The 72089-nt window shown below is 46.6% G+C and overlaps 2 protein-coding genes across 3 annotated transcripts; both read right to left on the bottom strand.

Moving 5' to 3' along the window:
• Positions 1–25395: 25395 nt before the first annotated feature.
• aldoaa (aldolase a, fructose-bisphosphate, a) lies at positions 25396–38242 on the bottom strand. The gene is made up of 8 exons (XM_056287340.1): positions 38120–38242; positions 37072–37198; positions 35583–35849; positions 35051–35211; positions 34700–34783; positions 34227–34401; positions 33812–34011; positions 25396–25955 (listed from the first exon to the last, which is right to left on the bottom strand). Exons 2-8 carry the CDS (start codon positions 37181–37183, stop codon positions 25860–25862), a joined length of 1095 nt encoding a protein of 364 aa, XP_056143315.1. The 5' UTR covers positions 37184–37198; positions 38120–38242; the 3' UTR covers positions 25396–25859.
• Positions 38243–52746: 14504 nt separating this feature from the next.
• On the bottom strand, positions 52747–57661 carry si:ch211-198p11.6 (uncharacterized). 2 transcript variants are annotated; one of them, XM_056288740.1, is made up of 5 exons: positions 57525–57661; positions 57039–57184; positions 56766–56876; positions 54651–54788; positions 52747–53059 (listed from the first exon to the last, which is right to left on the bottom strand). In XM_056288740.1, exons 2-5 carry the CDS (start codon positions 57063–57065, stop codon positions 52973–52975), a joined length of 363 nt encoding a protein of 120 aa, XP_056144715.1. In that variant the 5' UTR covers positions 57066–57184; positions 57525–57661; the 3' UTR covers positions 52747–52972. The 2 variants fall into 2 exon arrangements, with proteins under 2 accessions (XP_056144715.1, XP_056144714.1); XM_056288739.1 differs by lacking the exon at positions 57525–57661 and having other exon boundaries at positions 57039–57441.
• Positions 57662–72089: the final 14428 nt, after the last annotated feature.

Here is a 72089-nt window from a genome sequence, read left to right as displayed (position 1 = left end):
GCTGTGACATTCGGATGGTAGGGTCAGAATTTGGCGTCAACAACATGAAAGCATGGATCCATCCTGCCTTGTATCAACGGTTCAGGCTGGTGGTGGTGGTGTAATGATGTGGGGGATATTTTCTTGGCACACTTTGGGCCCCTTAGTATCAATTGAGCATCGTGTCAACGCCACAGCCTACCTGAGTATTGTTGCTGACCATGTCCATCCCTTTATGACCACAGTGTTCCCATCTTCTGATGGCTACTTCCAGCAGGATAACGCACCGTGTCATAAAGCTCGAATCATCTCAGACTGGTTTCTTGAACATGACAATGAGTTCACTGTACTCAAATGGCCTCCACAGTCACCAGATCTCAATCCAATAGAGCACCTTTGGGATGTGGTGGACCGGGAGATTCGCATCATGGATGTGCAGCCGACAAATCTGCAGCAACTGCGTGATGCTATCATGTCAATATGGACCAAAATCTCTGAGGAATGTTTCCAGTACCTTGTTGAATCTATGCCACGAAGGATTAAGGCAGTTCTGAAGGCAAAAGGGGTCCAACCCGGTACTAGCAAGGTGTACCTAATAAAGTGGCCAGTGAGTGTATGTCAGCCATATAGTTTGCCCGCCATTTTGACTTGTATTAGTTTGGGCGCGGTTTCTCAGCTAAAAGTGTCTGAGGCTCAGCAACCATAAGTCCTAGACCAACCAAATTTGGTAGGTGGATTCATACGGCCCCCCACTACTCTGGCACTACAAATCACCTATGTCAGCCAGATGGTGGCGCTATAACAGGGTCATGCTTAAAAGACCATAACTCCCACAGCATAAGTCAGATCAACACAAAACTTAATCGACCCATGCATCTCAATGTGCTCAACAACTTTACTATGGGGACCACCTATGTCAGTCATATAGTTTGCCCGCTATTTTGACTTATTTGGTGTGGAAGCGCTGCAGCTCTACATACCACACGCCAGGACACCTGGGTTTAACGACATACTTTTTCTTTTTACGGCAGTCAGCTAGGACGCAAGAAATCAGACACCGTCTGGTCCAGTTTTGGAAACTCTGGCACATGTTTCTGAAGCAATGGAAGTGTTACGACATTTTAAAAAATTACGGTAATCGTCTAGGATACAGGCGACCCAAGTAATCCGACATTGTCATATCTAGTTGGAAACTCGGGTAGGCTACTGTTTCTGAAGCAACATTCTTCAATCTTTATTACATTACCAACAGCGGTTTAGTTTCATGTTGAAATGGTAGTCTATTACAGGCTAGGTGTATAAAAGGCCCCTACGTATCATAGCGTTAATTATTTACGTTGGCTGAAGGTATATGATCATGATGACAAAACCATTCAAATTGCTCCATAGGGGGCGCAACAGTGCCAATGCTTGGACCCCTCCCAACGCCGCTTGTGGCTTTAATTTTTTTTTGTATTTGCGAACCATCATATGAATATTGGTACATACGGTTATTCCCTATCTACATCTATCTAAAGTATAATTCCATGCAACTACTTACCTTGTGCCTCGTCCAGATTATTCACACACAGTCAACTCATACTTATACCTGACCTTGAGGTAAAATTCTATCCTTATTAAAGAAGGGTTACACCAGCATATATTCATGACCTTTTATTCAAGACATGTGACTAATATAACAATCTCTGTCTAAATAGCCATTTCTATTTGATGCAGTAATTAAAAACACAAGCAAATACAGACATTTCTGGTACAAGGACTTACTCAGACTTATGACAGCTGTGAATTATCTGACAGGGAGCAGGGCAGAGAAACGGGTATGCAGGTTTTCTGGTGATTCTGTGCTGGAAACAGGCATTAAACACATAGATTAGTTCAAGTGAACAAATATCCAAGTTTGACTATTTGAAGCATAATAAAATGAATTTGAAACAATAATACTTACCAATGGGCTTGCTTTCCTGGACTTGAGAGAGCCTGGTTTGACAGAGGAGGGTGGAGCTGACTAGACACGAGAGAGCTGGGCATGACATAGGAGGGCTGTGCTGGCTGGATACGAGATGTGATATGTAGTATGTTATGTTTTTTTGTTTTTTGGTGAAGCACTGCTTCACCTGTTGTCTTATAGAAACGTCCTCTGAGAGAGATACTTATATATATATATATATATATATATATATATATATATATATATATATTTCCCTGGAAGTAGTTTGCCATATTACATTTTAATCTCAACCACAAAATGAATGCAATGAGGGATTTCTCTCCTTCCTCGGCAGGCAAAGACACAAGAGGATAGGTCCGCTACATAAAACTTGTTGATGAATTATCTGCTATATCGGGACCAAATATTTTAGTCTGGACAGTACTGAAGGAGGGAAACCACTTTGAAAATAATTCGGGTAATCACAGATAGTGCTAGTCAATGTAGACTTACTTCTTCATGTATTTATACCGTAATTATCCTGCACTGTATACAGCAGTAGTCATTATAGAAGTCCCCCTTGATGTGTTTAATGGGGTACTGAGTGTATTATAAATTCATTTATTTACGGATTTTATTAAAGTTCGTTTGAAGGCATGTGTAGTTGAACTGAAAAGCGAAAGACTAAAAAGACTGATCCAGATAGCAAAAGTTGTTTATTCAACATTGAATCATGGTCAAAATGGTCGTTTTTGGTTAAGGTTGAGAAATCAATATTGATTCAACATTTAATAACAGGCACAGTTTAAACGTTAAAAAAAGAATGTTGCTTCAACATTGCAATAAGGGTTAGGTTTTCAGGATTGAAATGGCAACATTGAATCAATGTTGTTTCAATGTGCACAATGCCCGCCTGGCTGTGATTGGCTAGACTGTTTTCTCTGTTGGCGCTCAATTGATTTGAATTTTTTTGTCAGTTGATTGACGCAAGTCATGCAGTAGAACGTGAGCTTGCAAGATCATTTTCAGAGGCTGCTCGTCAACATGACCGAAAGTTGTCGGAGCTGAGCTTCAGCAATTTCGTCAAGAAGTGGCTGCGTTATGCACCAGAGAGAGGGGGTGGGGGTGGGGGATAAAGAGGACTGACGGAAGAAAAGGAAGTTAAAGACTCTTTATATTACATGTCATGCTTTGAGACTCTTTATATTACATGTCATGCTTTGATTGTTGTTGTCTCAACATGACGATTCTTGATTGTTCCATTTCAAATTGGCACGGAGATAGCTTATGGATCAATGAGCAAATGTTTTGGAAAGCTCTTGGGCGATAGCTATCTAAAATAGTTAAAATAGACTTTAGATTTTATCATTTAGCATTTTTTCATGTGCTCTTGGCTTGTGGTTGGATAAATTGATGGTCTGGAGGGTTCTGGAGTTTCTGATTAAAATTCACTTTGCACTAATAATTTACGTGTATATTATCTTATAGCCCAAATTAAACCCAGTGGTGTAGTAGTGACTGAAGAAGTGTATTCGATAACAGAAAGTATTTGGAATTTGTTGTTTTGATAGTGTGGAATCGCAAGGTGTTTGCCTCAGGTTCAAAGTGATTTCAACTTAAAATGAAAAAATGATGATTCTTCTGTTTCTTTTAGTATAGCCTAGGCCAGACAAAGAGCATGCTGTAAAGCATATAAATGATTATTATAACATCGTTTCAATGTCAAATAAACTAAATTTAACCTTTTAGATAATAGCTGACTCAATATTGATTCAGTATCAGCTAGTGTTGTAGTACTAAGGGTCTCGTCTCGGAATCGAGGGCATTTTTACTCGGTCTTGTCTCGGTCTCAGACTGGGCGAACTCGGGATTTTTGATCAAGACCGGTCGAGACCGGGCCGGGCAAGCGCTGTGATAACAGAGAAATGAAGAATGCAGCTGCTGCCTTCCCGGTGTCACGCACTCTTTGTGACACCCAGAGTGACACGCCCCCTGTACAGAGTGGATCAAGACGACTGGAGACGCTGCGCCCCCGGGAAACCCGCCATGGAAAATGTCGGCGAACTCAACCATCATTAAGTTTGGTTTCCAAAACCATAAGGACTTTATCTGTAAAAGGACATGCACGCGAAAACACTCTGCAGTGTGCAAATTCTGCGGTGCACAACTCACAGAAACCGCCGGGACAACGTCAAGCTTTTATCGGCACATTGAGAGGAAGCATAAAGACAAGTAAATTAACCGTTAAATTAGCTACACTGGTAAAGTTAAAATCTGAAAATTTCAACACCCCATCCTAAGACATTGAGCCAAAATGAGCTCTTTTCTTCCCACGATCGTTTTTTTTGCTAACTTTCAGAGCACCGAGTGTATATTACAGCCAAGTTAGCTTGCATAGCATTGTCAAAAGCAAGATAACAGAATAACAAACAATGAACCCGCCAGGTATTAGTCGAGCCCCCAGGCGCCAGGTATTATTCGAGCCACCAGGCACCAGGTATTAGTCGAGCCCCAAGGTGCCAGAAATTAGTCGAGCCCCCAGGCGTTACTTGGGAGGTTCTTATGCAATGCAAACGTTTTTCACTACACCAGTAAATGCAGTAAATGGGTTGAACTTTAGATGCGACCATCGGGAGATATTTCTAGTCTACAGCGTCCTCCATGTTGGTGCTTCGGCTGCAGAAATTAGATCGTTTGGCTCAACAATGAGACAGAAAGTTAACGCTGTGCTAGCTAGTTCAAAGTCAATAACACTGAATGAGTACGGTTAATCTAATTTGTTTGATAAAAAATATTGTAAAAAAAAACATTAAAAAGCACATTTTAAGACAATAAAAACTCAGTAAGGGTAATGCTAAAAAATGTAAAAGCTTGTTTAAAAGCAGTAATTTAAAGTGACATTTGATTTCATTCATTTTAAAAAAGTGAACCTATATTGACTATATAGTGATGCATGATGTCTCTCTGGCTTCTATAATTTGTTGCTTGTTTGCACTAAGCACATGCCTGTTAGAGATGTAACGTTTGAATCTTCTGAGAATTCTCTCTTGGTATTGGTGGGACTTAATCATTTTAATTCCTCCTCAATTTCAGGTTCCTGGAGTACAAGGCTGGACAACAGGCAGATGCTACACAGCCAACTATGGCATCCTTTGCCCAGAAAGTGCAGATCTACAGTCTCCATTCCCCAAGGCAGCAAGCCATCAGCGATGCCATTGTCAAAGATTTGATAATTGGGTGTTGCCTGCCACTGTCCCTTGTGGAAAATGAACATTTTAAACACTTTCTTGAGATTGTAGATAACAAGTACACACCAATCTCTAGGAGAACAATTTGTGAGAAACACATACCAGTTTTGGTAAAGAAAGTTAAGGAGACTGTTCTTGAGAAGCTGGAGAAAAGCTCAACAGTGTCCTTAACTACTGATATCTGGTCTGATCGTAGACTGCTTTCCTTCCTCGGAGTAACTGCTCATGTGTGCAACAAGTCAAATGAATCCTATGCCCTTGAATCCTACTTGCTGGACTGTAGACGTTTCACAGGCAAACATAGTGGAGAGCGAATTTCTTCTGCCTTTGAGGAGATCACCGACGAATGTGGTATCCGTCAGAAGATAAGTTATATTGTCACAGACAATGCTGCCAATATGAAGTGTGCTTTTAAAGTTCAGATGCCACAACAGCAGTCAGATGACAGTGAGAGTGAGGAGGAGAATCTAGATGATGAGCACCTGTGGGAGGACATGAATTCTGTGGAGGACACAGAGCTACTCTGGTCATCAGGTGAGCGTCTTTCTTGTTTTGCTCTCTCCCTGCAGTTAGTTGTGAATGACGGCATGAAGGAAGTTAAAGCCATCTCTCGCAGCATTGCCAAAACATCACGCTTCTTAACTCTGTTACACAGCAGCTGACAGTTCAAAGACAAATTTGAGGCTGCATTTGACTCTACGAAGACTATTCCTGCTGCAAACAACACTCGCTGGAACAGCACTTTCAAACAAGTGCAGGCCCTCACAGCTCTGGACCATAAAGCTCTGACTGAAATGTGCAGCAGGGACTATGAAGAAGTGGTATTCAGCACTCGTGAGTGGAACCAGCTTAAAGAGCTGACTTCAGTTCTCGCACAATTCTCAGAGGCAATAGACCTGACAGAAGGAGAGAAATCCGTTACCATTAGCATGGTTGTTCTGACTGTTCTGGACCTGCATACACACCTTGTGAAGATGGGAGAGACACGAGTACAGTGTTGGCCATTAGTAAAGGCCCTCCATCAGTCTCTGATTAAAAGATTCAGTGGAATCTTTGGCAAAACAAATATGACTAAAGACAGTGGGGGACAGGAACCTTCCAGCCATAATGTGTATTTTTTAGCTACAATGCTTGATCCACAGTTTGGATTAAGCTGGGTGGATCTGGATGTTACTAATGGGCTAAATGCAATGCCACTCATGAAGTTTAGAGATGAGCTGAAGAAAACACTGACAGGTATACACACATACATTTTACATCAAGAGAAAAATATTGTGAGAGCAGTTTTATTTGATACCTGCAGACACTGTATATCCTTTAATCTAACCTGTTTTTGTTTTTTTGTTTTTTTCCATTTGCTTGTGTTTTTCAGACACTTTGATCGCTGAGGTTGAAAACTTGATGGACTGTGAAGGTAGAGCAATGGACTACGGAGCCAGAAATGAAGAGTCACCTGGTGATTCACCTCCAGTCAAATGCTCACGCCTTCTTTCTCGTTACAAGGCTCACAAAAAGCGCAGCACAGGCCAAGATACAAGTATCAGGGCACAGATAAGTAAATACTTTGATGCCATACAGAATACTGAAACTGATGATGCACTTGTCTTCTGGGACAAAAACCATGACAGATTCTCACAACTCCACAACTTGGCACTGAAGGTGTTGTCAGTTCCAGCGTCCTCTGCACCAGTTGAGAGGGTATTTAGTAGAGGAGGCATCATCATGAGGCCCCACCGAGCCCGTTTAGGTCACAAAATGCTTCAGGCTCTAATTTTTCTGAAGTGCAACCAAGCTTTTGTTTAACCTCCTCATCCCTAGAGCCATGCAGGATCCTCCCATCTCACCCTAACCCTGGCCCTGAAATGGGACCTTTGAGGTCTTTCACAACCACCCCTTTGTGAGTGTATTCTTAGTGTTGAGCTCAGACTTTTAAGGGTTTTACACATGTTGTTCATGCTTGGCATGCCACAATTTTCAGTTAAATTATTCCTAGTTAATTTATGCTTTAATTTTATGAAGCAAAGTTGTTATGGCTGCCTAGGAGAATTAATACTTATAAAAAGGACATTGTCTGGCCTTCTCTGTTGTTGTGAAAGTTCTTCATAGCCGTGCACCTAAGTTGTTTTTTCTTTTTCTATGTGAGTGTGCTCACTTTTTTGCTTCTTTGGAAATCTACATGTCTTTTATAAGACTCATGCAAAAACTAAAAGAAAGTGTATCTTATTTCAGATGATGTATTTATCTGTTTACACTTAGGCACAATAATTCAACAAATCCAGATTAACATCTTCTTGCAAGATATAAACAAAAAAAGACTTAATTGCTTGAAAATGAGTCAAAATAGCTGGCAAAGCACCAAAAGGCAAAATGTTCAAGAAAATTATTAAAAAATACCTTGCTGAAACGAAATGTTGCTGTTGCATTTATGTAAAAGCAAACTTGATTAAAGAAAAAGATAGTGGTCATTTGTTCTGTTTTGTTGTGATTTTTCTTTGATATATACAGTCTTGGTCTTGTCTCGGTCTCGACCTCCAACTGTCTTGGTCTTGTCTCGGTCTCGATACTCTCTAGTCTCGATAATGTCTTGGTCTCGGTTGGTGCGGTCTTGACTACAACACTAGTATCAGCCATGATTAAAAATTCAACGTTATTTCAACAGTGAACATAACGAGCACTTTCAACATATGATCGATGTTGGAAATCAATGAACATTCGATGCCATTTCAACATTGACCATATCGTCACCTTCTTAAAATAATGGCCTAAGTCATATTTTCAAGTTTTTCCAAAAACAGAATAAACAGAAACAAATATATATGATATTTTTTAATCATTTCACACAAAAAGGTTATGACAATATATGACTATTGACATACAAATAATGCTGTCTGTCAATTGACAGACAGAGGATGATTTTGTGGTCTTCTCACTTCTAGAAAGAAAAAAAAACTATCGGGTCCATTCAATCCTGAGAGGACGTCAAGAGCAGGGAGAGTTTCACCTGCTGATAAAGAAGCTGCAGAATTATCCCGATCGTTTCCAGATGTATTTCAGGATGTCAGTTGTCCAGTTTGATACATATAAAGTAAAAGAACTAAAGGCCAATGAACTCGTTCCCTGTTTATTTTGCATTCATAAATACAAAAGAACCTGCTGCTCAGAAGAGCAGAACCTGAACCAAATGCAGAGAGAAAAAGTGCTATTAAAAAGCAATAATAATAAATTGTTAACTGACAAAATGTATTGAAATTTGGCGACCTAACAGTTAAATGGTTGTGAAAGAAATAATTCAAACATCGTAATGTAAAAAAAACCAAACAAAGATAAATACGGACTCTCATGAAATATGTATTTACAATGTGCACATTTCCCTCTGGGCAAATTTCACGTTCGGGAATCTGTCTTTAAATTTCGCATCTCTATATTCTTTGCTTTCTTTTTCATAAAGTGCTTTGTGCTAGGAGACGAAGTGAATACGTTTCTCAGATGTGAGTTGGATTTTGGCGAGATGGTGGACCGGGCGCAGCGAAAGTTTTGAGCTCCCACTGTTTGTCCCAATTTTATACATACTTAAACACCAACCCTTACGATTTGGACTTTTTGAACTGTTTTAACACCCTCCAGTATTAAAACGACAAAATACTGAAAAAGAACTGCACCATGACGACCATGAGTGCAGTGACTTTCCCTCATCCCTCTTCCAGGAAGATGGCAGTATGAGAACTGGTACCACGGCAAGCCTAATGAAGATCCTGAAAGAGGAGACCAAAGTGACCAGCATCCCTGATCCACCTCAAGGTGACAAAAAGACAACAGTAGTCACTGATGCCATGTGTGCCATACGACACTGGTCTTTTCACAAAGGTGAAAGATTTGGAACCATCGCTGAGCAATACAAGAAACCTGCTGCTGAATGATATGCCTGCTGGCACTGAGACCATACACTTCTGTTGTGACAGGTACAGTGGACCCAGCCTTAAGTCAGCTGAGCAGGAGCAGAGATATGCCCGATCAAAACCAGCCAAAATATATGAAGTCAGTGAGCAGTACACAGCTCCTGATCCAAAGGAGTTTTTTTGCAGTGTCAGCTAACAAAGCAAACCTTCTGAGCTTCCTCTGTGAGAAATGGTGTGAGAATGAGCAACTGGAGCCTGCTCTTGGCCCAACTCATCTCTACCTGGGTGGTGGATTAAAAAAAGAGACGAAGAGTGTGGTGCTCACAGAAGCGTCTGTTATGGATGTTCCTGCTCTGGAATCCACACAGCAGGAGGCTGATACCAGGATAATACTCCACACCCTCTAGTGATCCAGAATGAAGGAGTTGACAGAGTTGTCGTCCATGCCAATGAAACCGACATCATTACCATGTGCTTGCACTATGTGTGGTGCAACGCACCTCAGTGATCTACCAGAGCTGTGGATGAGAACAGCCCAGAATGCATACCAGCCGATACATGACATGGTTGTGGCACTGGGACCTTCACAGTGTTGTGCCATGCCATTCGTCCACAGTCTGAGTGGTAGAGATACCACTAGTTATCCATATTTCACTAGAAAGAAGGTATGATTCAAGAGCAGCATGGGTCTGGACACACCTGCACTTGAAGAGTTTGGTGAGAACCCCGCCGATGCCATTACAAATGACCTCCTCAACCAGGCATGAGACCTTACCATAGCTGTGTACACAACCACAGCTGATCACTTTGAGGATTCTGATCTGGGCAAACTCAGAGCATACAAGTTCCTGAACAACAGATCAATGCTCTTAAAGCTACTATCCCCAACAGAGAATGCATTTCTCCTGCACCTGAAAAGGGTTGCTCTGGCAACCATCATTGACAAGAATGCCCACATCGCCAAGCCAGAAATTCCCTCATGCACAGAATTTGGATGGTCTCTGGATAAAGGAAATGCAGTTCCGGTTCCATCTAAATAGCCAGCCTGGTCTGTGTCGATGAACAAGACCATCTCATGTGGATGTGTCAAAGGCTGCCAGAAGAGCTGTTCCTGTGCAAAGAAGGCAGTTCCATGCTACATAGGGTGCCGTTGCCAGGGACTGGCAACCAAATGCAGCAGGATACACATTGCAACAACTGACAGCAGTGACAACAGCAGTGACTCAGAAAATGACCAGAAAGCAAAAACTTACTCAAAATAGCTGCTATTACTCTACCATGGATAACAAAATTTGTTGTAATATTGGACATTTATATTCAGTGTAGGTTACATGTTTAAAATGGCAATCCCGTTTTCTAGTTCTGGCAAAGTGAAGGATTATTTTGTGTTCAACTTCTGTTAATTCTGTGTCACATCTGCTAATGGGCAATGTCAATCTGTAGTTAATAACCAAGAAGAGAGTATTAAAGTCAAACAAATGTTATGCCGCCAGGAATTTTGTTTCTTTCGTTATCAAAATAGGATTTTTTCCCCCGTAAAAACAGAGAAATTCATTTGCACAAATAATAGCAGGGTATTAATTTGGCAGTAACAGCTTAACACACACACACACACACACACACACACACACACACACACAGATATTCATACCTAGGGACAATTTAGTATGGCCGATTCACCTGACCTACATGTTTTTGGACTGTGGGAGGAAACTGGAGCCCCGGAGTAAACCCACGCAGACATGGGGAGAACATGCAAACTTCATGTCTCAACTTCATGTACTAGCTAGCTAATCTAGCTAGTGAAGTAAGTTTACGGTAAGGTTAAATGCTTTTGCTGACGTAAGCTGGGATAATGTTAGGTTAAGTTTTCTTACGCTACGTTATTTAGTTATATCTGTATTTTTGCTGTAGTTGGTTGTTATTCTACTATAGCAAGCACATAGTTTTTAAGATGCTGTCTCTGCTGCCAACACTGCAAAACTAGCATTTCTCTCAGGCACTTCTGAAGGCACTGTCAGAGGGCCTAGATGAACCAATGAATCAGAGGAGGGCGGGGTTAATTATCATATCTACTATTTTCGGCTGCTCCCGTTAGGGGTCGCCACAGCGGATCATCCGTTTCCATTTCTTCCTGTCTTCTGCATCTTCCTCTGTCACCAGACACCTGCATGTCTTCCCTCACCACATCCATAAACCTCCTCTTTGGCCTTCCTCTTTTCCGCTTCCCTGGCAGCTCCATATTCAGCATCCTTCTGCCAATATTCATAGATACCCTGTAACGTCAGTGTTTTAGCGCCGCCATTTTTGTGTCCGGGTTACAGCTGCACAACCACTACTGCCAGAGTACACTAGTTGTGATTCTAGAGTCTCTAGATACAAAAAAAGTTCATACAATATGCCCGGGATATGTTGTGCTGTTGGCTGTAACAACAGTCGTCAGAGAAACCCCGGACTACAATTTTATTCAATCCCAAAGGAGCTAGATCGGCGGAATAAATGGCTGGCTTCAATCAGAAGGGACCACTAGCAGCCAACTTCTAACTCCAGATTGTGCAGTCAAGACTTTGTCACCGGTAATTTACGTTTGACTTTAACTTAGCTAATTATTATTTATATCTTTTAGCTCCCTTTTAGAACCCTCTTTCACTTGCGCCTTAATAAAAAGGCCTCAACTGCCAGGGTTGCTCTAGTGTTCCTCTCTACCTTGATGCTTGTCCTCACTGAGAAGCACCAGATTGCCCATCAGCAGATGCGCGCTGAGATCACCCTTCTTGTTTAATATACATTACAGTACTTACCTGCAGCTTAAAGGTGAATAAGAGAGAAAAATGTCTGAGAGAAAAAGATGAACGTGTGGTGATACACAATGGAGGATAAATTCACCAGGGGCTGCTGCTCCTTTAATGAAGACGTTCAGCGTTATGACGTTTGCACGGTTTAGAGTTTCCCAGGAGGCGGAGCCATGTTTTCGACAGCCAAGCCGTTAGCTTGTTGCCACGAAAGATTGTGCTGTATCGGTGTTGTTTTGTGTGGCGCGTGAAGGGAATTAACTCGACTCGGTTATTGTATTTTTAAATCACGTCAGGACACAGCGCTGTCGCTCGACACAACCTCTCCGTGGCATTCTTTATTTAGACTGACACAGCATCAAAGGCAGACCCGATCAAACAACCCAGAGCCCGCAGGCATCACCAATCGATCCCAGCACAATAGAACAGCACCAAATCAAATGCAGCACTGTCGATGTGTGCAGACATAACATTCCCCCCCCCCCCCCCGGCAGGATTTCAAACATGAAAGGTTGACACAAAGTCCTCTAGGTGGCCAGGGCGTAAACGTGTGCGAACAGGTCGCGGGGCGGCCTGAGGCTGGGCAGGCCGAGGTGGGAAGGGAGATGGCAGGGGAAGCTGAGGCCCAGAAATGTCTGGGTCCCGTGTAGGAGCTGCATGAAGCCCCGGGGCGTCTCGCCATGCTGAGGGAATGGCTATGGTTGTGTCACCAGCTGTGTGTGGCGGAGCTGACACCTTCCGTAGACGACTGGAGTGCCACCGAGTGCCATCGCTGAGGAGGTAAGTGGCTGGGCCCAGCTGACGGGTGACTTGGAGAGGAGAAGACCAGTATGAAGCCATTTTATTGTCCCTGTGGGGCCTGCGGACCCTGACCCAGTCTGACACATTGATGTCTGGCACCCTGGTTCGTTTTGACTGGTCAAACCGTTGCTTCATCCGCGTCTGCTGACGAGTGACTGAGGCTCTGACCCCAGAGGGAGGTGCCTGAGGTGTGGAGGGGCGGAGCCTGTCAAGGGGCATGCACAGTTCCCGGCCTAGCATGAGAGAGGCTGGGGAGACGCCTGTGGTCGAGTGCTGTGTGGCCCGATAGTGCAGCAGAGTGTGACGGATGGCCTGCATGAAAGAGCACCCTTGGGCCATGTGCGCTCTGAGGCCGTTCTTCAGTGACTGGTGAAAACGTTCAACGCCGCCATTGGCCTGGGGGTGGTAGTACGCAGTGCGTATATGACGGATGCCCTTGCTTTCGAGATAAGCAGTGAACTCAGCAGAGACCAGCTGAGGGCCGTTGTCAGTGGTGATGGCCTTTGGGAGGCCCCAGCGAGAGAAAAGAGAGTCCAGGAAGTCGATGATGATCTGTGAGGTCACAGTGCCGGAAGTGGTGAGTTCAGGCCATTTTGAGTGTAGATCGTAGGTGACCACCATGAAGCGCTGGTGGTGGGGAACTCCATGGATCTCACCACAAATGTCCAACTGCAGGTGTTCCCAGGGCTGAGAGGGCCAGGTGAGAGGTTGCAGGGGTGGGGGAGCCTGGTGGCCAGTCTTGCCACTCACAAGGCAGGCAGAACAGTCCTTCACCAGAGCCTCAATATCTCTGTCTATCCCCGGCCACCACACCAGGTCTCGGCAGCGCTGTTTCAGTTTCACAATGCCCAGGTGGCCTTCATGCGCCGTATTCAAAACACGTGCACGGAGAGCAGCTGGGACCACTGTGCAAAACCCACGTGCCACGCAGGTGTCGTTCCAGCAGGAGAGCTCTTGTCTGACTCGGGCGAACGCAGCCAGCTCCTCTGGGACCTTGTGAGGCCAGCCGTTCTGGATGTAGGTGCGGAGCTGGGAGAGGACAGGGTCCTGTTCGGAGGCTGCCCTCAGCTCCTGCAGAGAGACAGTGGCCTGGAGGGGTGTGTGTAGCATTTGGACAATGTCCTTTTCCACACACTCCGTGTCCGTCTGTGGAGCTGGGGTGGAGACAGAGCGAGAGAGCAAGTCGGCGACAACATTGTCTGTGCATGGGGTGAACTGCAGGCTGAAGTTGTACTGGCGGAGGCGGTCAGACCAGCGGTGCAGCCTCAGGGGTTTGTGGCCTGTCCCAGATGTGGACAGCAGCGCTGTCAGGGCCTGGTGATCTGTCCTGAGGGTGAAGGAGCGGCTATAGAGGTAGAGGTGCCACCTTTCACAAGCCCAGATACAGGCTAACGCCTCACGCTCACCCACGGAGTACCGCCGCTCGGTCAGGTTGAGGGCACCGGAGGCGAAGGCAATTGGCTTCTCCACACCGTTCTGGGTTTGAGACAGCACAGCCCCTATCGCTGTGGCTGATGCGTCACAGGTCACAAAGGTGGAGCTGGAGATGTCGAAGTGAGCCAACACTGGTGGTGAAGTCAGTTGAGTCTTGAGATCACGCACAGCGTCACTGCATGCCTTTGACCACACCCATGGCTTGTCCTTATGCAGCAGCTGGCGCAGGGGGGCTGTGGTCGCAGAGTACTGGGGAAGAAACCTCAGGTAGTAACTTGTCATACCCAGGAAGGAGGCGACCTGGGCGGCCGAGCTGGGCTCAGGGATGGCCTGAATGGCGTCCACGTTGGATTGTAGTGGAGTTACACCGCTCGCTGACAGCCGGAACCCCACGAAGTCGATGGCTGGCACAGAGAGGACACATTTCTCAGCATTGAGAGTTAGCTTGTGCTTGGACAGGGCTGCGAAGACCATGTTGAGGCGCTTGTCGTGGATTTCACTGGTGGGCCCGTGTACCACTATATCGTCCAGATAAATGGCCACGCCCAGTATGCCAGCCAGCACGGAGACCATGATTTTCTGGAAGCAGCTAGGGGCGGAGCTGAGACCGAAAGGCATCCTGGTGTAGCGAAACACTCCTGCATGTGTCACAAAGGCTGTGAGGTTTCGGCTGCTGGGGTGGAGGGGCACCTGTAAGTACCCCTGTCTGAGGTCGAGCTTGGAGAACACCTCAGAGCCATAGAACTGAGCAGTGAGTTCTTCTGAGGTGGGCAGTGGATACTTATCAGGGACCACTGCCTTATTTACTGCACGTAGATCGATGCACACACGCAGGCCCCCCGACTTCTTCTTAGCCACCACGAGGTTTGAGACCCAAGGGGACGCGTCCACCGGTTCAATGATGTCAGCTTCCAGCAGTTGTTGCAGCTCGGCGGAGACCCCATCACGGAGAGCCAACGGGATGCGGCGCAGTGGTTGGATGACAGATTTCACAGCAGGGTTGAGGAGAGGTTGATGGGTGAAGGCGGAGAGGCAGCCCAGCCCCATAAACAGCGATGGCCACTTCTGCTGCCAAGGTGTGGCGACAGTCAGGATTGCTGCCCCCCTTGTGTCTAAGAGGGAGAACCCCAGAGCGGAGAACAGGTCCAGGCCCATCAGGTTGGCCCCACGGCGTGCCACATGAAAAACTGCATTGGGCACCAGCTTGGTTCCATAGCGGACAGTCACTTGGAGAGAGCCAACCAGATCGATTTTGGAGTCACCATACCCACAGAGGACAGCTGAGGGTGCGGACCGTGGCAGTGAACCGAAAAATTGACTGTAGGTATCAACATTCAGGAGAGACACACTTGCACCGGTGTCCAACAGCAGGGGGATGCACACATCATTAATGTTGACTGTGCATGATTTGAATGACACTGGCCCAGAGCTCACCTTGTGAATGACGGCGGTTGAAGACTGGGGGGTGTGGCAGCCGGGGAAGATCGACAGACGTTGGCAAAGTGATTGTGCTTACCGCAGCTACGGCATGTCTGGCCACGGGCAGGGCAGTTCTGAGCCCTTGAAACATGAGACCGAGACCCACAGTTACCACAGGACTGTTGAGGGCGGGGCCGAGAACGCCGTCGTTGCAGTTGCAAGACGTCCCCAGTGGAGTCGGCGCCCGCCTCGCTCTGGTTGGGTTGCGTCCCGAGGGGCAGCCGTGAGTAGAGGGAGGAGTCGTTGGCAGCTTGACTGGAGGTGGCCACTTGCTGTGTATTTAGCAAAGCAGCACACTCAGCTGCTCCCTCAACCTGTAGTGCGATGGTAATTGCTCTGGACAGCAGCAGATCGTCTTTTTCCAGCAGGAGAGTCTCACGCACCTTTGCGTTGTTGGTGTGTTCGATTAGCTGGTCGCGAACCATCTCGTCCTGAAGCGCGCCAAACTTGCATGAGCTAGCTAGCCCTCGCAAATTAGCTACGTACTGCCGTACAGACTCACCAGGCAGTTGGTGTCGCTGACGGAATATAAATCGCCGAAGGAGGGTACTCTGTGGAGCAGCGAAATGGGTGCTCATAAGTCCCACAGCTTCGGCAAAGCTTGTGACGTTCCCCAGAGTCCCGAGCACACGATGACCCTCTGCTCCCAAGCAGTGTAGCAACAGAGCCGTCTTCCTAGCCTGGCTCACGTCGTCGAGCCCTGAGGCGATGATGTAATTTTCAAAACTATGTAGCCAGCGAGTCCATGGTACCGGAGGCTCGCCAGGTAATGCCAGGAAGGGGGCAGGTGGTGGGAGAGAGATATCAGCCATCCTCGTCGCCAATATTGTATTTTTAAATCACGTCAGGACACAGCGCTGTCGCTCGACACAACCTCTCCGTGGCATTCTTTATTTAGACTGACACAGCATCAAAGGCAGACCCGATCAAACAACCCAGAGCCCACAGGCATCACCAATCGATCCCAGCACAATAGAACAGCACGAAATCAAATGCAGCACTGTCGATGTGTGCAGACATAACATCGGTCTCTCCGTCTCCTCATTCCTGCACTCCCACATTGGTGACCCCGCACGTTGACAACGAGCATGTCGACCCAAAACGATGACTACACCGCTCCGGCTCCGAGTGATGCTAACGGTATGGCTCATGTTAGCGCTAGCATCTCAGCAGCAACGGTGAAGTTGCCCAACTTTTGGCAGCACAGTCCCCGGCCATGGTTTCAGCACATTGAAGCCCAGTTCGAGCTGGGAGGAATAACGCGGGACATTACGAAGTATTTCCGTGTGGCGGCGTTAGATGCCCATACGACGGCCCAAGCTATGGGGCTACTGGAAGCCCCCCCGGCCGTGAGAAAATACGGCGAACTCAAGGCATTCCTTTTGCAGCTCTTCTAGCTGTCGGAGATGGAGAAGGCGGATCGCCTGTTGTCACTCAACGGACTCGGCGATAGCAAACCTTCTGAGCTGCTGGAGAAGATGTTGGCCATGCGTTGGCAGCTCCCAGCGCCTCTGCGCACAGCGCTAGCCAGCTCCCCCCCGCTCCTCCACCAAAGACTACCGCGCTCTGGGTGCAGAAGCGGACAGGATTTTCCTCGCCAACCGACAGCAGTTCATTCATGCGATGCTCCCCGCCCAGACCTCGCCCCCGCCTCAGGAGGACGCAGCGGGCACCGCGGCTTTGGTGGCTGCCCGCCGCCAGCATGACAGCGGGCTATGTTTTTACCACAACAGGTTTGGTGCCAGGGCCAAGCAGTGTCGCCCACCATGCAGCTTCAGCATCCAGGGAAACGTCAGGGCCGGCGCTCAATAGCGGCTATGAGCGCCGAGCGCCGACGAGAACAGCAAGCTGTTGTTTATCAAGGACGCCTTATCTGGCCGGCGGCTGCTGGTCAATTCGGGCACTCAGCGTAGCATCCTGCCTGCATCGGCCGTGGACACCATGGCCGGCGCACAAGGCCCCCCGATGGATGCCGCGAACGGCACGCCCATACGTACCTACGGCACCAGGTATGTGGAGGTGTGTTTCGGCGGGCGGCGTTTCGGTTGGGACTTCGTTATGGCCGCGGTGTCGGTTCCCCTCCTGGGCGCGGACTTCCTGTTCGCCTTCAGGCTGCTGGTGGATGTTATGAACTGTCACTTCATCGATGCTGTCTCTTTCGCTACATACCCGTGCAAACTGGGAGGTGCAAGGACACTCGGCCTGTCAAACATGCTCGCCGCCCGAGATACATATCAACGCCTGCTCGCAGAGTTTCCTGACCTCGCCACACCTATGTTCTCATCAGCGGTGGCCAAGTAGGCGTGGAGCACCATATTGCCACTGACGGCCCCCCGGTCTAGGCACGTGCTCGGCGCCTCGACTCTGCTATGCTCGCGATCGCCAGGGAGGAGTTTGCCACCATGGAACCCCTCGGCATCGTGCGCCGCTCGGACAGCCGTTGGGCCTCCCCCCTGCACATGGTGGCGGGGCCCACCATCTTTTCCAAAGTGGATTTGGTGCGGGGCTACCACCAGGTACCAGTCCACCCTCGGGACGTGCCCAAGATGGCGGTCATCAGGCCGTTTGGACTCTTTGAGTTCCTGTGGATGCCCTTCGGCCTCAAGGGGGCAGCGCAGACGTTCCAGTGGCTGATGGACTCTGTGCTACGGGATGTGCCGTTTTTGTTTGTTTACTTGAACGACATTCTCGTGGCCAGTGCGTCCGCGGAGGAGCACCTGACGCATCTCCGGCAGTTGTTCAAGCGGCTCAGTGCACATGGACTCCTAGTCAACCCAGCCAAGTGCCAGTTCGGCTGGTCGTCCATCGACTTCCTCGGCCACCGTATCTCCCCTCAGGGAGCCGTTCCGCTTCCCGCCAGAGTGGACGCTGTCGCCAGTTTCCCACAACCCCGCACTGTGAAGTCCCTGCAGGAGTTCCTGGGCATGGTGAACTTTTATAAGTTCATTCCCCACACAGCTCACCGCATGCAGCCCTTGTACGAGGCCCTGCGGGGCAAGGAAGCCAAGGGCGAGGTAGACAGGTCCCCGGGGATGGACGAAGCTTTTGACGACGCCAAGGCTGCGCTGGCCAATACCGCTTTGCTGGCGCACCCGCCCCGATTGCCCTTACGACCGACGTCTCTGACTATGTGGTCGGGGCGGTGTGCGAGCAGTGGGTGGGCGGCGCCTGGCAGCTCCTTGCCTTCTTTAGCAAACAGCTTAAAGACAATGAGAGGAAGTACAACACTTTCGACCGGGCGCTACTGGGTCTCTTCCTCGCCACCTGACACTTCAGGTTCCTGTTGGAAGGCCGCCGTTTCACCGCCTTCGTCAACCACAGGCCGCTGACATTTGCCATTTGACATATCGCTAACAGCGTCGGCTCTCTGCCATCTCGGAGTTTACCACGGACATCCAGCACATGGCTGGCAAGGACAATGTGGTCGTCGGCTGCCTCTCCCGGGCGGTGGCAGGGTCCGTTCACTTGGGACTCGATTACACTGCCATGGCTGCAGACCAAGCCGCTGATGCGGACATCCAGGCCTATCGGACGGCTGCTACGGGGCTGCGGTTGGAGGATGTGGTGTTTGACAATGCAAACGCCACGCTCCTCTGCGACATTACCATGGGCCAGCCCTGCCCCATGGTACCCACGGGCTGGTGGCGCCGTGTTTTTGACATTATCCATGGCCTTTCCCACCCGGGTGTGAAGGCGTCCACTAAGCTGGTGGGGGCAAAGTTCGTCAAGCCCAGCCTCAGGAAGGACGTCAAGACCTGGGCTGACTCCTGCGTGGCATGCCAGCGTTCCAAGGAACACCGTCATACCAAAGCCCCCTTGGTGCCATTTCTGGTGCCCGAGAGGCATTTCGACCATGTGATTGTGGATCTGGTGGGTCCCCTCCCCTCTTCCAAGGGTTCACTCACCTTCTCACCATGGTGGACAGGACCACCAGGTGGCCGGAAGCTGTTCCGCTGTCATCGACCACGTCTACTGAGGTGGCCCGGACGTTTGTCGGGTCCTGGTTGGCCCGTTTTGGCACGCCGGCGGACCTCACCACCGACAGGGCCCCGCAGTTCATGTCCGAGCTCTGGACTGAAGTCACAGAAGGGCTGGAGGTGAAGCTCCATCGCACCACTGCGTACAACCCGCAGGGCAACGCACTTTGTGAGCAGTTTCCTCGGTCTATGAAGGCTGCTCTTCATGCCAGCCTCACAGACAACAACTGGGTCGACCGCCTCTCGTGGGTCATGCTCGGCCTTCGGTTCGCCCCCAAGGAAGACCTCCAGTCCTCGTCTGCCAAGCTGTTTTACAGCCAGCCACTGCATGTCTCTGGGGAGTTTCTTCTGGATGCCAAGACCCCTGGTCTGCAGCTTTGGGCTGTGGCCCAGGATGGTGCCAACGCTTTCGCTCCAATCCCTACATCTCACCACTGCCTCCCTCAGTCCTACGTTCCTAAGAATCTGCTGTCGGCCAGGTACGTCTTCATTCGCCACGACAGCCACCGTACCCCTCTGCAGCCCCCCTACGACGGGCCCTTCAGCTCCCCTACGACGGGCCCTTCAGCGTCCTGGAAGCGGGGCCTAAGAACTTTGTGGTGGACATGGGGGGGCAAGCCGGAGCGGGTCTCGGTGGACCATCTCAAAACTGCCCATTTGGACCTGGGTGGGCCGGTCGAACTGGCCCTGTCCCCGCGGCGGGGACGCCCCCCTTGTCAGGCCCCCAGCCCAGCCTCGGCCCCTGCCAGGGCTCCGGCTCTGTCCCCTGCCCCTGCCTTCACCCCTGCCCCCATACCCTTTCAGCGCAGCTGTTTTGGCTGCCTGGTCCGCCCCCCGAGACGTTGACTGTTTCACTGGGACTGTTTGTCTGTTGGCTGTTTGTGTTTCATTGAGTACTGTTGTGTTACATTACTATTTTGCATTTTTTCGTGATGGTGAATTCTGCGGGGGGGGGGGCTGTGTGGCGATACACAAATGGCGGATAGATTCAGCAGGGGCTGCTGCTCCTTTAAGGAAGACGTTCAGAGTTACGACGTAGGCACAGTTTAGAGTTTCCTAGGAGGTGGAACCATGTTTTCGACAGCCTAGATGTTAACTTGTTGCCACGAGAGTTAGTGCTGTATCGGTTTTGTGTGGCGAGTAAACGGACTTAACTCAACTCGATCTCTCCGTCTCCTAATTCCTGCACTCCCACAAAAGGGAAATTACCTTGCTCAGGTTGGTCACTATCTTGATGGTATGCACACATGTAGTATTCTACCATTCTTGCCTCTCTGCATAGGAAGAAAAAATGACAATCCCATGAGCCCTGATTATGTACCCAGCCTGTTTGCACACACATTAGCTGGACAGCGGCAGAAAAACATCTATGCCAACAGTAGGTTTGAGCATACCCAGCAGATGAAACGGAAAAGGACTGAGACTTTGGCCCCTAGCAGTGACACTGGCCATGAGACTGTGGCTCCTTCCAGCACCAGCGATGACACCGACAACACCATGGGAGTACAGGCAGACCGTGAGCACAATTACTCTCAAGCCACTCATAGCCAAGGCATTGTGGAACCATGCTCAAATGCAGCCTGCAATGCTACAGTCAAAGCATTAACAAATGAGTGAGTTCGCCTTAGAGCCTCCTGTCTTTCGTCAGTGCCACTGTCTCCAAACCATATAACATAGCTGGTTTCACAACCATCTTGGAAACCTTTCCTTTAACTCTTGCTGGTACCCTTCTGTCGCAAATCACTCCCGACACTCTTCTCCACCCACTCCACCTTGCCCGCACTCTCTTCTTCACCTCTCTCCTGCACTCCCCATTACTTTGGACGGTTGACCCCAAGTATTTAAACTCATATGCCTTGCATCCTCACCATTCCACTGTCCTCCCTCTCATTCACGCATAGGTGTTCCGTCTTGTTCCTACTGACTTTCAATCCTCTTCTCTCCAGTGCATACCTCCACCTCTCCAGGCTCTCCTCAACCTACATCCTACTCTCGCTACAGATCACAATGTCATCCGCGAACATCATGTCCATGTGGAGACTCCTACCTGATCTTGTCCGTCAAACTGTCCATCACCATTGAAAACAAGAAAGGGCTCAGAGCCGACCCTTGATGTAATCCCACCTCCACCTTGAATCCATCTGTCATTCCAACTGCACACCTCACCATTGTCACACTTCCCTCATACATATCCTGCACCACTCCTACATACTTCTCTTCAACTCCTGACTTCCTCATACAATACCACACCTGCTTTCTCGGCACCCTGTCGTACGCTTTCTCTAAATCTACAAAGACACAAAGTAACTCCTTCTGGCCTTCTCTATACTTCTCGATCAACATTCTCAACGCAAACATTGCATCTGTCGTGCTCTTTCATGGCATGAAACCATACTTGTGCTCGCTAATCGTCACATCTCCTCTTAACCTAGCTTCGATTACTCTTTCCCATGTCTCCATGCTGTGGCTGATCAACTTTATACCTCTGTAGTTGCTACAATTGTACAATTGTACAATCGGTACAAGTCCTTTTCTCCTTCCTTAGTGTCTAATCTGTCATACAACTCACCATACGCCTTTTCCAGCACCCTCTTCGCTTTACGCTGCATCTCCTTGTACTCCTGTCTACTTTCTTCATCTCTCTGACTATCCCACTTGTTCTTTGCCAATCTCTTCCTCTGTATAATTTGCTGTACTTCCTCATTCCACCACCAAGTCTCCTTGTCTTCCTTCCTCTGTCCGGATGACACACCAAATACCTTCATAGCTGTCTCCCTCACCATTTCTGCAGTGGTTGCCCAGCCATCCAGCAACTCTTCACTACCACCCAGTACCTGTCTTAACTCCTGCCTGAACTCCACACTACAGTCTCCCTTCTTCAACTTCTGCCATGTGATCTTCAGCTCTGCCTTCACTCAGTTCCTCTTCTTCGTCTCCAAAGTCAGACCACCATCCGATGCTGCCTAGCTATGTTCTCCCCTGTCACCATCTTGCAGTCCCCACTCCCTTTTAGATCGCGCCTTCTACATAAGATAGTCTACTTGTGTGCACTTTTCTCCACTGTTGTATGTCACCCTGTGTTCCTCCCTCTTCTTGAAATATGAATTCACCACGGCCATTTCCATCCTTTTCGCAAAATCCACCTCCATCTGTCCTTCCATATTTCTCTCATTGACACCATACCTACCCATCACCTCCTCATCACCTATGGCCCCTTCACCAACATGTCCATTGAAGTCCGCTCCAATCACCACTCTCCTCCTTGGGTACCCTCTCCACTACATCATCCAACTCACTCCAGAATTATTCTTTCTCTTCCATCTCACACCCAACTTGCGGGGCATATGCACTGATGACATTCAGCAATACACCTTCGATTTCCAGCTTCATACTCATCACTCTGTCTGACACTCTCTTCACCTCCAGCACAGTCTTGGCATACTCTTCCTTCAGAATTACCCTACCCAGTTTCTCCTCCAAATCGCACCATGGTAGAGGAGTTTGAACCCACCTCCGATACTCCTGGCCTTACTCGCCTTCCACCTGGTCTCTTGCACACACAGTATGCCTACCTTTCTTCTTTCCATCATATCAGCCGGCTCTCTCCCTTTACCAGTCATAGTGCCAACATTCAAAGTTCCGACTCTCACCTCCACACTCCTACCCTTCCTCCTCTCTCGCTGCCTCTTTTTTAATTAGCTATAACGCTCCGATTTAATAAAGCCTGCTGTGTGGAGTCCAACATTTAGCATTTAAGAGAGCAGGATAAGCGGTTTGGATAATGGATGAATGGATTTATTTCTCAACCTCCGATTTAAGATATAGTTTAAATATTTAATACAGCGTTAAATATTTGATTTTTAAATACAGAAATAGCATTTCATTTAAATATATGATGGTTTACAAAACATTTATTTACTTAATTAAATAAATATTACCCCTGATTTAGATATGTTATATGTTTAGCAAGTTGTTATATATTTATTTAGAATAACTGATTTAATATTTAAGTTAAATATTTAATAAAACCATGTATTCCATCAGATTTATTAAATGTAATGGAAATAGTTATTCATTTATTTATACAAGATAAATGTATCCTAAAATAAATACACAGCTCGTGTACTAGATTTAATCTGTAAATCAAAGAAAAAAACGCTAATTTAAATATTTGGTTTAAATATTAAATCGGTGATCATAAATAAATATAGAACATCTAACTAAATATATAACATATCTAAATATAAGACACAATTAAATAATGGAATAGAAAATATATATTTGGCTCATATCTTAAATCTGTTGTGCTAAATAATATTTGCTGAAAAATTATACTTTTAAGTTAAATGTTATATCTTTAACAATGAAACAAATATTTAGCTTGCTTTTAAATATTTAACTTATATAATAAATCTTTGGTTCAGAAATAAACATTTAACTTAAATCTAAATCTTGGATATGCACTTTTTCAGATTTATTTAATTTGAATGTAGATTCCCATAGCAAATTGCTAAATGTGGCAAACTGTAAAATTAACATTTAGATTTAACTTAAATATTTAATCTAAAGTCCCAGATTCAAGATTTAATTTAAATATTTGTTTTTGAAATAAATATTTATTTTATCATTTAGGTTTAAGATTTAATAGAAATATTAAAATGCAATTAAATATTTAAGTATCATATATAATTAAATATTTAATTTGTAACTTTTTTATAAAGCATTTATATATAATTTCAATATTTAATCTTTGCTAAAGATTTATTTTGTAAGACAGATTTAATATTTAAAACAAATGCCTTGGATAATGGATGGATATTTAAATGTCTTCTTTTAAGGGTTAGTTATAAATTAAATCTTTCCAAAGAAATAATTTATTTATGGGCAGCATAGTGGCGCAGTGGTTAGCACTGTCACCTCACAGCAAGAAGGTCCTGGTTTGAGCCCCGAGGTAGTCCAACCTTGGTGGGTCGTCCCGGGTCGTCCTCTGTGTGGAGTTTGCATGTTCTCCCCGTGTCTGCGTGGGTTTCCTCCGGGGGCTCTGGTTTCCTCCCACAGTCCAAAGACATGTAAGTCAGGTGAATTGTGTGTGTGTGTGTGTGTGTGTGTGTGTGGGCACTGTGATGGCCTGGCAGCCTGTCCAGGGTGTCTCCCTGCCTGCCGCCCAATGACTGCTGGAATAGGCTCCAGCATCCCCGCGACCCTGAGAGCAGGATAAGCGGTTCAGATAATGGATGGATGGATTTATGTATACTACCAGATTTCTAAATCTGTGAGAAAAAAGGCCTGTGAAAATGTTCCTATTCAAGTTTACAAACAGCACCCCATACCCATCAGATTATGAGATGTGTATGTAACTCCTCTCTGTGGAGAGTTATTATTTCTGGTTATGATTTCATCTGATGCCATGCCTACTTTGCAGTACGGTGATTCTCTGCATAACAAATAAACTAAAATAAAGCTACTCCCAACAGACCACTGTAAAAGCCCACCCCCCATTAAAACAAAAGACAAAAAAAAAAACGAATTGCCCAGGTATCACCACAGGTTAGCTCAAAGGTGAATGCTGTCAGGTGAAATGTCTTAAGGGAGTTAATCCTAAGGATCTTGTCACAAAACTCGAGGATCCTCTGTTCAACTCAAAAATCATTTTCACACATCTTAGTTATTGATGCCACCACCAGAGGACAGTACAGTGGATTTCCTTCAAGAAGAGAAGCCCATTAGATATTCATACTCAACAGTTTTTACTGCACTACTATGTATTAACTGTTGCACTGATAAACTCTTGAGTGTCACCATAGCTGCAAACTGGAGTATTTGGCAACAAAAATGAGTAAATTAACACATTACAAAATTCAATGACTGTGAATCGAATAATTTTATTTTGTTTCCAGTGTACCTAATGTCATAGGCTACCATACATTTACAATAATATACTCTAGAGGGTTTTCCTCCTGCTCTTGGTTCAGTCGAGAGATGAAGGCACATGTACTTCAGGAGTCATAAAATGACACCACAGAATCACAATGCATCTGGGGGGGGGGCTTACATATAGCATGAACATTTAAGGGAATGGCAGAAAGTGACAAGGAGACACATGGAGGGGTCTTTCTTTCTCGTTAGGAGGAATTTAGGTGCTCAAATGCAAATAAAAAGTGACAGAGAACATTCAAACTAGACAATAAAATAACCGTGACTTGTCAAAAGTTAAATTGGGTGGAGGGACATGACTATGCCCATGCAGTGGGATAGGAAAATCTTAACATCTGGACTCTGTTTCTGATTGGGAATGTGAAGTGTGGTTTGGAGGGGCAGAGCCAGAGTTAGTAGGAATGGTTGGCCACAAAGAGTGAATCCCCAGCAGCAGCGCCCTTGTCTCCGGAGGACACATACTTGCCAAGAGCTGCCTGGCTGTTGTTCTGTGGAAAAAAATACAAAGAAAGAGACAATTAGGGAAAAATAGCCAGAAAGTTGTACACATGAGAAAGACAGAGAGATTACAAAAAGAAAGAAACCTCCAAGGATTGTGTAAGTTGTATTGCATTTACAAAGACAACTGTAAGTTTTGTCTTTTCTTGTTTTCTCCTAGGTGTTCTGAAAATGTTTGATTTTAGTCTTCATAATTTAACTGTTGACTGGCAGTGGCTTTGAAGTCTATGTAACTGACCCTTTACATCCCCTCTTTATAAAAGATCAAATTCTCCCCCATTACATGTGTATTTTCCAAGTCATACATGCTCTGGACTATCACAGCTTTGGATGCGTACTGTGCATCTCCCCATTCAAGCAAGTGTTTTCCAAAGGCCATTTTAATTGGTAGCAGCTAAGAGTGTAATCATATTATTCTATGGGAGATAAATGGATACTTTTTTTTTCTTTTGATGAGCACATCAAAATTATTCCTACAAGTTGTAATTTCATTGGTCCTCAACTATATGCCATGGATGGCCATGTATATGCAGGTTTTCTTTCCAACTCAACACTACACCAGCTGATTTGGCCAGCCAGATTGAGGAGAGGGGGACTAATTATTGAAATGTGATGGCGTAGTATAGTGTGAGGTGGTGTAGTCAACAAACCGGACTGGATCTATTCAAAGTATTGCTAGATAAGAAAGAAAAGAGTAAAAAGGTTATTTCTGAGCAGGGTCCAGTCACTCAATGGGGCACACACCACTCCACATCTTCTACCAGCTGGTGGTGACCAGCACAATTAACTTTACTGTTGTGTGTTAGCAGCAAAGAGCTCTGCTTTGCTTTGGCAACAGGGCAGAAAATTACAATATAATTAACAAACTGGTTAAATAAGCCCGGCTTCATTACAGGGCTGAGACTGGACATTCTACTGCAGACAAGTAGTTCTCAATCGGGTCCTTAGAGACCCATAGTACTGCTAGTTTTCTATTCTACCGGGTAGTTGATTACATTCACCAATTACATACACTCTGATTAGACAGATGGAATGCCTGAAACAAACAGGTGAACACATTTGACTTTTTGGTAGTGTGCTGCCCCTTTAAGATAGTTGGCAGTGTGTTGACTGTGTGACGCTGTTTTATTTGGCTTATGTAGCTTGCCGTAGTTTGATTTGTACCAAGAGCTTTGCAAACACAGTTGTTCTTTCTCTTGTTCATTTTTCTCTGCCTGAACCCTAGATAGCATACGTCTGTAAGTAATCAGTGTTATTTGAGTGCTTACCTTTTTGTGTCAATCACCTGTGATAGTTACTTGTAGCCATTTTTAGTTTGTGTAAAAAAGTTAAACTATGGCAATGCTAATCACGCTAGCTTGTCTGTGATTTCCAGTGTTAAGTTAGCATACATGCTAATCGCTAGTTAACTGTAATAGCTAATGATGACTTAGTGTTTGTGTGAGAGCAAGAAGCAAACACATTATAAGTATGAATTTGTATTTTTATTTCAGTTTCACAGTGCTTCTGACAGTAAACATCCTAAACTTACCTGCTGTCGCCTGGATGTTTATTAAAGAACCTGTTTAGTTATCTGCCAAGCTAGCAATCATGTCTAAGTGCTAGTAAGGGCAGAATAGGTAGATGGGAAAACCAGCGGTAATGGTAGTCCCTGAGGATTTAAGAACTACTGCTCTATTTTAAGAGGTACTTCATTACATTCACCTGTGATTCCAGGTCTAAAACTTCCCTGATTGGAGGCTGGAATAACTGAATGTAGTTAACCACTGGACTGAGAACCACAGGTATGGAGAATGTTAGGGTTTGCACCCGACCCCAAGAGCACAAACACAGAAGGCACAATATAGCGGGACCAACAGGCTAATTTATTGAAGAGAAAACTCAGGAAGTCCACTTTCACCAGGAAACGCGAAGTCCACCTTTAAGCCGGGAACCGTGGAGTCGCCCCTTAATCCGGGAACAGTGGAGTCGGCCCTTAATCCAGGCAGGAGGGGGGGGGGGGTAAACAGGAGGATACCAAAGGAGAACGGAAAATCACAGCAACGCTGGAGTGAAGAAATCCTCTTCGTAAACGGAAAGCAGCGCACAGGGGAAGGGGAGCAACGAGGAAGGTCCAACAGAGAAATCTCCAGGGAAGATCCAGGTAAGTAAACAAACTTCGATGAGCAGGACAAGCACAAGTACTCTCCCAGGGAACGGCACGAACTGGCAACAAGCTGAGAGTGACACAGCCAGATATAGGGAGGTGATTGCCAACAGGTGAGTGGAGGGGTAACGAGGAAACAGGCATCAGGTGGAGTTGGCAGAGCTCCGGGTACGCTTACACTGCAGAGCGGGTGTGGAGCGGGGAGACGTTGAGCCTTGGCCAAGGTTACACTGCAGAGCGGGTGTGGAGCGGCGAGACGTAACAGTACCCCCCCCTCTACGGGAGCCACCTGGCGACTGACCTGGCGCCCCCGGGTGGGCACGGTAGAAGTCGGCGAGGAGAGAGGGATCCATAATGAGCTTCCGCGAAATCCAACTGCGCTCCTCAGGTCCATAACCTGCCCAGTCCGCGAGATACTGGAACCCGCGGCCGCAGCGCCGGACTTTAAGCAGCCGGCGGACCCTCCATTGAGGATGACCATCTACAAATTCCGGAGGCGGAGGCTCAGGAACCGGGGGCATAAGAGGACTGCTGGAGACGGGCTTAACTCGAGAGACATGGAAGACAGGATGAATGTGCATGGAGGAAGGCAGCTTCAGCCGAACAGCTGCCGGGCTCAGGACTTTCTGGACTTCAAAAGGACCAATGAAGCGGGGCGAGAGTTTCTTGTCGGTTGTCTGGAGGGGAACGTCCTTCGTGGACAGCCAGACCCTCTGTCCCTTCTTGTACTCCGGCGCAGGGGTACGTCGCCGGTCAGCCCCTCTGCGAGCGCGCTCCCCAGCCTTGAGCAGTGCTGTCCGGATGGTCCTCCAGACACGCTGACAGCGTCGCAAGTGGAGCTGTACGGAGGGAACGGCCACTTCATCCTGCTGTGGGTCGAACAGGGGAGGTTGATACCCCAGGGATGCCTCGAATGGAGAAAGTCCAGATGCAGAGCTGACCAGGGAATTGGTGGCGTACTCTACCCACGGTAGGTAGTCACTCCAGGTGGAGGGCTTGCTGTTACATACACAACGCAACGCTGTCTCCATGCTCTGGTTTGCCCTCTCGGTCTGACCATTTGTTTGGGGGTGGTAGCCCGAAGACAGACTTACTGTGGCTCCGATGCCTTTACAAAATGCACGCCACACTTGTGAGGTGAACTGAGGACCTCTATCGGAGACTACATCTGATGGCAGGCCATGAAGCCGGAAGACATGTTGCATCAAGAGGTCCGCGGTCTCAGCAGCTGAAGGAAGTTTGGGAAGGGCTATCAGATGGACGCCCTTGCTGAAACGGTCTATGACGGTGAGAACCACAGTGTTTCCCCGAGAAGGTGGTAGTCCGGAAACAAAATCCAAAGCCACGTGAGACCAGGGGCGGCTAGGAATAGGGAGTGGCTGCAACAGACCAGATGGCGCCTGGTGAGAGGCCTTGCAGTGCAGACAGTGCAGGCCGCTACAAAGCTCTTGACATCCTCCCGCATAGTTGGCCACCAGAAGCGCCGAGCGATGAACGACTGGGTACGACTAACTCCTGGGTGACAGGAGAAACGACTGCTATGACCCCACTGAAGAACTCGAGACCGAACAGCATCTGGGACGAAGAGGCGACGGGGTGGCACGTTACTCGGAGCGGGTTGAGCACGTTGGGCAGTGCGAACAGCCGACTCAAGACCAAAAGTGACCACACCGACCACTCTAGCCGCAGGGAGGATGGGTTCAGGCTCTTCAAACGCGCCTTCCTTCGGGTGTAGCCGAGACAGGATGTCAGCCTTTACGTTGCGTGTCCCAGGACGGTAAGTCAGAACATAGTTGAAACGACTAAGGAAGCCAGCCCACCGAGCCTGACGACTGTTGAGACGTTTGGCTGCCCTCAGGTGAGTCAAGTTCTTGTGGTCCGTCCAGATGAGAAACGGGTGCTCAGCGCCCTCGAGCCAGTGGCGCCATTCCTCCAGAGCAGCCACTACAGCCAGTAACTCCCGGTTTCCAACGTCATAATTCTGCTCGGCCGGCAGAAATCGGCGGGAGAAAAAGGCGCAAGGATGGAGTTTCTGGTCCTCAGCCGACCGCTGGGAGAGCACCCCCCCTACGCCTGAATCCGAGGCATCAACCTCTACCACGAATTGTCTCTTGGGGTCAGGATGGAGCAGCACTGGGGCCGAGGTGAACCTTGTCTTGAGGACTTGGAAAGCAGAGCTGGCAGCAGGAGACCAGATGAAGGGTTTGGCTGGGGAGGTCAACGCAGTAAGCGGTTCTGCCAGCTGGCTGTAGTTGCGAATGAATCTCCGGTAGAAATTTGCGAACCCTAGAAAACTCTGCAGCTCCTTACGGTTGGTAGGTTCCGGCCAGTCCACCACTGTCTGGACCTTGCGGGGATCTGCTCTGGTCCGTCCCTTCTCTACGATGAATCCCAAGTAATCCACAGAGGGGGAGTGAAACAGGCACTTCTCCGCCTTGACGTAGAGTTGGTTCTGGAGGAGGCGCTCCAGTACCCTGCGAACATGCTGGACGTGTTCCTCAAGAGACTGGGAGAAAATGAGGATGTCGTCCAGGTAAACGACGACAAACACATCCAACATGTCACGGAGTACGTCGTTCATAAACGCCTGAAACACTGCTGGTGCGTTTGTGAGTCCGAACGGCATCACCAAGTACTCATAGTGGCCTCGGGGTGTTTTGAAGGCGGTCTTCCACTCATCGCCTTCCCTGATTCGCACGAGGTGGTAAGCGCTCCTCAGGTCTAGCTTGGTGAAGATGGTCGCCTGTGAGAGAGGCTCAAAAGTCGAACTCATAAGTGGAAGCGGGTACTTGTTCTTAATGGTGATTGCGTTCAGTTGCCGGTAGTCAATACAAGGTCGAAGTCCCCCGTCCTTCTTCTTCACAAAAAAGAACCCTGCAGCAACAGAGGAAGACGAGGGCTTGATGAGACCTGCAGCAAGGGACTCGGTGATGTACTCATCCATGGTCGCCTTCTCAGGGAGTGACAAGTTGTAGAGGCGGCTACTGGGAAGAGTAGCCCCAGGACGGAGATCAATGGCGCAATCATACGGGCGGTGAGGCGGGAGTGACTTAGCACGGGTCTTGCTAAATACCTCACCAAGGTCATGATACACAGGGGGCACGGAGGAGAGATCAGGAGGCAGGGGAGTAGGCGAGCTCAAAGGCGTAGCACTAGGAGCTGCATGAAGGCATTGGGCATGGCAAGTAGAGCCCCATCCAAGGACTGTGCCTGTGGACCAAGAGATGTGGGGTTCATGGTGTCTGAGCCAGGGGCGTCCCAAGATAACTGGATTAAGCGGGGAACGTATGATGTAAAATTGCATTGTCTCTGTGTGGTTACCTGCAACGGTGAGAGTAACGGGGACGGTCCGCTGTGTGATACAGGCTAATCTCCGGTCATCCAAGGCAAACGCATCAATGGGGGTCCCAAGAGACTCAAGGGGAATGTCTGCCTGCGAGGCAAAGTCAAGGTCCATAAAACTATCATCTGCTCCGGAATCAATCAGGGCTCCAAGGGAAAGTCTCTGGCCCGCCCAGACTAAGGCAATAGGAACAAGATGGCCGCGAGATTCGGACCCACGGGAGAAGGAAAGGCGGCTTACTAGGATCTCCCTTGGTCCTGGTAAGCCTAATCTTTTGGCCGTGAGGGACAGTCGCGGAGTCGGTGCCCCTTAAGACCACAGTACAGGCAAAGACCTGCCTTGAATCGGCTCTCCCGTTCAGCAGGAGTAAGTCTAGCACGTCCTACCTCCATCCGCTCTTCTACATCCCCAGGTGGCGTTGTCGCGAAAGAGTCAGAGGAGGGATTGGCCGGGGAAACGGGAACAGCGGTTCGGTCTGACGCAGAGGTAGTTCTGGGATTGAAGGAAGTTCCACGCAAGGCCTTCTCACGCTTTCTCTCCCGGATACGTCCATCAATGCGGATAGCGAGAGCAATGAGGTCATCCAGAGATGAGGGTTCTTCTCGGGTAGCAAGTTGATCCTTCACCGCCTCGCTCAATCCTCTACGAAAAGTGGCACGCAGGGCCTGGTCATTCCATCCGCTCTCAGCGGCAGCCAGGCGGAAGTCGACGGAGTAATCTGTGACGCTGGCGCCGCCCTGCTGGATGTTATTCAGTCGTGAGTCAGAATCCCGACCGCTTACCGGATGGTGGAAAACCTTACGTAGCTCTGCGACAAAGTCTCTATAAGAGTTACAGTAGCTGGCCCCCATGGACCAAGAAGACGTAGCCCACTGCGCTGCTCGACCACTGAGCAGGTTGGTCACGTAAGCGATCTTAACAGCATCACTGGAGAACACGGTGGGCTGGTGTGTGAAAACAAGCTCACACTGCATAATGAAGGTAGAGCAAGTTTCAAAGTTACCGTCAAATGGGCGTGGACTGGTAATGATGGTTCCACGGGGTAAATAAACAGGAACCGGAGGATCTACTGGAGCGGCGGCCACAGGGGGCGCACTTGCTGGCGGTACAGGCTGGTTCAGCTGCTGGTTGGCAAGAGCTGCTGAAATGGTCTGCAGTTGTTGCATGATCTCTGCCTGCTGACTCGCCATCGCCGCCTGCTGGACAGCTAAAGCTTCCACAGAAGCTTGCAGGGGTTGAACTTGAGACTGGAGACCCTGCACAGCAACCGAAGCCTCTTGTAATTGCTGGGAATGGGCGTTGGTAATCTGAATTTGTTTTACTAGGGCTGCTTGCACCGGATTGGCTGTGGGTGTGCCGTCTGTGCTGGCTGGGGTCGTCATGGCCAGTTCGTACTGTTAGGGTTTGCACCCGACCCCAAGAGCACAAACACAGAAGGCACAATATAGCGGGACCAACAGGCTAATTTATTGAAGAGAAAACTCAGGAAGTCCACTTTCACCAGGAAACGCGAAGTCCACCTTTAAGCCGGGAACCGTGGAGTCGCCCCTTAATCCGGGAACAGTGGAGTCGGCCCTTAATCCAGGCAGGAGGGGGGGGGGGTAAACAGGAGGATACCAAAGGAGAACGGAAAATCACAGCAACGCTGGAGTGAAGAAATCCTCTTCGTAAACGGAAAGCAGCGCACAGGGGAAGGGGAGCAACGAGGAAGGTCCAACAGAGAAATCTCCAGGGAAGATCCAGGTAAGTAAACAAACTTCGATGAGCAGGACAAGCACAAGTACTCTCCCAGGGAACGGCACGAACTGGCAACAAGCTGAGAGTGACACAGCCAGATATAGGGAGGTGATTGCCAACAGGTGAGTGGAGGGGTAACGAGGAAACAGGCATCAGGTGGAGTTGGCAGAGCTCCGGGTACGCTTACACTGCAGAGCGGGTGTGGAGCGGGGAGACGTTGAGCCTTGGCCAAGGTTACACTGCAGAGCGGGTGTGGAGCGGCGAGACGTAACAGAGAAGGTAAGAAAGCAGGGACAATAAGATCAAACCTAAACTCCATCTTGAAAAATGCCTCTTATTCTCTCCATAAGAAGCAAAGACAACTAAGGGGTACTTTCAGTGAACAGTATATAGCCCTTCTGTATATATATTTTTGAATATTTGCCAATATTGGTTTCTTGCATATCCATATCCCTGATATTAGATTTATTTAAAACTAAAACAAGCAGGTCAGGGATTGTGCTTTCATTGGGGGGGGGGGGGGGTTCAGAAAGAACCAGGAGTGGCCTGGTTCAGTTGGTCAATTTACCTCTCCCTTAATCTCCCTTTCTCTCTCTCTCTCTCGCTCTCGCTGTACTCACCACTGCCCTCTTGATGTACTCCTCCTGGCAGGCCTTTCCGTTCTCCTTCATACCACCCCAGGCCTTCAATGCAGAAGCCTGCAGGGCGCGGCCATAGGAGAAAGTGAGGGCCCAGGGCCGGTGCAGAGGACACCGGTTCATGGCATTCAGATTGATGGTAGCTTCCTCCTCGCTCTGGCCTCCTGACAGGAAGGTAATGCCTAGGCAGGCAGAAGGGGGGGGGGGTCACATTGAAAACAATAAGTAAGCTGGAAAGAAAGTGTGGACACACTGTATATGGTGGTTATGGTTATGTCTCTGCTTGTAGGGGATTGTATGGTATGGACAACTGTATGTGAAACATGTCAATCCATATACCCAGTGTAAGGCATTATTTTAATGTGTATCTGTCACTTTATCTATCTAAGCATTTCACCTGGCACAGCAGGGGGCACAGTGCGGCGCAGGGCAGTGACAGTTGCCATGGCAATATCCTGAGCACTGTACTTCTTAGTGCAGGAGTGTCCAGCGGTCACCATGTTGGGCTTGAGCAGTGTGCCCTCCAGATAGACATGGTGGTCAGACAAGGCCTTATAGACTGCTGCCAACACCTGATAACAGAGGGGAGGGGGGCGGAAATGCATCACTCTATTTAGAGAGTGGGAATAAAACCAAACTTCCTAATGATTCAGTCAGCATGACTTTCTTCTGTATCACTGAAACTTGCCTCTTTTAAAGAACACAAATCGCTGGCTATTCCCTGGACTGATTCCCACTACAAAACTTACAAGGACATATTGTGTTACACAATACCAGCAGCCCCCCTGGGACAGCCTCCCTTCACTGCACATGGAATTCTGAATTGGCTAGCTGTTGTTATCACATAGCCAGTCAGCACCCTTTGCTTACCTTCTCAGTCACATACTGGCACCGCTGCAGGTCATGGTCACCGTCAGGAAGGATCTCAGGCTCAACGATGGGCACAATGCCATGCTGGTGGGGATAGAAAAGAACATGGCAACCAGCGTCATGACAACAGACAATAACACTTTACTTCAGGGAGGGCCGTGCCTTGTGTATAAATTGCACAAGAGTTAGAAACTCCGGATGGTTGGCCAACGATGCAATTGGTTGTGTAACTTCTGCATTAGCAATCTTTCTTTTAAACAACTATCTACAATGCTTATGTATTATGTGTATGTGCTGTATGTATTTAATGTGCTGTATTATGTTTTGTGTATGTGTGTGGGGGGGGCTAACCATCTGACAGATGCTGGCATAGCGGGCCAGAACATTGGCGTTCTCCATGATGGCCAGGTTAGACGGTGTGGTAGGGGTAATCTTTAACACACAGCGCCACTTAGCAAAGTCAGCACCATCCTTCTTGTACTGGGCACAACGCTCATACAGCCCATCCAGACCTTAGAGAGGAGAAAAGGAACGTGACACAGAGTCAGTGACAAGCGACAGAGAAAAAATGATGAGAAGGACTTTAATCGTGAAAGCAGGCAAAAGGGAAAAAAGACATGAAATGCGTCTAGAAGGACGAGAAGTGAAAAGAGATGCAGGAGGACGTGCGATTGCAAAATAAGCATGAATCTTTTTGACCACAGGAAGTTCAAATAAGATTTACAAGAAAAAAAAGAATAGTAACAAATTACAGAATAATGCTATACAGGCAGGACAGCAGCACTTCTGAACATAACCTAATGCAATCAGAGGAACCATTTAATTTAGAGGAGAATTATAAAAGCCTCCTTGAAACAAAGTTGTGTGAAAACAACTGTCTTACCCTGGGTGGTGGTCTCGCCATTGGTTCCAGCGAGGGGCACCACACCCTTGTCCACCTTAATGCCCACCACCATGCCCCTCTCCTTGATCAACTCAGGGAAAAGTTTGCCCGCGTCGGTCTTCTGGTAGAGCGTTTCGTGGAAGAAGATGACGCCGCCGATGCAAGACTTCACGCGGTCGTCAGCCGTGAAGAGGAGCTGGCGGTACAGCCTCCTGTTTTCCTCAGTGTTCTCAGCATTGATGCTCTGGAAGCGCTTGGCCACGCTGCCTGGAGTCATGCGAGGTGGTGGGGGAGAGAGGGAGCAGGTGGCATTTAGGAGATGTGTTAACTAGACACAGTGGCTGTGACCGACGCTAGACGCTAAGTGGCTAAATGTACCGCAGAGTAAAATAAAAAGGCAGATTAAAGCCCATCAGTTGGATGGAATGATGGATAAGTGACTCACTGCATGGATGCCTAAATGATTGGATTCAGAATCATAGCTGGAAATAAAGGTAATTTTGAAACAAACGGTGGAGAAAGTGTGTCTGGAGTGGATGTTTGGCTAGTGTGCCAACAATTTGCTCTAGGACAAAGTGAACCATGTAATATGATGGGAAAGTCTAAACAGAACGGTGTAAGTTAAATTGAGATGCTACTTGTGTATTGTATAATTACAACAATGTTCCACAACCAAGAACCAACACTAAATACATTTTGTGCAAGTGTATATTTGCCCTTGTAGCCTAGTGTGATCATCAGAATTTAAATAGAAAATTGCTTTTGCAGTTTAATATACCACAAATTACTGATAACTTCCTGAAAATTTCAACCAGTGAGGTAGCCCACTAGATTAAACAATCTCTGTATGAAATCTGATTACTTGCAGTAAGTATGAGTATGCTGCTTTCAAGCCAATAGGATGTCAATGTTGCACTGAAGCTGAATCACTAATATTGTATAACATTACATTTACTAACATTTCTTTAATTGTTATGCATTTTGTTCTTTCTTCTTAAAAAATTGACATATAAAGGTTGAATTCTATTTTTTTATGTTTTTCTTTTTTCGAGAGTTCACCTGCTTCAGATTCTCCCATGTGATTTTCTTTCTGATACTCGTGACATAATCAAACACTCATTTACATAAAACCAATCAGATCAAATCATTATGAAACCCAGCCCACCTTTATACAACCCTTGCTTATACCTGTCACCCAAGTGGTCAGCTCATGAATGTCAGTGAGGACTAGAACACTCCCTCACAGTTTTTGAGACAATTGAGCTGCAAAATCTCCTCTGTTTAAGAATATTTTGCTTTGTAGCCCAATAAGTGTATGATCTGAAAAGACTTATCTTCCATTTATGGCGCTGAACTGTGCTGAGCAATTTTCTTAATGAGATCGGCACAAGACTGTTGGGTTTATTTAATTATTCGTAATTTCTTAAAAGCCTTGATTTGAGACTGCAGCCCCTACCCAGCACTTCCCATGCCCAGATCAGCCTCCTACCTGTAGATTCATCAGCAGCAAGAATTCCCTTCCCAGGCGCCACGATCCTCTGGGCAATATCATTGAGCTCTTTCTTCTGCTCAGCAGTCAGGAATGGATAGGCGTGAGGCATGTTGACTCAGAGGGTCTGTGGAAATAGAGACATGAGTGGAAATAAGGAGGTGGAAATAAGAGACATGAGTATGGGGGGTGATGATGATGGAGATGCAGTCGTATGAAATTAAACCATCAGATGTCTGAAACAGATTCTCCATATTTGTGAAGACTAAGACTTTGATTTTAAATTAAAGGCCATCATCAGTACTGCTGGGCTTTGTGGAAAATATTACCTTGATAACCATAGGGAATTTTACACGATATCGACATGTATCACTCAAATTGCGGTTCATCACATTGAACTGTTTGGTGATGTAAAGCATAGTATCAAACGAATACTGGTTCTCAAATAATACAAAAATCATTTAAATGCGATAAACAACAGCGTTGATTTGCAGTTAGATTGTATATGACACTTACAATGCAGCATAACGGTCAGTAAGGCCAAATTTCTATACAGGAAGGAATTCGCCTATTGCCTAAAAACGGCGAAGCTGGCCTAGCCGTCATTACATCCGCGAAAGCTGCAACATTGTGCAACACGGAAATGAAAACCTCTCACACCCAGGAAGGGCATCACGTTGGCCAGTCAGTCGATGAGCTCAAAAAAACATGTTATCACTTGGAAAATGTTTTATTAATTGTTTTATGTGCGCAGTTATGCACTAACAACTGTGATATCGGCGACTTGAGTACGCACTTAAGCCACCACCCTTGTCAACGCATCCGGATGACCTTGAAATGAACTAGGACTTACCAGGCAGTATTGGACCCACTTATATAAAAGGGGAAAAAAACTTGCAGCTTAATTCCCATGCCAGATAACATCAGACTTAACGTTATTTGACGAGCGGCGTGTTGTACAAAAGATACCCACTGCATGAACAATCGCACGTAATAAATTATCTTTTTGCTTTTATTAATAATTATTGTACGGAGAGAATTAACTTACCGATTTATTTATCCGATCGAAGAAGTAACTTAAATAGGAAGGAGTCCCTTCTGTTGCAAGGCAGTGAGAGAGGATGTCCAGCAATGGAAAATGCCAGGGAGGAGAGAAGAACGGGGAGGGAGGGGCTTTGAGTTGTGACTCTCCAATCTAAACGTTGCTTTATATATGATTGATAACATCTATCTCCAATGAGAGGACGCTTGGCTGCTTTGTTGGACAGTGGTTGGCTCATCCACTCGCATGGGCGGGTGAAAGGCTGTGAGACCAAGTACGTGACGACTCTCACATGCGTTACGTGTGTGGGATGGATGAGCTACGTGCAGGAAACCATCAATTTCTTCACCAGGACACCGCACACTGCTAGCGGAGGAGGAGGGCTAGTGTTTTTTTTTTAAAATTAATTTGAACAAATAAATGCAGTCAATTATAATCATGTGATAACGAGTAGACTCGTTGCTATCGATGAAAAAAAATCGATGCGGCTAACTCAACACACGTCCGTACCTGACATCCTCATGGTAGCTTTTACTTCCAGGGCAAGGGCTTGCATCAGCCGTTGTTGTCGTCCTTTACTTTGGCCCAGTATTATGTGCAAAAATAGTTGTCATCCAAGTGTAAATTTTGTTTCAATTTTGTATGAAACGCAACCTGAATAATAAACTGTAATGGACAGTCTGTGACCTTCAGTCACATTCAGATAATGTTATGTAAGTACAGGCTCCCACAAAGGGTTGGCAATGCTTTTTCAACGAGGAGAGAACCGGGTTAAGGCATAGGGAGAAAGCAATCTCAAGCAAGGTAGAAAGAATTAGCCCTAGACACACAATGAGAGAGAGAGAGAGAGAGAGACGAAAAAGAAGATGGATGATCAGTGGCGATTGCATCACTCCTTCTTTCGGCTTGTTCTCTATTTCTCGGGGGTCACCACAGCGGATTTTATAGTTTCCATCGGTACCATGTGAGGGCACAGCCCTAACGGCAGTGGAGACTGCATCAGTGTGCTCATATTTACTGAACATTTATTTACTGTTGACGCACCGTTTATTTTGGTCTATTAATGTACGCGTGGCTCCGGTTCAGATTGGAGTGCTTGCTTCCTATTTAGGCTCTTTGGATCCTCTGTTGTCACCAAAACACAAGTCCAAAGCCAAAACTTAAGTCGGATATGTCAATCCGTTTATTCTAAACTCTAAGAAAATATATCTCATTAAAAAAAAACACACACACGCACACCATCACGGTCAAAAAACAATTGACCTTCCTGTGCGCACCTGTTTAAATTTAGTCTACACCTAAATAGATTACCACGCTACCCACAGCACCACCCGGTAGTCATCATAGAAGTGGTTCCAACACAACCGGCCACTAATTGTTCATGGCTATACAAGACATAAGAATTACGGTAACACTTTAGTATGGGGAACATATACACCATTAAGTAGGTGCGTACTTTATAAGGTGGTAGTACCACAAGAAGAGTTATTCTCCCTTACTAACACGTAATGAATATGGTCTGTTCTTACATAACAAAACACAAAAGTACACGTGTTAATAGTGTTAAATTACTCTAAATTAAGTTTTTGTTACTTAGAATATGTTCCCCATACTAAAGTGACATCTATGTTCCCCATACTAAAGTGTTACCAGAATTACAATTATGTACACACATGGAGCCATATAAATCAGAATAAATTAAATCATTTTCAAATTTTCATGCCGATAGCTCACCATTTTCTATCAATAGGCACAGTTTTGTCACGGGTCTATCAACATTTGTCATTGTTTGGATTTGGACATATCTGACCATGCCTGAGTTGTCAGGGAAAGTTTTGATCACCTTTCCGATCATCAGGGAATTCCGGGGGGCAGTGGCATCTGCAATCAAAGCGATGTCCCCTGCTGCAAGATTACGTACCATCTTTTCCAGAATAAATTTGAAATGTACTCTGCCTGTCTCCATCCTCTTCTTGCATACTGGTCCTTTAGATCTAACAGGCCTGGAGGAAAAAATGGTTACGTTTTCAATGCGAGTAGATGGTTAGGGGTCAGAGGTTCGATGTCGTTAGGGTCCTCAAAGACCTTGGTAATGGGTCGGTCATTCAAGATTGCTTCAGTTTCACATAATACAGTGACCAAGGCTTCGTCAGTTAAGGTCTGCTGATGTAAAACATATCAGCACCTTTCTAACCAGCCTGATCATGCTTTATCAAGCATCACCGTGATATGAAGCTGTTGGTGGGTTGAAACTCCACTTGATGTCATCATGCAGTAAAGTTTTGTCAATAGTCCATACATCCATCCATCCATCCATCCATTATCTTAACCGCTTATCCTGCTCTCAGGGTCGTGGGGATGCTGGAGCTTATTCCAGCAGTCACTGGGCGGCAGGTGGAGAGACACCCTTGACAGGCCGCCAGGACATCACAGGGCCTACACCTGGGTTCGAATTACGCTGGTGGCCGGGGGTGCCCGGCATACCTAGTTCTGGCCATGGCATACCTAGGTACAAAGTTCAGGAATGCCCCATTTCTATGTGTCACCGGCACCCCCTAGTGGTGTGTCTGTAGGCTACATTACGGTACAGTACATGTGCACACGCTAGGGGGACTGTTGTTGTACTGCCCTTTCTACGTGTTGTACTTCCTAAGCGTTAACATAGATTAAACAGCCAGCCAAACTCCCTTTCAAGAGCCAGGAAAATGAGCCTTCTTGCTCCTTTAATGACTTCCAATTGTAGCAGTCAAGTTGACAACATTGAATCGGAGTGAAACTACAAATAAAAAGAGAAAATGGAAAAGTGCTTACTTAGAATACATTCCATAAACTCACATTATTAGCAGCTATGCTAACGTGTCTGACCGAGTAGCATCGCGCAGTTGCAGCGATCGAATTCAGATATCAAAACATCCAAAACTTCCTCAAAGTTACCAAAACTCATTGCATTTAAGTTATAAACGTCTTATGATCATGTGACACTTACAGTCATTGCTTTCTGAAGGCTTAACACGACAGATGAGCTAGATAGAAGTAACGTGAATTTGCGTGACAAAAGTGACCATGCTTGGTTTGTTTACATTCTAAACTTCCTGTGGTGTTACCTCTTTATACTTCCCTTATCTCTGTGGGCATCAGAACAAAGTCCCACTCAAACGTTGACACATATCAAATAGTGCATTAAGTGATGTGAACATACAAACACTTCAAGTTTAAAGTTACTTAAGAACACATAAGTTATTGTTTAGTTGACAATTATCGGATCACACATGTTCGGCTGTTTGAAGGTCGTAGTGTCAGTGTGCCTACGTCGTCGGTTGTGTGCCTCACATCAGATGAAAATTAGAAGTCAGATGGAAAATAGTATAAAATGTCGACACGAAAACAAATAGATTTGACAAAGTTTGATTTTACCAAAAGGTCAAACAACGAGAAAATGGAAAAGAAACCGAGAAAGTGGAGGAGCAGATAACGAGCAAGGCAGTTGTCCAGCTAGCGAATGCTAGCATAGCCAGTACTGCTAGCCTAGCTACAACGACGGAGTCCGGAGCAGGAGCAGCACATCGACCCTTGCCATCAGCAGCATCTGGCCCACCACCAGCAACATCTGTCCCACCACCAGCAGCATCTGGCCCACCGGAGACTGTGCCATCTAATTCAATTCAATTTATTGTCATTAAAAACAATGTGCAGACACATATTAAAAATTAAATGAGGCTTCACCAAACAGTGCAAGACAGACAGACAAACGCAGCAAACACAGTATAAGTGATACACACATGAAGACCAAAAGCTAAAAATAAGTTAAAAAAGAGCAACAGCACAAAATACTTAAAAATATCTACAGACATTCAGTGGGTAGTCAAGTTCAGGTGGGCAACAACTTGGGGAAAGAAGCTGTTTTTGAGCCTGGTAGTGCGGGCTCTGAGGCTCCTGTAGCGCCTCCCAGAGCGCAGGGGGGAGAACAGTCCAGGGTTGGGGTGGGTGGGATCTCTGCTGATCAGTGCTCAGACCCCTTCGAAGGCAGCATTTGTGATAAATGTCTTTTAAGGCTGGGAGCTGGGTACTGGTGATATGCTGGGCTGCCTTGATGACCCACATCAGAGCTTTCTGGTCTACTGAGGTGCAGTTGCCGTACCACACTGAGATGCAGCTGGTCAGGATGCTCTCTATGGTGCAGTGGTAGAAGTTGGTAAGAATTCTGGGGGATGGCGTTACATCAGACTTTCCAAAAGTGTGGAGTGCGAGCCAAAGCAAGGAGTGGCAGGAGCGACAACAATGGCTCTTTTTTCAGTGAGGGTTGCACCGGATGTTTAACATGTAAAGAGGCAAAAATACTACTTGGACCAGAGAGGGGTTCACTTATCCAGCGAGTGGGGAAAAGTAAGTGTGCATAGTGATAGTGTAAAAGTTATGCGCAACAAAATATATACACAAGGACAGGTTCGCGCACAAACAAGCCGAAGAAATGGCCAAACAGAGAAAAAGGGACGTGATGCCTAACATTATTATTGAGGCTAGTGCACACCACTTTGATGAGACAGAAGCAGCATTCAGAACCGCTTACTGTATTACAAAAGAACGGATGTAATTCACGAAGATGGGCCCCTTGATAGAACTGCAAGAACAAAACGGGTCTAAGATGGGAAACGTACTGTAACGTGCATGGATAAGTTGACACGTTGGCCGCTGGCTGACGGATCTGACCCTTCAGTCGAGCGGTTAGCGATGTCTCCTGCGGTGCGGGCGACACGGGTTCGCGTCCCGGCTGTGGCGGTTCCCGGACTGCCCCCCGAATTCGCTACAGTACATATATAGATCAGACCACTCGTGTGCCGAGATTACAACCCACTTAGCCAGCGAAATGAAACACACAATAATATCCCATCTGAAAAAAAAGCAAACTCGCCGATTAGCATCTCGGCAGATGAAAGCTCAGTGTATGTGATCACTTACCTCATCATCTACCTTAGGTCTGACATCAGTGGCAATGGTGATTTAGAAAGGGTTGCCAGTAGTTTTAAAACTGTTAAGGCTGTGTGGCAAGACTTTCCTGCTCTAGCGAAACAGCTGAAGGAAGCTAGTGATCCAAAGCGCACGGATGCCGAGAGGCGGCAGTTCAGTGGCCTTCATAATCAGCTCGTAAGCAAAGGCTTTGTTGCTGATCTTGCATGTATGAAGGACGTTCTACGCGAGCTCCAGACCCTCTCTCTAAAACTGCAGAAAAGAGATACAACTCCGAATCAGTCAAGTACTTTTTATGGTAGCGCTACCTTTACCTTCTTTCACTCACTTGGCCTAAAGGAAACTTTTCTTCTCTGTCCAACGTCGCGCCGCTGCACTGGAGGAAACCATCAATTTCTGTACCGTGGGTGTTGTACAATACAGCGCCCTCTTCAGGTGACGCGGGGCGTTCTGCTTCACTAACCCAATGTAAGTGAATGTAAGTTGAAAAAGTACCTTTGTGGAGTTAGAAAACAACGAGACAGGAGACGTGAGAGTAGACGTAGTCGAGGTAGTTTACTAGCTCCAACTTTGCATGTCATACGTTCGACAACGACACTGAACTGTGTACCGGAAGCGGAAGTGCATTATATGACCCCTCACCTCTTCCCTTAAAGGTACACTGTCCTCTTAGGTGAATGTCTCTAGTTATATAGATGTGGGTCACCACACAGCCCCCCCCCAGAATTCACCTACACAAAACAATGCAAAACAGCAAAAGCGCAAGTCATGAACATAAAAATAGACTCTACAACAGAACAGTCAATGACATAGTGCAAAGTCACGGGGAAAACAAGTGACGAGTCGGGGGGCGGACCCTGCGGCCATAACGGCTGCGCTTCACAGGAGGGGAAACAGATGGGGCCGAAACCCGGGCCATAGACGGGGCCGAAGCAGGAACAGAGGCAGGTGCCGGGGCCGACCTAGGAGGGCGTCCCCGCCGCGGGGGTAGGGCCAATTGCATTGGCTCCCCAATGTCCAAGTGAGCGGGCTTGAGACGGTCTATAGCGACCCGCTCCGGCCTGCCCCCCCATGTCCACCACAAAGTTCTTATCCCCCGCCTCCAGGACGCGGAAGGGCCCGTCGTATGGGGGCTGCAGCGGGGACCGATGGCTGTCGTGCCTAATGAAGACGTACCTCGCCGATGGCAGATCCTTGGGGACGTAGGACCGGGGGAGGCAGTGTTGAGACATCGGAACGGGAGCGAAGGCACCGGCAGCGCTCCGGGACGCACTGAGGTGAGAGGCGGCCGACCAGGGAGCCGTAGCATCCGGAAGAAACTCCCCCGGAACTCGCAGGGGCTGGCCATACACCAGCTCAGCGGAGGAGGTCTGGAGGTCTTCCTTCGGGGCCGAACGCAGGCCGAGCATGACCCATGGGAGCCGGTCCATCCAGTCGCAGCCAGTGAGGCTTGCCCGCAGAGCGGCTTTCATGTCCCGATGGAACCGCTCACAAAGTCCGTTGCTCTGCGGGTTGTACGCCGTAGTGCGGTGGATCTTCATCCCCAGGTGCTCAGCGACCGCCGTCCAGAGCTCCGAGGTAAACTGGGAGCCCCGGTCGCTCGTGATGTCACCCGGCGTGCCGAAACGGGCCACCCAGCAGCCGATGAACGCCCGTGCTACCTCTGCTGCCGTCGTGGAGGACAAGGGAATAGCCTCTGGCCACCTGGTGGCCCTGTCCACAATAGTGAGGAGGAACGTATAACCACGGGAGGGGGGCAGGGGACCCACCAGGTCAACATTGACGTGGTCAAACCGCCTCTCTGGAACCACAAACGGCGCCAAAGGGGCCTTGGTATGGCGGTGCACCTTGGCGCGTTGGCACGCCACACACGAGCCGGCCCAGGCTCTAACATCCTTACGGAGCCCAGGCCAAACAAACTTGACGCTCACCAGCTTGGTCGAGGCCTTCACTCCCGGGTGGGAAAGGCCGTGGACGGTGTCGAAAACTCGGCGCCGCCAGGAAGTAGGCACCAGGGGGCGCGGTTGACCGGTGGATATGTCACAGAGGAGGGTGGTGTTGGCCGCGTCGAACGTCACGTCCTCCAGCCGTAGCGCCGTAGGGGTCGACCGGTAGTCTTGAACGGTCGCGTCCTTGGCTTGGTCCGCTGCCATAGCGGCGTAGTCGAGTCCCAAGTGAACGGCGTTAACAACCGCCCGTGAAAGGCAGTCGGCGACGAAGTTATCCTTGCCCGACACGTGTTGTATGTCCGTGGTAAACTCGGAAACCGCCGCGAGATGGCGCTGCTGACGCCCAGACCACAGCTCTGAGGTTTTGGCCATACAGAACGTCAGCGGTTTGTGGTCCACGAAAGCGGTGAACTGTCGGCCCTCCAATAGGAACCTAAAGTGTCTGGTTGCGAGGAAGAGACCCAGTAGTTCCCTATCAAAGGTGCTGTATTTGCGCTCGCTCTCACGGAGTTGTTTACTGAAGAACGCCAACGGCTGCCAGCCCCCCCCCCACCCACTGCTCACACACGGCCCCCACGGCGTAGTCGGAGGCATCCGTTGTAAGGGCTATGGGGGCGGCAGGCGAGCTAGCAGCGCAGCGTTGGCCAGCGCGGTCTTGGCGGCCACAAAAGCCTCGTCCATCCCCGAAGACCAGTCCAGCTCGTCCTTAGACTTCTTACCCCGCAGGGCCTCATACAGGGGACGCATGATGTGGGCGGCACGGGACAGGAAACGGTTATAAAAGTTCACCATGCCCAGGAATTCCTGCAGCGACTGTACAGTGCGGGGGCGGGGGAACATGGTGACAGCCTCAACCCTGGCAGGGAGGGGAACGGCCCCCTGTGGAGTGATGTGGTGCCTGAGGAAGGTGATGGACGACTCCCCGAACTGACACTTAGCTGGGTTGATGATGAGGCCGTGTTCGCTGAGCCTGTCAAACAGCTGTCTGAGGTGCGTCATGTGTTCCTCCGCCGACGCGCTGCCCACGAGGATGTCGTCTAAGTACACAAACAAAAATGGCATGTCGCGGAGCACAGAATCCATAAGGCGCTGAAATGTCTGCGCCGCCCCTTTAAGGCCGAAAGGCATACGTAAAAACTCAAAGAGCCCAAAGGGTGTGATGACAGCCGTTTTTGGGACATCCAGTGGGTGGACCGGCACTTGGTGATACCCCCGCACTAAGTCGATTTTGGAATAGATGGCAGCGCCCGCCAGGTGGGTAGAGAAATCTTGTATGTGCGGTATGGGGTACCGGTCGGGGGTCGTGGCATTGTTTAGGTGACGGTAGTCCCCGCACGGGCGCCAACCCCTGTTGGCCTTAGTAACCATGTGAAGAGGGGAAGCCCATGGGCTGTCAGAACGGCGGACAATGCCGAGGCGCTCCATAGTCGAAAACTCCTCCCTGGCTATTGCGAGCTTGGCCGAGTCGAGGCGTCGGGCCCGGGCGTAAACTGGGGGGCCCACTGTGGTGATATGATGTTCCACGCCGTGCTTGGCCACCGCCGAGGAGAAGGTGGGTGTGGTGAGCTCGAGGAAATTTGCGAGCAGGCGTTGGTATGGATCCCCGGTGGAGAGTGTGTTAGCGAGGCACAGCGCTCCAGCGCCCCCAAGCGTGCAGGGGTATGACGCAAAAGAGACGGCATCAATCACGCGACAGTTTTTAACATCCACCAGCAGGTTGAAAGCACAGAGGAAATCCGCACCTAGGAGCGGGGTGGATACAGCAGCCATCACAAAGTCCCAGCCGAAACGTCGGCCGCCAAAACACACGTCCACATGTCTGATACCGTACGTCCGAATAGACGTGCCGTTGGCGGCGTCCATCTGGGGGCCGTGACTGTCGGTCATCGTGTCCACAGCTTGTGCTGGTAGTATGCTGCGTTGAGCGCCAGAGTCAACAAGCAGCCGCCGGCCCGACAAGGAGTCTCTGATGAACAACAGCTTGCAGTCACGGCCGGCGCCCATAGCCGTTAACGAGCGCCGGCCTTGGCGTTTCCCTGAACCCTGTAACTGCAGGGTTTGCGACACCGTTTTGCTTTTCCCCAAACCTGGCATGGTAATAACAGAGCCCGTCGTCAGGTTGGCGGCGGGCTGTCACCGCAGCCGCGGTGTCCATATAGTCGTACACAGGTGGTGGTGGGGCGGTCTGGTGGGGTAGCAGGACATGCACAAACTGTTGCCGGTTGGCCAGGAAAACCCTGTCTGCTTCAGCAGCCAGAGAACGGTAGTCCTTGGAGGCAGCGAGAGGAGAACTGGCCAGTAATGTGCGTACAGGTGCGGGGAGCTGCCTCAAAAAAATGTGTGTGAAAAGAAAGGCCGGATCAGCCGATCCCAGCACAGACAGCATTTTTTCCATTAACTCAGACGGTTTGCCGTCGCCGAGGCCATTCGGGGACAGTAAACGGTCTGCCTTCTCCAGCTCCGACAGTTCAAATAGTTTCAGGAGGAATGTCTTTATAGCATCGTACTTGCCAGCAGCTGGCGGAGCTTCCAACAGTGTCATTGCTCGCGCCGTTGTCGATGCGTCTAACGCCGCCACTACGTGGAAGTACTGCGTTGCATCCTGCGTTATCCCTCTCAGCTGGAACTGGGCTTCCACATGTTGAAACCACGGCCGTGGATTATGCTGCCAAAAGTCGGGTAGCTTCACAGTAGCGGTGTAAATGCTAGCATTAGCAATAGCCATGTTGTTAGCACCGGCGTCGTCGTTGTCAGACATACTCGTATTAGTAGTTCGATCACGTCGGGGTCACCAATGTGGAGTTAGAAAACAACGAGACAGGAGACGTGAGAGTAGACATAGTCGAGGTAGTTTACTAGCTCCAACTTTGCATGTCATATGTTCGACAACGACACTGAACTGTGTACCGGAAGCGGAAGTGCATTATATGACCCCTCACCTCTTCCCTTAAAGGTACACTGTCCTCTTAGGTGAATGTCTCTAGTTATATAGATGTGGGTCACCACACCTTACACATTTTGTTGATTGGACAGTTATGTTTTAATCATTCATTCATTCATCAGCCGCTTCTCCGGGGTCGGGTCGCAGTGGCAGCAAGCTAAGTAGGGCACTCCAGACGTCTCTCTCCTCAGCAACGCCCGCCAGCTTCTCCTGGGGGATTCCAAGGCGTTCCCAGGCCAGATTGGACATGTAGTCCCTCCAGTGAGTTCTGGGTCGACCCCGGGGTCTCCTCCCAGTTGTCTGTGCCCGGTAAATCTCCAAAGGCAGTCAAGCAGTCAAGGAGACCACAGCCCCACAAAATCCTGGAGAGGTCCGCAGTTTCCTGGGCCTTGTCACATACTGTGGTCGGGGCTGTGTCAGGGTAGCTGACACAGCCCCTCAGAGAGCTCACAAAGAAGGACCAATTGTGGAACTGGTCCCCCGCACACCAGGCCGCATTTGACACAAAAGTACCCTGAGCAGCGACACAGTGATAGCCTACTTTGACCAATCAAAACACACAGAGGTTGTCGTGGACGCAAGCCCTGTAGGCCTTAGGGCTATTCTAACCCAAACTGACTCTGATGGTAGACTACACACACTCACCTACACCAGCAAAACGTTGTCACCTGTGGAACAGAGATACTCACAGACTGAGAGGGAGGCCCTAGCTGTGATTTGGGGTTGCCTTCACTTCCAACTCTATCTACTTGGATGCACTTTCACAGCCGTTACAGACCACAAGCCGCTCGTGCCCATGTTCAACAAGCCATCGTCCTCCCCTCCTCCCAGAATCGAATGATGGTTGCTGAAACTGCAAAACTTCAGCTTCTCTGTGGTCTACAGGGCAGGTGCCAGTGCCCCAGCAGACTATTTCTCCAAGCACCCTGTTTCCACACTTGAGTCCAAGGACACACATGCCACTGAGCTGGCTAAAGCCCATGTGCACTTCATCGTCAACCACAATGTGCCCCATGCCATGACACTATAGAAGATTCGTGCTGCCACACAATCTGACCCATGCCTCCAAAGGGTTATGACGGCTGTCAGGACTGGACAGTGGCACACTCTTCTGGAACAGACAGCGGACATGTCTCCAGTCCAGCAATCAGCTCGCCGGTGTTTTCACGCAAAGAAATCAGAGCTAATTGTGTCTGCATCTGATCTCTTGCTGAGAGGGAATAAATTTGTAATACCTTCCTCACCGCACAACCGGGTGATAGACATCGCCCATGAAGGCCACCAGGGGGTGGTGAAAACAAAGAAACTACTCTGGGAGAAAGTGTGGTTCCCAGGAATCGACCAAAAAAAAGGCAGAGGACTGCATCAAAACCTGTCTTGTCTGCCAGGCAGTAACAAACACGACACAGTCTCACGCACCACTTCAGATGACTCCTCTGCCAGCTGCACCTTGGACTGAAGTGACTATTGACTTTTGCTCCTTGCCAAATGGAGAGTACCTACTTGTAGTGATGGATGATTACTCAAGGTTCCCTGAGGTGGAGACAGTATCCACCACATCTGCCAAAGCTGTAATACCAAAGCTAGACAAAATCTTCTCAGCATATGGCATTCCAGAAGTCCTCAAGAGCGACAATGGTCCACCGTTCAACTCTGAAGAGTTCTCCCGGTTTACTACGTAACTGGGATTCCACCACAGAAAGATAACTCCATACTGGCCCCAAGCAAATGGCGACGTGGAAAGATTCATAAAGACCCTGAAAAAAACACTCAGGATTGCAACACTGGAGCACAAAAACACTCAACAAGAACTGAATCGCTTCCTGAGAGCATACAGAACAATACCGCACTGCTCCACTGGGACGCCCCCTGCCACAGCAATGTTCAGTAGGCAAGTGCGCACAACACTGCCCAGTGTCCAGTCCAAGTTCCAATCCCCTTTCCATCCTGATCTGTTCCAAGTCATTGCAGTCAAAGGAACAATGGTCACTGCACAACATGAGCAGCGAGTGGTGACAAGGAACACATCACACTTCAAGCAAGTGCCCCCCTCACTAGCTCGACCTATGCCCGCCACTACAGAACATGACAGCATCATGCCTCAACAGACTGAACGCGTAGGTGGTCCTAGCGGGTTTGCCCACACCGACACGGACAGGGCACCCCCAATGGCACCATCGGGCCCAGAGACCCCTGGCATCCCTCGCTACCCATGGAGCGTAGTTCAGAAGCGGCCAGAGTACAAGACTTTATACTAAGCTAAAACAGTTAGTAGTCACAGAAAACCGTTTGTTTCTGCTGTTGCATACTAAAAGAAAAAAAGAAACACTGTTTGTAGTCAAAGAAAATTGTTTTGTTTATTTTTATGTCTTCCCCTTTTGCCAAGTATGTTTTGTTGTTTTGTTTGGAAATGTTGGAGGGATGTGATGTTCAGACTTTAATAGAGAATACCTCTTTAAGAGAAGGAAGGGGTTATGGGACGAGTACGGAAGTAGGAGGGCGGAACAAGCATGTATGCAGGACACACAGCATGGATGTATGAACAACAGAACGAGAGTGATAAAATAAAGCCCCACTTATTCGTTCACAGTCGTCCCATGTATTTGAGGACATTACAGAGCACAACATTGACTTCCATTAAGTCCAACGCTGTGCACAGTACCCACATCTCAAACCAATGGAACAGCTAGGGGGATAAGGTGGAATGGGAGGCTCGTAGCATGAATGCAGGGTCAAAAAATCTGAAGGAACTGCTTGATGCTATTAAATCGGCACAGACCAACAAGACCCCGGAGTGCTGTAAGCTGTGGAGAAAAAATAGCAAAAAAACGGGAGAGTTGTTTATGGATCTGTGATTTATTACCGAGTATTCTGGCTGTCATGATGACAGCAAAGACCTTAAATCAGTATTCTTCAAAAGGTTTGCAAATGGATTAAAAAAAAGAAAATCACTACTCTGATTTTTTTTTGTGTGTGTGTGTGGAAGGCCTGTATGTATGCTCAATTTGTGACATTTAACAACAGGCCCTTACTCTAGCTAACCTTCATTTTCACACATGCACAACAAATCACTTGTTTTAGTTGCTGTAGATTAAATATGAGTTGTTTCACCAATCCATCCATCCATCCATCCATCATCCAAGCCACTTATCCCAATCGGGGTCACGGAGATGCCGGAGCCCATCCCAGCAGTCATTGGGTGGCAGGCGGGGAGACACCCTGTACAGACTGCCAGTCCACTCAACCCTAATTTTGGCAACCTTCTAGCGTGACAGGTAGGGTAGGTGCTAACATGGGACAATTATCTATATGCTGTCCCCACACACTCACAGATATCGTTTGAAACAAATACTGGTACGTTTCAATTGATTGTGGTTATTCATTAAATATTATTTAAGTTGTGATTTGGCCAAGGTAAGAAGTCATGAGATGGCAATCTTGCAATATGAGATGGCTATCAAATTATACTGATAGCTTTTGCACTTTTTGTGGATTTGGCAGAACTCAAAAGATTCAGAAAGACAACTTCTCCAAAAAGAGTCATATTGTTTAATAGTATGAACAGCTTCCAACCAATGCAAAAATATCCATCCATCCATCAATCCATCCATGATCCGACCCGCTTATCCTACTCTCAGGATCGCAGGGATGCTGGAGCCTATCCCAGCAGTCATTGGGCGGCAGGCGGGGAGAAACCCTGGACAGGCCATCACACACACACACACACACACATTCATACCTAGGAGCAATTTAGTATGGCTGATTCACCTGACCTACATGTCTTTGGACTGTGTGGGGGGGGGGGGGGTCGGAGCACCCAGAGAAAACCCACGCAGACATGGGGAGAACATGCAAACTACACAGAGGACAAACCGGGACAACCCCCACAGTTGGACTACCCTGGGAATCGAACCCAGGACCTTCTTGCTGTGAGGTGACTGTGCTAATCACTGCACTGCAATGCAAAATATCAAGCAACAAAAAAAAAAACCCAGAAGACAAAACTATTTTTAAGCTTATTCTCATTGAAAATATAAAACGAATCTAAAGGTTAAAAACATGTTAGTCTGATACAGGCCTGTTTCTAAAAGAAACCCACAGAAGTCTTACAGCAGCATCCTCATTGTAATAACAGGTTGCCGAACCATTGTAAAAGCATACACACACACAGAAATAAATTATAAAGTACACAGATGAGGCATCACCAAGTAATTTAAAATAGAATAAATTCAAAACAGAATTGGGGATTCTGCTCAGTCAGTACAAAAGGAACACTTTTCTGTAAAAGAAACATGTAAACATGGGAAGGCACTCACATAAGGCTGCAGGACAGTATAAACTGAATTCAAGCACTTTTTCATCACACCTAAATGTCAGACAAAAGGCTTATCTTATAAAGGGTATTACTTTAGTAACCTAAAAAAATACTTTTTTTCCCCTTTGGATAAGTGAACCAATTATGCAGAGCGTTGCAGCTGTACCCCATGTGAGGATCCTCTTGAGGATCATGTTGAGTCTTTAAAACTGATCAGTTGCAGCACAGCTGTTCTGGAAAACATAGTAAAACCTGAAGTTGCATTTGTTAATGGGCTAAGACCCTTATTAATCTTGAAGTTTAGACAACGACGAAAAAACAAACTAATATTCTGAAAATCAAAACTGAAATCGAACTGACTGTGTATCCTTTTTTGGAGAAAACTACACAGCAGAACTCCAAATACACATGAAGCCAACAGATACCCTGCTGTTGATGCAGGGTATCAGTGGCAGGGTTACATCACAGCATATTAAAATTAAAAAATGAGGAAGTCATCTGATTCAAGCAACACTTGTGTCTTTATAAAATAGCAGTTTTTAAGATGGTTTCCTTCAACAAAAAAGTTGCAAGCCAAAACGTTCCTTGTCCAGACAACTTGTATTGGCTACCCAAATGAAAAACTCATACATAAACACAGCCAGGAGAAAATCACAGTACAGGCTTCTGCAGCAGCCATAATTTTTCTGCTACCTAATCTTGATCTCAAAGCAGAGGCAGTTGCAGGATTCACACTCAGGAGGCTGGCAGGTACAAGCACAGTCCCATCCAGCACACTGAGAAACAAACACATAGTAAGATAAGATTAACCCAAGAGATGAACATCAGTTCATGCTAGATGTTTCATGTTGTGTATGACAAGATGGGTGTCAGGCCTGTAACTCGCAGCCTGGCGGGTGTGTAGGTTCCAGCGTATAAGCTATGTATCAGTCAATCCAAAAGGAACTCACACACCAATGCCAATGTAGCAAAAAGTAGATTTACAAGAAATACAAAAACAGAAAACGGTGCAGAGTGCTACCTGAGAATGGTCTGAGACCAAAAACGTTTTGGACCAGGTATCACTCTGCACCTTTTCCTTTTCTTGTATTAAAAAAGTCTACTTTTTTTCCTACATTAGCATTTGATGGTGTGCAAGTTCCTTTTGGATTGACAGATGTTTCATATTGGACATATTACTGACAAGTCATAATGCCCAACTAATGCTAATACACACACACACACACAAACCAGTATAATATCAGACAATTTGCAGGACTTTTAGGATAGTATACATGTAAGGGCGATTATTATCAGGTTGACAATCAGGTCATCGTAGGCTGTGAGCCTATCCTATTTATCTGTTGAGTCCATGCTACAGCCACCATTTTCCTGTGAAAGTAACCTTGAGTAAGACTAAGCCCCCAACAGTGTCAGGGTTTCCATCATCTTGCTGCCCTTGCACTGTTAGTTCCCTGATGATATAGACATGAATGTGAGGCTAATACTCCTGACACATTGCTAATGTCTCAGGAGACATATATGTCTTCTAAGACATTAAAGTGTCACACTCCAAAGATTATTGCATTATTTTTTACCTATATGAATCTCTACTGGTAAGAAGGACCCATGACAAATTTCTAAGCAATCAGACAACCAATTACTATTGTACACCTTTAACTTGAATTTATGTGATCTTGAATCAACTTTAAAATAACAGTAAAGGAAGTGTTACTTTGAGCCAGGCAATAGTTTTGAGGTAAATTGAGCAAAATTAAGGTTCCCAAGGAGAAAAGAAAGACTCAACCTAGCTGAGTTTCATAATGGCCAGGAACTTATAAACCACCATTGTTTTAGCTCTGAATTGGATTTACTCACTCTGCTCTTTCACTACTACCAATCCATTTAGGGATTCTACCAGTTGAAGCTATGTGTCTTCCTTTCCTCCTCTATGGCATTGACTATTTTCTTGTCCTCCAAAGTTGCACCGAAAGATTTTGGTAATTGTAACACTTTTTTTTTTTAAAGAAAAATCTCTGCTTCTTCATCATGGATTACAATTTCAGATTTGTTTCTTTTTTTTTTTAGCTTGTAAAACCGCAAAGCACACAAAATTAAAGTGTAGCATGACCACTTTTACTAAAATTAGTTGTTCAACTCAACATAAATCACAGCAGAGTCATTTAAAACTTGGACTTGGAAAATTTAAACCCAGATTTACAAAATTCTGATTATGACCGATATAAGATTAAATTAAACCCAATTGGTACAATTTGTTCTAAATTCAGTTTTCCTTAGCTGATCACCATATTTCTAAGATTCTACCCAAAAGCAACATGTGACGGCAATGCATGACTTGCTCATAATCTTTCTTGATTTACCACTTACAGAGGGAGAAGGGCATGTCTGGTCCAGACATGAGCGGAGGGACGGTGGGCGACAATCACACGATTCAGCCCATGCGAAGCATTGTTCACATGGGGAAATGTTTGGACAGCATTCTCCCCACATGAAAGAGCACTGGTCCTTTGAGAACAAAAGAGATATGACACATTGTCACTTTGTCATGCTTCAATCCAGCGGTTCTTAATTTGCTCCTCGGGTACCAAAAGTACTGCTGGCTTTCTATTCCAACAGGTAAACCCTCCCCAGTTGGATGCTGGAATAACTGGAGCAACAGGTGAATATACTACCTGGCAGAACAGAAAACCAGCAGCACTGTTGGTGCCCATTATCCTAAACTACCACTGCTTGAATCCATTTCATGAAACTGTTGTGCCTTTGCTTGGGTGTAATTCTAGCGATAGCTGGATAGCCATGACCAGAACACATTATCTCTATGTATGATGGAATGAAAAAGTTTTTCATTCTTGATTAAATAACTAATTTAGTAATCTAGTAAGATTAAGTAATTAAATACATATTTTAAATACATCTAATTGAAATACTGCCCATCTCTGAGTGTGCATGAGTCAAGTCAGTTTTTCTAAGCTGTAAAGTATGTACATTTTAAAACGTTGGACGCAATTCTGTGCAACAATTTTAAAAAAATAGTAAATGTTATAGAACATTACAAAAGTGAGTTTGAGACAAATGGCTCACTCACAAGCCAGTGAAATGAAAATGAGATATAAGGTATGACTTAAACAATGTGTTATTTTATTACATGTATGTCAGCCCTGTGTGATGGCCTGGCGGCCTGTCCAGGGTGTCTCCCCGCCTGCCATCCAATGACTGCTGGGATAAGCTCCAGCATCCTCGCGACCCTGAGAGCAGGACAAGCGGTTGGATAATGGATTAAACAATGTAATATTGGGGTGGTTCAAATTGGGGGGCGAGGGGGCTGTTTCTGAATTTGGGAGACACTACTTCAAAAGTTTGGTCACCAGGGGCTTATGACTTATAAATTAAGAACAGACTTCTCAAGTGAGTCGTGAAGTGCACTGAGAACCAGTTGAGAGAAGCAAATGCAGTGATCATGTGGTCCTTTTTCATTCATCCAGTCAAAAACCTAGCTTCCAAATTATGCAAGGAGCTCAAGTGGCTTTGTCTGATTGATTGATCTGAATAGGACAAGACTGCAGTATTTTGTATGACAATTGTAAAGTGGCACCAGGTAACTTTTTTGCTTTAACATGTCATTAGATTCATTTTGGTCACATGGCGATGGCTATGGGAGAATGACACAATCGTCGTTTAGATTAGTCCTCCAGAAGCCTTGTTTTTGCTATGCAGTTTGTCTGCCACTGTGCATGAAAAATTCCCAGGAAATATAGGGATTTCTTTACAGTACACATATAAGTATAGAAATGTTACGCTACCTTGTCTGTGAACATTGCTCCACTTCCTCCATGATGGTCTTTGAAGCTTATGGCTTGTAAATAAATGTGCTATGCTATGAAGAAAAATAAAACGCCCCGTGGTTGTCTTTGCAACATTTGATGTAAAATACATGACCAAATTCCAAAAAAGTTACCTTGTGCTGCTTTGAATGAATGTTGTGAAGCATCGCTGGACAGGTTTTTAAAGAAATAGAACTTTCCCTTGGTACAAAACCGAACATTTGTTAAATGATTTTCTTAAGTGTTGTAAACTTAAATAAGCTTTGATTCTTCATATATTTTATAATTCCATCAAAATTATGTTATCCTCTTTCAATGTTGTATTCTGTAAATTGTGTAAACACAACATCCATTGCACATTGTCTGCCTTGGGAGAGCGATCCCTCCCCTGTTGCTCTCTCTGAGGTTTCTTCCTATTTTTTCTCCCCGTTAAAGGTTTTTGTTGTTGTTGTTGTTGTTTTGTTTTTGTTTTTTTTTGTAGGAAGTTGTTCCTTATCCGATGTGAAGGTCTAAGGACAGGATGTTGTGTTGCTGTAAAGCCCCCTGAGGCAAATTTGTAATTTGTGATATTGGGTTATACAAATAAAACTGACTTGACTTGATTCACAATGATGTGATTTTACAAAGTTCCCACAAGTCCCGTTGAGACAGCAGCACAAACCTTGAGGCAATGCCGAAACCACAGCGCCATTGCGACGACGACCATGTAAAGACCCACTGTAATGATGAGCACTGCGGGGAGGGGAAGCGAGAGCCCCCAGATGGGCAGCACCTACAGAGAGGAAGGAGGGGGATGTCGAGACAAGAGTGGAAGATTGTTGTCGAAACAAAAATGTGTGTTACTCAACTTTCCCCTAAAGCAGACCAAAAAAAGTCTTCGGTGTTAACTGAAAAAAAAACGTCCAAGCACGCAACGTATTTGAATCTTTCTCACCACCATGGTTTCCGTCTGAGAGGACATCACTCGGGTACCGCAGCATCTCTGGAGGATTTACAGGAAAGGCGGGCAGGCAGCGGAGTCAGGTCGGGCAGGCAGCGGAGTCAGGTCGGGCAAGCCGTCAGACTTATTAGAAACGAATACTACAGTACACCCAATTGTTAAGTCACTTTTTTTGTGTGCGTAACCTGCGATCGGTGCCGTTGTTCATCAAGCTAGCCCGTGTTTCGGCTATGGCTTTTAAAGGCTGCGCCAGAGAGCGACCAGTTGCCGACGGACTTCGACAAGTTCAACGCAAATACACCGCATCGGCTAAACGCTACCACGTTTGTCTTGCATAAGGAGGTTTTTAAAGACATGAATATTACTCCAGTTACTTGTAGTAACTCCAGATTTATTGCACGGTAGCTAACGCTCACAGAAAGCACAGTAACCTTAGTTACCCTTACTACATTCGGATCACTCAGCAATGTGTCATCTCACCATTTTGCGTGGTCCAATGTTCTCATAGTAAGCACATTTATGCAGCGCTTGTGTAGGTCGGCGGATTTGTTGGATATTCAGCCACTCGCCGCCCTTCCCTCTTCCGTAGCAACTAGCTTGCGGTTGCCATAGGAACGGGCGGGTCCTTAAAAGGACCAAAAAGGTTACGCTAAAATGCTCAAGCAGCCGACCGAAACACAACTGCAACTTTCCCCAGGCATAACAATTTTTTTCAATTAGAAAATATAATCAGAAGTGCACATAACAGAAAAACGACACATTTACGGATAGTTTTGCTGTTAGTAATATGTATGTAATCGAGTCAGCTATTAACCAATATAAGCGTAATAGTTGCATGCTGCATTAACTGTATCCGTAAAAATACTCACAAATGATATTCAGAATGAAAACATATGCAGAAAGTTAAGTCAGGGAGACAAGACAAAAGAGAGAGAGAGAGAGAGAGAGAGAGAGAGAGAGAGAGAGAGAGAGAGAGAGAGAGAGAGAGAGAGAGAGAGAGAGAGAGAGAGAGAGAGAGAGAGAGAGAGAGAGAGAGAGAGAGAGAGAGAGGGAGGGAGGGAGGGGGGGGGGACAGAGAGCTTGATGTGGTTTGCAGCGCTGATGGTAGTGGTCATGGTGGTAGGGCTGGCGGTGGTATTTCTTGGAGGGGAAGGAGGAAAGTTTCCCACTGTAGCCAGAAGAAAAGCCTTAAAACTGGAGATTTGTTTGAAGGAAGTAATGTTGACTTGACCTGCCCTCTCTAAACGTGTTCTGTTAGTGTCTTGGACAGTCAGTACTGCAAGCTGAAGCCAAGAGTCACCCTGCTTACACATCAACGGGCCCCCTGTGTCTCCCTGCATGTGGGAGGAAATAAACAAAGTCAGCATGGAAGACATGGAATAGTGCTCTGTATGGTCGTGCAAAAATGAACACCTAGCCCCGACGTTGATGGTTTTCGATTAGTGTTATTGATTTTAATTGTGTTGTTGTATCATGTAGCCGAGTCTTGTCCAGTGTTACAGGCTGTACCTGTTGGAGCTCAATGGCTGTAGTGCAGATATTGTCAAGGGAGGAAGCGTTATCACAATCCACCACAGAGGTCTGAAACTCTTGCAGGACTTGATCAATTAAAAGTGCAACAGAGATGACATCAGAAATTTGAACACAGAGGAACCTAAAAATGCATTATTCATGTGATCAGAATGAAGTTCAGAAGAGAATAGCTTTTAATTTAAGCTCCCCAACTTTACCTAAACTGCCGATGAGCAGTTTGCTATATTTTTTTTCCAAATTTGGGAATCTAATAACTAAAGCTAGATGTTGTTGTTTTCGGGTTTATGCTACACATACTATTTGCCATTTCATGTGCATTTTTTACTCCACATTTCTTACATTACCAAAGCCAAATATTTGTTTAGACATCAGGTATCTGTTATAGAAATTATCTTGTCGTCCTTTTAATTCTTGTGGATGCAAAGAAATAAAATGATCTGGTCCAGGTTTTGTCTCAGAGTTTGAGTTTTTATTTCTGCAGAAATAATAAGAGGTACATGTCACGCAGAGCTTAGGCGGTCTGCGTGAGTGCACAAAAAAATCACAGAGGGTACAAACTTTTAAGCACACAGGAACAAAGGAGGGGTTTCTGAAAGTGTGTGTGTGTGTGTGTGTGTGTGTGTGTGTGTGTGTGTGTGTGTGTGTACGTGTGTCTGTATGTGTGAGATAACAGGGAAGGGGTGAAGGAGGAAGGGAGAGAGATGAAACAAACTAGATGAGACAAAGACCCTTTGTTTTACTACACCAGTTATCTTTGATTTCTTACAAGTCGAGGACACAGGATGCTGCTTAGACAGAGTGAACCTCCTAACAAGGTCAGTTCTGGGGTACGTTTGACATTTGATGAACAACAGGCTGTGTGTCAGGAAAACCGTAGCCACTCGTAGCTGGCCTGGCCGTACAAGGCATGGATGGACACGAATGCAAAAGGCCTCACTGCTCTTACAAAACACTATATATCATGTCAGAACATGCAAAGAACACACACAGAATTACATTGAATCACTACAGAGTATCACCGTTAACAGAGTGCACAAACCAGGTACATTTTCTAATCATTGATAATAAGATGCATGAATATATATGAAGCATATACATTTCTATCACATATCACTTCAAAAAATATCTGTTGCATCAAGGTGTTCTCTATGTACGTCATTGTGAATAAGGTGGAGTACGAGACACGTCTGACAAATACTGTCATGGTCTCCTCTGAGTAAAATAATCTGGCCTATTGAATACTTCAATGTAAATGTGAGTTATTGTGGGAAATTCTGTTTACCTGGGCTGTGTAAGTGGTTTAATCAAACTGTCACCTTAAGCAGATTATCAAGACATGTGCAGGTAAATATACCTATTATTCCAGATCCTTCATGAATATGGACCCAAATAAATGATATGGCCATGTGCAAGGCACAATAGTTTGAATATTGTTTAGAAATAATACTTACTGCCACCTTGGCCTCCACCCCACCCAGCCACCCAGCACGTAGTCCCTGTGCTGAGAGTTGTGCCTTCTAGGGCCACACAGATAGGCTGGATGTAGTCAGTGAGAGTGGGTTTTTTGAAGAGTTGAAAAACTGCCACATTGCTACCCGCTGAGTTACTAATGGTGATATTTGTCACACTCAGCATTACTTCGAAGGGTTTTATCCATTCTGCTTCAAGCGGCCCAGGATTACAGTCCATTCAGTGACAACAACTTGATGGCTATGACAAAAATAAACAAAGAATTTGACTTGATGTTATCTCCATGAAGACTTTATCAGTAAGTTTATTTAAAAATGACAAAAACCCAGCCACTGGGGATGCACAAGCCAGTGCATTCTTAGTCCCAGTCCCAAGCCTGGATAAATGGGGAGGGTTGCTTCAGGAAGGGCATCCGGCGTAAAACCTTTGCCAAATCAAAAATGCGGATCATAAATCAGATTTCCATACCGGATTGGTTGAGGCCCAGGTTACTAATGACCGCCGCCACCGGTACTGTTGACCAGCAGGGTAGTGGAATGAGGAAGTACAGTAGTAAGGTATATGGAGGAAGAGGTTGGCAAAGAAGAAGTGGGATAGTCAGAGAGATGAAGAAAGCAGACAGGACTACAAGGAGACGCAGCATAAGGCGAAGAGAGAGGTGGCGAAGGCAAAGATAAAGACGTATGGTGAGTTGTATGAGAGGTTGGAGACTAACGAAGGAGAAAGGGAATTGTACTGATTGGCTAGACAGAGGGACCATGCTGGAAAGGATGTGCAGCAAGTTAGGGCGATGAAGGATAGGGATGAAAATGGGCTGATAAGCGAGGAGAGTGTGTTGAGAAGGTGGAAGGTGTACTTTTAGGGGCTGATGAATGAAGAAAATGAGAGATGATGTGGGGATAGTGAATCAGGAAGCGTGGTGGATTAACAAGGAAGGGAGTGAGGGAAGCTATGAAGCGGATGAAAAATAGCAAGGCAGTTGGTCCAGATGACATACCTCTGGAGGTATGGAGGTGTTTAGGAAAGATGTCAGTGGCGTTTTTAACTAAATTGTTTAACACAATCTTGGAAAGTGAGAGGATGCCTGAGGGGTGGGGAAGAAGCATACTCGCACCGATTTTCAAGAATAAGTGTGATGGGCAGAGCTGTAGCAACTACAGAGGTATCAAGTTGATCAGCCACAGCATGAAGATATGGGAAAGAGTAGTGGATGCTAGGTTAAGAGGCAAGAGGGGTGATGATTAGCAAGCAGCAGTATGGTTCATATCAAGAAAGAGCACTACAAATGTGATACTTGTTTTGAGAGTGTTGCTGGAGAAGTATAGAGAAGGTCAGAAGGAGTCACATTGTGTCTTTGTGGATTTAGAGAAAGCATATCACAGGGTGCCGTGCAAGGTGGTGTGGTATTGTATGAGGAAGTTGGGAGTTGCAGAGAAGTATGTAGGAGTGGTGCAGGAGATGTATGAGGGCAGTGTAACAGTGGTGAGATGCGCAGTTGGAATGACAGATGGGTTCAAGGTGAAGGTGGGATTACATCAAGGATCGGCTCTGAGCCCTTTCTTGTTTGCAATGGTGATGGACAGGTTGACGGACGAGTAGTGAGACAAATACCATGATAAAAGAGTAATAGAAAACAACCCCGGAGAGCTTATTAAAGCATATAATTCTCAAACAAAGATAAAGCGAAATATTTAATCACAAGTAAAGACAACTTTTAGACTGAACATGTAGTTTTTCAAAATTATGGAGAAAGAGCTGACATTTGATTTGTCACAGCCTCATGTTTACAGTATTTCACCTTGAAAAGTATGTTTACAAATATTTCACCTCGAAAGCAGCCAGCATCGGTCACGACAAGCTGTCCTGCCACCAGGGTGCCCCCACATACAAAGGTTCAATTTTTATGCAAGCTTGCCATCCAGGGCCACAAGCCTGCTGATGCCACTGAGCTGAGTGGGCTTCCATCAAGACGTGGGTTCAAAGTTGGCGAGGGGCTTCCGCAAACCACAGCTGGGGGGAGAAGAGGTTGCCATACAGCTGAGATCTCATGAGATTTCAGCTGTATGACAAAATATACATGAAAGTGTCTGTCTGGACTACAAGCCAAAATGTAGTCCAGATAGACATTGCTGAGAGAAAATCATTAAATGAAATCAAATTATCATAAAGCCCGGCATCGAGTAGCAGACGTTAGTTTTGTTAAAATTTAGTTTGCACTGTGCACTAGCTTCTGGTGATCATTTAATTGAATTCTGGTATAGACAGATAGGTCAGTGTAATTTGTTTTCAATATAATATGCAAAAACTCTTGGTGGCACGGTGGCGCAGTGGTTAGCGCAGTTGCCTCACAGCAAAGAAGGTCCTAGGGGTAGTCCAACCTTCGGGGTCATCCCGGGTCGTCCTCTGTGTGGAGTTTGCATGTTCTCCCCGCGTCTGCGTGGGGTTCCTCCAGGTGCTCCGGTTTCCTCCCACAGTCCAAAGACATGCAGGTTATGTGAATCGGCCATACTAAAATTGTCCCTAGGTGTGAATGTGTGTCGGCCCTGTGATGACCTGGTGGCCTGTCCAGGGTGTCTCCCCGCCTGCCGCCCAGTGACTGCTGGGATAAGCTCCAGCATCCCCACGACCCTGAAAGCAGGTTAAGTGGTTTGGATAATGGATGAACGGATGAATGGATGGATGAATGGATGGCTGGATACTTTGCACTGTTACCACATTCAAGCCTGCTATTTATGTTTATATTTATTTTTACTTATATTTAGCAGACAAATCAGTGAATGACAAAAAAACTTCTGACTCAATCAAGAGAAAACAGTAATCAAAGTCATTGGTGATAAAAAGTAAAGACAGACTGAGCGCTCAATTAACTTCATTATCACACCATGTCACATATCGAGCCAAAAGGTTTGGGTGTCATCAATACTTCAGATCTAAGTTTCGAATTGCATGTAAAGAAAGCAACTGAAACAGCATTTTACTCTCTAAAAGCCATCGTTAAGCCTTTTCTCGCTTCACCTGATACTGAGGAAATCGGTGCACACATTTGCTACCAGTAGGCTTGACTATTGAAAACCACTTTATTTGAAAGCCACTTTATTTTTGATTTGTATTCTTAAAATGAAATGTGTGCTCTGCATTTAACTCATCCTGTTGTATAGGGGCAGTGGGCAGCTGCAGCACCCGAGGACCAACTCCAGTTCTTCTTTCCATTGCCTTGCTCAGGGACACAGACAGGAGTATTAACCCTAACATGCATGTCTTTTTAATGGTGGGAGGAAACCGGAGCACCTGGAGGAAACCCATGTAGACAGGGAGAATATGCAAACGCCACACAGAAAGGACCTGGGACGGCATGGGGTTCAAACCCAGGACTTCCTTGCTGTGAGGCAACAGTGCTAACCACTGGGCCACCGTGCCGCCCAATGCAATGCATTTGTTAGCAGTAGGCTCGACTATTGCAATGCATTTTTGTCAGATTTCCCTAGTAAGCCATAAGACAGTTAGTTACAAGTGGATCAGAACATGGCAGCTAGAGTAGTAACTGGAACAAAGATAAAATGTCACATCAGTCATATTCTGAAGTCTCTCTACGGCTACCAATTACTGAAAGCATAGATTTACTTATTTATGTGAATGGACTTGCTTCTGACTACATAAACAATATGCGGCATAAATAGAATGTTCCTGGTAGGGCCCTTAGATCTGCAGACACACATCTCCTACCTAATCCAAAAACATGAAAACTTATGGTGGTGCAGCATTCTGTGTATACAGTCCTAAACTTTGGAAAAGTCTCCTTTTTTTTATTAGACTTTTCAGCTTTTAAGTACTTGTGGAAAGTCTGTATTAATTCCAGGTCCTATTCCGACACTGGCTCATGGAGCAGGGTGTTTCAGCAGAATCCTCAGCCTGCACACGTGGCTCATTACTGTAATGTTGTTCTCAGGTCTGCCACATGCTGGTACTAAAAGTCTTCAGATGGTTCAGGATGCTGCTGCTAGAAGCCTAACTACAACTAGAAAATGTGACAATTTTACACCAGTTCTTGCCTCCCTTCATTGGCTTCCTATTCATGTTAGATCAGACTTCAAGGTGCTTCTGCTGATTTATAAAATCCTAAATGGGCTAGCCCCTTCTTACCTATCAGATCTCCTTAAACCGTACATTCCATCTCGAGCTCTTCCTTCTCAAAATACAGGGCTCCTGTGTGTACCCAAAGCTAAAAAGAAGTCAGCTGGTGGCAGGGTCTTTTCCTATCAGGCCCCGTTCTTGTGGAATAACCTACCTGCTGCCGTCAGACAATCAGAGTCTGTTGGGTCCTTTAAATCCACACTTAAAACTCATCTTTTTGCCTTAGCTTACAATTTAGTTGCCTTTAAGTTGAGTGCTTCACAACCTGTACTGCATGGCGGGTCGCTTTCTGTCTCAATTAATTTACCAAGCACTGTTCTGCCAGCGAGATTATAGCGTACAGATTATTGACCAAACTGTTCTCTTCTCTCCCGTCTTTTCTCTCTCTTTAAATGATGTCTTCTCCTTTCTCTTTTTCTGTGTGTGTGAATGGTGTGATGTGAGTCTCCTTTGTGTGCAATGTACTCTGTCCTCCTCCCAGGTCTCCATGGTGATGGTGGTCGCCACCTAGACACTGCTTGTCATCCTCCTCATCACATTTTCTTTTGATTTTTTGGAATATTTTATTTTTCATTTTCAAATCCATTTCAACAACAATAGAAAAAAAACAACAACAACACACACACACACACAAAAAAAAACCACAAAAAAAACAATCCCCTACCCTTCCTATAAACAGAAGACGGGGGAAAAAAAAGTCAGGGCATAGAGTGAGAGATGTATTTTGTTTGTCTGCTCTGGACACTTCCCTAGGCACCAGTGTCTTATGTATAAAGTGCATCACTGTTTCCAGGTTGTTTTTGTGCACTCTTTCTCTGGAATAAAGTCGGATCACAGCACAGTGAAAGTCCGCTTCGCTCCTGTTGTTTTACTATGTAGTTCAAGTTTAGTACAGAGAAGTCGGTGACTTCCGTCCGCGAACTTAAAAGTGAAATGCAGAGACACGGCACTAATACAGTGTTTTATATATATATATATAATTTCTGGCTAACCAGAAATGATCACACCCCAATGGTAGCGTCATTGATGTGCCTATGTACTCTAGGTAAGGCTGCCAAATTTTCAGAAAGGTGTTGTGAAGTAATACTTGGGGTAGTATTGGTCGAGGATCAATGACCACACCGGGTTATAGAACTCAGGTATAATCGTGGCTCAGTAGGCAGACGTAATAACCATACATGGTAGTGGTGTAACCATAATAACAGTCCGGGTAGTACATAACACCTAGTGTAGTTCCAGTGGATATACATGGCGTTATATCACTACATACCCCCTGTTTAGTTTTCAATCTTTTCATTACACAGAAGTTGCCTTCTCTCTTTTTTTTTTTTTTAGACAACACACTCAGAATTGTCCATCTCAAAAAACAATAAACATATTCAGAGCCCTCCTTTTGTGTGTGATTGTCTCTACTCATAGTCCTTGTAGTGAGCTGGTTTGGAAACAGCTCTTCCATATCTTGTGCGTGCTGTCTTGTGTGTTTCACAGGTTTGGCTGGAAGAAGTTCCAGCTGCATGAGTGTCCCATTGAGGTTCTGTGAAGCGGGTTCTTGCGCTCCTCAGTGCATTGGGGGGGGGGGTGAATTTCCCGCAGGTGGCTCCTGCCACGTCTGAGTTTGTTCCCATTTGATGTTTGCACAATGTAGCTCCTTGGCTCATCGCACTTTTGTACGACGGTGGCTGGATACCAAGTCCCTTTTTCCTTGTTTAGGACAGATACGTGCTGTCCGGGACCGAGTGGAGGTAGTTCTCTGCCGCTGCTGCGGTCATGATGTTCCTTCATGTTTGCTGTTCTCTGCTCCAGGTGGAGTCGGTTTTCCTCCTTGCCTGGGTCCCCTCGACTCGGCAGCAGGGTGGTGACCGGCCTTCCGAAGATCAGTTCTGCTGGTGATGGTAGTTTACTGTCGATGGGTGTTGCTCTGACCTGTAGTAAGGCCACTTGTATGTTACCTCCTTGTCTCATGGTTTTCTTCACAATGGATTTGATGTGTCGCACATGCCTCTCAATGAATCCATTGCTTTTTGGATAGTGGGGTGAGCTTGTCACGTACCTGATTCCCCAGTCAGCCGTGAATTTCTGGAACACGTGCCCTGTGTACTGGGGTCCATTATCTGTAAGTATCTCGTCAGGCCTTCCAAAAAGAGACATGTACATTTCCATTTTTTGTGCAACTGCCCGGCTGGACACAGGCATGGGCATTTCATCCACTAGAGGGAACTTAGAATATCTGTCCACAATCAGTAAATACTGATGTCCATCGATCTCGAATAGATCAGAAGCTAGGGATTGCCATGGTTTTGACGGTGTGTTGTGTGGGTTGAGAGGTTGCTTTGCATTTACATCCTGATATTCCACGCATACGCTACATGACCTGCAGACTCTTTCGATGTCATCGTTCATTCTGATCCAGTAGACACTTTCTCTCGCCAGTCACCGTGTCTTTTCGATGCCCTGGTGTCCTACATGCAGCTGTTCGAGTATAGAATCGGTCATGGAGTCTGGGATGAGCACTTGTCTGCCTTTGAATATGACTCCTGCTTCAACTGCGAGCTCATCTCTGAATGACCAGTACTCACGTAGTTGTCTTGGTAGAGCTTTGATGTTGTCTGGCCATCCCTGGTGGATCAGCTCTTTCAGTGCATTGAGTCTGGGGTCGCTGGTGGTTTCCGTGCGGAGTGCGTCCTGTTTCTCGGGAGAGAAGTTTATCATTGCAACAGTGAGCATCTCTGGATCCTCGACTTCTGCCTCTATTCCGTCAATGCGCTCGTCCAGCTCGATGTTGCTGTTGTTCTCAGGGTTGGGTAGTCGGCTGAGTGTGTCTGCCAGGACCATCTGGTTTCCTGGTCGATACGTGACCTTGTAGTTGTATCCTTGTGTTTTTATCAGCATTCGCTGAAGCCGTGGCGGGGCGGCATGCAGTGGCTTTGTGCATATGGTAACGAGGGGTTTGTGGTCTGTAACTACAATGAATGACTTCCCATACAGGTAAGTATGGTATCGGTGCATTCCATAGACTATGGCCAGCATTTCTCGCTCTATATTGCTGTACCTGGATTGGCAGTCGTCCAGTGTCTTTGAGCCAAAAGCTATGGGTCTTTTGTTCTGCACTAATGCCACGCCCAGTCCTTTCTGTGATGCATCGACCTCAAGTGTCAGAGGTGTGCTTGGATCATAGTACTTCAGGCAGTCATGTTCGTTGATAACTGATTTCAGGTCCTCAAAGCTCTTTTGGTGGTCAGTGTCCCATGTCCAAGGCACGTCACTTTTCAGCAGCACCCTCAGTGTGTGTGCTTTGTCTGCGAACTTTGGGATGTAGGGTGACAGGTAGGTCAGCATCCCCAAGAATCTGCTCAGTTCATCTTTGTTCTGGGGTGTCAGCATTTTCTGGATGTCCCTGATTTTGGCTGGGTCAGGTTTGATACCTTTGTCTGTGTACAGGTTGCCAAAGAATGAGATGCTTGTCTGTCTGATTGTGCACTTGTCACTGTTGAACACAATACCTGTCTTGGCTGCTCTCTCCATCAGGTTGGTCAGGTTCCTGTCATGCTCCTCTTCGCTTGCTCCGTAGACTGCGATATCATCGGCTATGCTGACGGCACCGTCGAGCCCCTCCAGGATTTGGTCCATCTTTGCCTGGAAGAGCTCTTGAGAGACACTGAGACCAAATGGCAAACGTTTCCAGCAGTATCTACCAAATGGAGTTCGGAATGTGGTTAGCAGTTGTGACTCTTCCTCTAGTTTTATTGACCAATATCCAGCTTTTGCGTCAAGTTTGCTGAATATTTTTGCATTTGCAAACTTCGGGTTCAGTTCCTCCACAGTAGGAATCTTGTGTGGGCATCTCCTAAGGCTGGCATTAAGCTTTTGGGGGTCTAAGCATATGCGAAGGGAACCGTCTTTCTTTGTGCTGTATGCCAGACTCGAGCACCAGTCTGTGTGCTGTTCTACTTTTCTTAACACATCTTGTTCGACTAGGTTATTCAGTTCACCTTTCAGTTTGTCTTTGATGTGAATGCTGCACTTACGTGGTGGGTCTATGAATGGTTCAGCATCCTTTTTCGGGAAGAGCTTGGCCTTTCCACTGAAGTTGCCAATTTTGTCAAACTGGTCTGGGTATGCTCTCTTTAGGTCTGCACTGTTAGATATGGTCATTTTGGGTTTTTTGTCTGTCTTGTGTTGACTTTTTATGGTTTGCATGTCCTTTCTCGGTCACTGCATCTACATTGACAGTCACTAGGTTGAACAGTTCACATGTTGGCAGCCCAACTATGGCTGGCCCTGGTACGTCTACAACATAGAACTTTGCATTGATCCATTTGGATTCTTTGTACTGGCATGGAATGTCAATGGTGCCTAGGCAGGGGATGGCGGGACCACTGTATGCAGATAGCCTCCTGTTGGTTTTTTTCAGTCGTTTCTGGGTGCATGCATTTTCACCGTACATCTGCTTGAAGGTACGCAATGGGAGTGTGTTGCCTGACGCACCTGTGTCTATCTTCAGACGTAGTGTGTATCCACGACCAGGTAGGTCAGGTGGTGTCACCTTCAGGACTGTGTACGCCTCCTCTCTGGCCGGCTTGCTGTCTATGCTATGCATGCACTTTTCACTGATAGTTATGGAGTGGAACTGTTTCTGGTAAGTACTTTCGTTCTCACTGTCTGTTTCACTGCTACTCTCTACAGCATGTATGCGAGTCCTGCTCTGTTGCTTTTTGTCTATATAGGTTTTGCGCTTGTGCTGTTTGTCTTGTGGTGTGTGGGACTTACTTCCCCCGCTCCTGCTCTGGCTGGAGTGTTCCTGGCGCTCTCGTTTGGCTTTCCTGCAGCACCGTTCCCAGTGACCTTTTGCACCACACGCATTGCATTCATCATCATATGCAGGACATCGATGTGGTTTGTGGCTTCTCCCACAGTTACGACATATATGCGGTCCCTGTCCACAGTGTGGATTCTCTCATTGTGTGACAGGCTAAGTTTGTCTAACTGTTCATTGCCTGCTGTCAGGGCTTCATATTTTCGTCCCTCGGCCAGAACCTCTGCTAAGGAATATCCTTTTGGTTTGCTGTATAGATCATTCCTCAGGGCATCATGGGGAGTGCTCGCAATAATAAGCTCAATCATACGCTCATTAAGCTCTTCGTCTGAAAACTGACATTTCTGTGATAGTGTTCTGGCTCTGGTCACAAAATCATCAATATTCTCATCTGGTTTCTGTCTGTGTTGCATCAGTTGCAGTCTATGGATTCTGAAATTTACGTTCAACTTTAGCTGTTTTTTAAAGAAGTCCCATAGTTTGGCAGGCTTTTTCTTTTCATCATCGGTGAGACCACTGGCGTTCAGTCTTTTTAATCCTTCATCTCCGATTCCACGACATATTTTCCTAGCTTGTTTAGCTGCGCCATTTATTTCTTCATCTTCTAAATACAGAGTCATTTTCTGTTTATACAGTGAAATTGTGGTCCGGGTCGGACCAATTCATCGTCGGTAGATGCGATGCCATGACGTCTCCTGTTACTAGCTAGCTAGTTAGCTTTGCGGCTAGCTCAGCTCCGGCGCACTCTTGCTTGAATGATGACAGAAATTATCTACGGACAATTTTATCAGTCTATCTTCATTCTTCATAGAGAGTACTTTACCGCTGCCACCATGAAGTAATACTTGGGGTAGTATCGGTCGAGGATCAATGACCACACCGGGTTATAGAACTCAGGTTTAATCGTGGCTCAGTAGGCAGACGTAATAACCATACATGGTAGTGGTGTAACCATAATAGTCCGGGTAGTACATAACACCTAGTGTAGTTCCAGTGGATATACATGGCGTTATATCACTACAGTGTTGTATCCATTGGCGTCCGGGTAGCGTAGCGGTCTATTCTGTTGCCTACCAACAAGGAGATCGCCTGTTCGAATCCCTGTGGTTGGGCGTCTCTACAGACACAATTGGCTGTGTCTGTGGGCCAGATGATGTGGATATGTGTCCTGGTTGCTGCACTAGAGCCTCCTCTGGTCAGTTCATTTTCACAGTTAACTCATCCACCAATGTGGATCATCTTCAGTTCTACTGAGCAATGGGCACATTTTCTTTTGATATATATTATAAATCCATATAATTTTGTTATCCTATTTCAGTGTTATGTCCTTCTCACTCATATGTGTCTAATGTCTTTTCTTGTCTCTTCTCCCGTGTATATGAATGGTGTGATGTGAGTCTCCCCTGTGTGCATGTGGTCTGTCCTCCTGTCAGGTCTCAATGGTGAAGGAGGTCATATGGCACAGATCCTAGGCTGTTCCGGTGGCATCTGGGCACTGCTTGGCATCCTCTTCATCCATCCATTATCTGAACCGCTTACCCTGCCCTCAGGGTCGCAGGGATGCTGGAGCCTATTCAAGCAGTCATTGGGTGGCAGGCGGGGAGACACCCTGGACAGGCCACCAGGCCATCACAGGGCCCACACACACACACACACACATATACAGACACACCCATTCATACCTAGGGACAATTTAGTACAGCCAATTCACCTGACTTACATGTCTTTGGACTGTGGGAGGAAACTGGAGCCCCCTGCAGGAAACCCACGCAGGCACAGGGAGAACATGCAAACTCCACACAGAGGAACCCAGGACCTTCTTGCTGTGAGGCGACCGCGCTAACCACTGTGCCACCATGCCGCCTAGCCTCCTCATCATATTCTTCATATATTTTATAATCCATTATAATTTTTTTATCCTCTTTCACTGTTATATTCTGTAAATTGTGTTTTATTCTGTATACACAAAATCCATAGCATGTCTGTCCGTCTTAGGAGAGAGATCCTTCCTCTCAGGGCTGTTGCCTCTCCCCATCACTCTACATCTTGTACACTAATTATTGTCGCAGCAACCATATCAACTGACACATATTCAATTTTGTTGATGATTCAGTGACTGTAAGTCTTCTTGAAGGGGAGGAGGAACAACATGGACCTGTGTGGTTGATGATTTTGTGTCTTGGTGTGATGAGTCCTTTCTTAACTTAAATGTGTCTAAAACTAAAGACATGATAAACAGCTTTACAAAGACTCCTCTTAGTCGTGTACCAATCAGCATTAAAGATGCTGACATTGAGCTTGTGGACAGCTACAAATATCTGGGGGTTGTTCTCGACAACAAGTTGTGCTTTGAAACTCATGCTGCTTCCACATCAAAGAAGGCCCAACAAAGACTTTTTGTCCTGGTAAAAATTTGGACATTTAATGCCTCCTCTCAGATGATGACTCTCTTTTATAAAAGTTTTATTGAAACAGTTTTAATGTACTGTATTGTGGTTAAGTTTTGTAATTTGACTATGGCCAATAAAAAAAAGACTTGCTAGACTCATCAAATGGAGTATTCAGGGAGAAGTCAAGCCCAGTTTACTGACCTTTATAATGTATGCTCAGTATATTGTATTATATATATGATGCGACAGCTCTGTTTATTCCCTGAATCCAGAATCCATTTGCTCTTTTCTCATTAATAGTTAAGCTTTACATTGATGTTGGACCTTTTCATGATAATGAGCTATTATCCTTCTAGTGATGGGGTGATCCTTTGGGATGATCACTGGGTGTTTCAAAGAAAAAGGAAGTGATGTATTATCAATTTTCCTCCCACCTTGAGGAGTCCATCTTGACCAAGGAAAGCATCAAGTTGAATCAGTTTGCTCTGAGATGGACATGGACTCCTCTTTTTGAGCATCCTTTTATCTCCTCTTCATATACTTCCTCTGCACCACCCTTTTCAATGACTTCATTCATATATTTCACATACTGTTCCTTATACTTGTCATCTTTTAACAGCTTTCTTTTGAGATGACTGAGCCAGACCATGGATAGTTGCTTGTTGACTGGGAGGTAGGGTCTCTCTTTGAACGGGAGTGGCATTTCAT

The sequence above is a fragment of the Lampris incognitus genome, chromosome 10, assembly GCF_029633865.1.
Source record: "Lampris incognitus isolate fLamInc1 chromosome 10, fLamInc1.hap2, whole genome shotgun sequence".
Taxonomy (NCBI): Eukaryota; Metazoa; Chordata; class Actinopteri; order Lampriformes; family Lampridae; genus Lampris; species Lampris incognitus.
The sequence above is the reverse complement of the archived record's forward strand: the minus strand, read 5'-3'. Positions and strand labels throughout refer to the sequence as shown.

Bases quoted from the DNA above. Each gene is read 5' to 3' on its own strand.
- si:ch211-198p11.6 (XM_056288740.1), bottom strand. From the start codon at position 57,065: ATGTCCTCTCAGACGGAAACCATGGTG. The intron at 54,789-56,765 runs GTTTGTGCTGCT...TTGTTCTCAAAG, and splicing joins GGTTTCGGCATTGCCTCAAG to GACCAGTGCTCTTTCATGTG. The intron at 53,060-54,650 runs GTAAGTGGTAAA...TTTGTTTCTCAG, and splicing joins AGACATGCCCTTCTCCCTCT to TGTGCTGGATGGGACTGTGC.
- aldoaa (XM_056287340.1), bottom strand. From the start codon at position 37,183: ATGCCTCACGCCTATCCATTCCTGACTGCTGAGCAGAAGAAAGAGCTC. The intron at 34,784-35,050 runs GTTAGCCCCCCC...TATCCCCACCAG, and splicing joins ATGCCAGCATCTGTCAGATG to CATGGCATTGTGCCCATCGT. The intron at 34,402-34,699 runs GTAAGCAAAGGG...CTCTGTTATCAG, and splicing joins GCCAGTATGTGACTGAGAAG to GTGTTGGCAGCAGTCTATAA.